Source organism: Anomaloglossus baeobatrachus, chromosome 5 (genome assembly GCF_048569485.1).
Source record: "Anomaloglossus baeobatrachus isolate aAnoBae1 chromosome 5, aAnoBae1.hap1, whole genome shotgun sequence".
Taxonomy (NCBI): Eukaryota; Metazoa; Chordata; class Amphibia; order Anura; family Aromobatidae; genus Anomaloglossus; species Anomaloglossus baeobatrachus.
The window spans coordinates 529,116,280-529,185,323 of record NC_134357.1 but is presented as its reverse complement, the minus strand read 5'-3'; the positions used below and the strand labels follow the sequence as shown (position 1 = coordinate 529,185,323).

Genomic DNA, 69,044 nt, shown 5'->3' with positions numbered 1-69,044 from the left:
AGGATTGGGACATTACAAGGATGGGTACAATACTATTGGATGGGGACACTACTATAGGATAGGGACAAGGATGGGCACATTACTATAGGATAGGGACTAGGATGGGCACATGACTATAGGATAGGGACTAGGATGGTCACAGTACTATAGGATGGGGACATTACTACAGGATGGGGACAAGGTGGGCACATTACTGTAGGATAGGGACATTACTACAAGGGGACAAGGATGGCAAACATTACTATAGAATAGGGATAATGCTGGGGACATTACTATAGGGTGGGGACAAGGTTGGCACATTACTAAAGGATGGGCACATTACTATAGGATGGGACAGTACTATAGGATGGGGACATTGCTACAAGGGGACAAGGATGGGGAACATTACTATAAGATGGGGACAAGGATGGACACATTACTATCGATTGGGGACATTACTATAGGATGGGGACAAGGATGAACACATTACTATAACATGGGGACAAGGATGAACACATTACTACAAAATTGGGACAAGGATGGGGAACATTACTTTAGGATGGGGACAAGGATCAGCACATTACTGTGGGATGGGGACTAGGATGGGGTACAATACTACAAGGGGACAAGGATGAGCACATTACTGTGGGATGGGGATTAGGATGGGGTACAATACTACAAGGGGACAAGGATGGGCACGTTACAACAATATGGGGAACATTACTAAAAGATGTTTGTCAAAATTTCTATATAGTACTAATTGTAAGACTATTAGTTACAAGAAAGGAATAAAATGTAAAAAAAAAAGTTTATATTTAAACAAAGAATGTGCACGTTTGCTATAATGAACAAGTGAAAATGTTCAAAATCAGTGATCCCAAGGTGTGTAAAAAAAAATAAAATATATATATTATATATGGTACCAATAAAAATGTCACTTTGTCCTGCAAATTATTTTTTTTCCTCTGTGCGGCCCATACACCCAGCCGAGTTTGAGACCCCTGCTCTAGGGCCTGGGTGTGAGTGCAACCCCTGCACCTGCGGGCCACACAGTCATAATCTGCCTCTATCAACCACCCACGACTGTTATTTATTAAATGTAGATGTCAACCTCTGATAGCGCCTTTAACAATGCACCGGCATGGGACAGCATCATTCTAAGTGCCTATCGCCCGCCCTGCGACGTGTTTTAAGGGTGCTTATGGGTTGCTATGGGAGCCAGGGGTCTAATGAAGACTTCTGTGCCAGCCACTCATTTAAACCCCTGTGGCTAGGCTTCAAATGAGACTGTGATTTTTACTATATACAACAATACTCTAGTGCTGTATATAGCACTACTCGATAAGACAATCACAGGTTCAATTCATCTAAAGATACAAAAATATAAAACAGGTTTTAAATAACATGACAAGTTTATTTTAATCTCCTCCCCCTTTTTGTCCATATAAAATAAAGATAGTAAATACACGTGGTATTGCCTCGTCCATTATAATCCAAACTGTAAAAATATAAAATTAATTAGCCTAATTGATACACATCGTAAACAGAAAACATGTAAAAACTGTCAAAATTGGGAGGGGGGATTAGTTTCCGTATAAAGCCGCAAAAAATGCAGTAAAAAGTGATCAAAGCGGCATATGTATCCCAAAATTGAATCAATAAAATGTCCTCTTGTCTTGCAAAAAATAAGCCCTCTCATAACCCCATTGACTGAAATAGGAAATGTTATGCATCTTGAAGAATAATCACACAAGAAATGTATTTTTATTTATTTATTTATACATGTGGATTTATTTTCCACCACTAAAATAAATATAAAAAAGTGACATATTTGGTATCCGTTACAGACAACGCTATCGATACACAGAGCGGTGACTGAACCGGCTTCGCCCACATCACTGACACCCGAATGCTGCCAGGAGGATTAAAGTTCATTTCCTCCCAGCAGCTGGGTTCAATGTGTAGGTTTAACATGCTATCAACCTACTGACTAACCCCATATCTGTAGGTTAATATAGTTTTTTTTCACGTGACAGATTCCCTTAGTCAGCAGGTTTTGGTCGGAGACACCAAGTTTTTTTTTTGTTAGGATACGAAGAACTGACACTGGACACACAGGGTAAAAACTACAGTAGGACGTTTATTATTTCTTGCACATATATTGATAATATTTAGATGGGTTTTAGATGAACCCTTCTACAAAACATGATTAACAAAGTCATTACTACAGGAATGTATGAGAAGAGGATTATGCTAAAAGAAATGCTAGAGCAAAAAATGAGAGAATCTGGGCTCCGGTGCTGGATACTTCGTGCCTCCTGTGTGTTGGTACGAGACGAGGTCCTTGCCCCTGGAGATTCTCTACTCGGTATAATGAGACACTCTGATCTTATTCATATAAAAAGCATTTGAGTAAAATAGAAACTGCCTAAATATGAGGACCTCGTCTGATCTATGTCATTGTATAAAGAACTATGGATATAGCGCTATTCTCCTGTATAATATAAGTAATGTTGCTGTAGCCCTAATATTTCTGTACATGAGGACTCTGTATAGATAATCTTACCCCAGCATATTGGGAGAAAAGATGTGGAAAATATTAGGTATTTTTTGTAATTTCTCTTTGTTAATCAGATATTATTTCAGATTTTATCAAAGAAAAAGGTTCTTGCCATCATTTTGCATATGCTCTCAATGAACACAATTTACATACCAAAAAAGTATTTCAATTTATACAAAATTTGTACAAGCACCTTTTGTGGATGGAGGGGTAAAGACTAGAGAAGAAGCTGAAGATGCGTTATCTCCAAAAGTCTACAAAACAGGGAGGATTGGCAAGTCTGAATTTCCTTGTATGTTTATGTCTATTTAATGGCTTCATAACTGGGAGCTTAGAAACTTATGAATCAGCAAGTTTGGATGAAATGGGTGACACATCAGGTTCCATGTTTTGGCACTTATATTGTGTTTCACATTTGTGAAACAGAAACACTTGGAATAAAACCTATTTGTGAAAACCCATCAGTGAAACTGATTAAAGACGTGCACACGCTGACTGATTTGGTGAGTTTTTTATATCAGTATTTGTAGCCAAAACCAGGAGTGGAACAATCAGAGGAAAAGTATAATAGAAACATGTCACCACTTCTGGATTTCTTACCTACTCCTGGTTTTGACTTACATATATGGATTTAAAATATTGACCAAATCCTTAATGTGTGAATGTGGCCTAACACTCTAATAAAGAGGTAAAAAGCACCAAAAACTGAACATGTGCACATGGCCTTATATGATTTGCTGGATTATGAAAAAAGCAGTGAGTAAAAGTAACATACTAGATTTCATCCCAACATGGAGGAACTGTAATTTTCAGAACAGATTTTTCTTGAGAGAATATGAATTTTGGATTGCAAAAGGTAAATCTAAAAGATCACAGTTCCTGGAGAATGGAAGGATGAGGACAATGGAAAAGTTGGAGATCATATTCAGCCTAAAGAAATACTAAATAATGGGAAATTGAGGGAATAGTAAATGGAAGAGATAGGCATCATAAATAAATAACACAAGGAATATTGCTCTTTATTAGTGATGGCCAAACAATACAATGCTCGGTACTCGTAATGATGAATGAAAACTAAGATGCTCAAGTGCTCTTTCCTTGAGTTAAAACAAGGTAAAGCCCTTTTCACACATCAGTTTTTTGCCGATAGTCACAATCCGTCGAATTTTGATAAAAATGGATCCGGCGACTGATGGCACTGGATCCGTTTTTTCTCATCGACTTGTATTAGCGATGGATTGCGACAAATGGCCTCACGTTTCATCCGTCGTTTGACGGATCCGTTGAGAAATGTTTGGCGAGAAGACGACCACAGTAGTGTTTTTTGTGTACATCGAAAAAACAGACGACGGATCCGTCGCCGTCCGTCGTTTGGTAGAATGGAAGCAGGATCCATCATAATTTGTCTAATGACAGAATCTGGCGACGGATTCCGTTTTTTTTTTTAACTGAGCATGCTCTAATTTATTATTTAGCCCCCAGCTAGTCAGATCTGTCGAAAAACGGATCTGTCGCATCAGTTTAGCCACAATCTGCGACGGATCTATCGATCCGTCGAGGAAACGGATTCTGACTGATGGCAAAAAACTGACGTGTGAAAGGGGCCTAAGCGCTCGAACAGCCTCAACTCGAGTAACGAGTATGATGGAGGTCAATGATTAAGCAGTTTGACTCTGCTAGCATAAAGCCAGCCATAAACAGAGCATTTCTGCAGAAGGGAGGGCAGGGTTTGTTGTTTTTCTTTGGACACAAAATATCCTAAAATATTGTTTTTACCCCCCACCTGTCACGCTCCCCGGGTCCCCTGTGCTGCCCTCCGGCTCACCTGTCACGCTCCCCGGGTCCCCCGTCTCGCTTCCCGGTTCCTTGGTCCGGTCACCGCCGCTCCCCGCTCTCCAGCACCCCTTGCCAGCGCGTCCCCAGCGTCCTGGTCCCCGCACCCGGCGTCCGTCGGCTTCACGGCCCCATCCTGGCCCTGCTGCTTCCTCCTCGCAGCTTCCTGCTCTGGCTTCTGGCACTCGGGCCACGCGCATGCGCATTAGGGCGCGCGCGCGGTCATTGACCCTTTCTTAAAGGGCCAGCGTCCATTAACAGGAAATGATGCAAAACAGGTACAGGGTATAAAGGGGGTTTATGTCCAAGGGGGCGGGGCCTGATCTTCGTGTTTCCTAAGCTAGGAGTCAGGTCTCCTGGTGTATATGTGTATATACTCACCTATCTCTCTTGTAGAGCCGTGCCTGCCTCGCCATCCGGTCCAGACCGAATCCCGAACCCCGAACGCAGTCCATCTGCCATCCTGACAGTCCGTACCATCTCGGATCCCTGCGGTGACCTGTCATCTCGCTCCAAAGGTTCCGGACCCCGCCTGACATCTTCTCGGCTTCCGAACCTGAGCTGCGTCACCCGGACTACCACCAGTGACTCCGTAGTCCCAGGGACTTCTCCGTTATACTCTTGTGCACGGACTGTTCTGCTGCCTATAGTGCTCCAGCTACCGGACCCCTTACCACCATCTAGGAGTTCGGCCCAGTGGATCCACCTCCTGGGTCTGCCCGTCCACCTGGCCCTGACAGTAAGATCAGGCCATGGATCCCGCTGCAGCACTAGCAGCCGTACAGGAGGAACTCCAACGCCAGCGTGAGACTCAGACCCGCATGCTGCAATTTATGTCTTCTGTGGACGCCCGCCTGAACACGCTACAAACGGCAGTCACGTCTTCAGCATCCCGGGCCTCCACTAGTCAAGCCACGGCTCCAGCTCCCGTGGCGACTTCTTCAGATACTTCCAGACTTCGTTTGGCCTCACCACCCCGGTACGCCGGAGACCCCAAGACCTGCAGGGGATTCTTAAACCAATGCTCCCTCCATTTCACGCAGCTGCCGCATTTGTTTGCCTCTGATCAAGCCAAGGTCGCCTTCATCATGTCCCATCTAGAGGGTGAGGCACTGGCGTGGATGAACCCCTTGTGGGAGAAGGGGGATCCTGTGACCACGAACATCCAGGACTTCCTGCAGGCATTCCGTGGCACCTTTGATGAGCCCGGACGCGCCTCCGCGTCTGCTTCGTCTCTTCTCCGGCTGCGTCAGGGGACTCTGACGGTGGGCCAATACGCAATCCGGTTTCGCACCTTGGCTTCGGAACTCGGGTGGAACAACGAGGCCCTAACCGCCGCCTTCTGGGAAGGACTCTCGGGGCGAATTAAAGATGAGCTGGCGGGTCGTGACGTACCGACCACCCTGGATGCCCTTATTACCCTAGCGACTCGAGTGGACATCCGCTTTCAGGAGCGATCCAAGGAAGTGTCCCGTGAGAGACGACCGGTACGGCATTCCTCTCCTCCGCAGAAGCCCGCCGTACTTCAGTCTTCGACAGCTGGGGACCCCGTCCACGAGCCCATGCAGATCGACAGAGTGCGGCAGTCTGAACAACGTAGAGCTGAGCGGCTCGCCAAGGGCCTCTGCTTTTACTGCGGAGAGGACACACACCTGCTACGCTCCTGTCCTGAGAGGCCGGGAAACTCCAAAGCCTAGGGTTGGTAGGAGAGGCCACCCTAGGTGCTGGGACTCTCTCAGACCCGGTTACATGGACTGTGCAAGTGACAACGGGAGAGACGCGGTTCACGGCTGAGGCATACCTCGATTCCGGGGCAGCAGGCAATTTCATCCAGCAGGCCACGGTGGACAAGTACCAGGTGCCTGTTACTCCACTTGACAAGCCCCTCGTGATTGCCTCTGTGGATGGGAGACCCCTCTCTGACACCATCTCCTGGATCACCAAGCCGGTGGAACTGCGTATCGGTGCCCTGCACACCGAGAACATCGCTCTCTACGTCCTCCCACACATGTCCCATCAAATCCTGCTGGGACTTCCCTGGTTGCGGACACACGAACCATCAGTCAGCTGGGGCACTGGCGAAATCACCCGATGGGGCTCTTCGTGCCATGAGAAGTGCCTGAAGACCATACAACCCATCCGACGACCTCCGGTTCCAGAGAACCTACCGGGGCTGCCCTCGGCCTATTGGTCCTTTGCAGACGTCTTTGATAAAAAGGAATCAGAGGTACTTCCGCCACATCGTCCCTACGATTGTGCCATCGACCTGCTTCCTGGAACTACACCACCTCGAGGACGGATATATCCATTGTCTCCAGCCGAAACAAGGGCCATGTCTACTTACATCACAGAGAGCCTGGCAAGGGGATTCATCCGGAGATCCTCCTCTCCTGCTGGAGCAGGTTTCTTCTTTGTCAAGAAGAAAGAGGGCGACTTACGCCCATGCATAGACTACCGGGGTTTGAATCAAATCACCGTAAAAAACAAGTACCCTCTGCCGCTCATCCCTGAATTGTTTGACCGGCTTAGAGGAGCTCGTGTGTTCACCAAGCTGGATCTTCGGGGTGCTTACAATCTGGTCCGCATCCGCTCTGGGGACGAATGGAAGACCGCGTTCAACACTCGCGATGGGCACTATGAATACTGCGTGATGCCCTTCGGCCTGTGTAACGCCCCAGCCGTCTTCCAAGAACTGGTGAACGACGTTTTCCGGGACCTTCTTTACCTCTGTGTGGTAGTATATCTGGATGACATCCTTGTCTTCTCTCCGGACCTCCAGACCCACAGAGAGAACGTGCAGCTGGTTCTACAAAGACTGAGAGAGAATCGTCTGTACGCGAAGTATGAGAAGTGTGTCTTTGAGCAGTCTTCTGTCCCCTTCCTGGGGTACATCATCTCTGATACCGGACTGCAGATGGATCCAAAGAAGGTCTCCTCCATTCTCAACTGGCCTCCTCCTTCTGGACTGAAGGCAATCCAACGCTTCCTGGGATTCGCCAACTACTACCGCCAGTTCATCCCTCACTTCTCGGCTCTGACTGCTCCTCTCTCCGCTTTGACCAAGAAGGAGGCTAATCCAAAGGACTGGTCACCTGCGGCCGACGCCGCGTTTGGCTCGCTGAAGCGGGCATTTGCCTCCTCTCCTGTACTTCACCGTCCGGAGTTAAACCGCCAGTTCACCTTGGAGGTGGATGCCTCCTCCTCAGGAGCCGGAGCAGTGCTCATGCAGAAATCCTCCTCCGGGAAGATGGTGACTTGCGGATTCTTCTCCAAGAGCTTCTCAGCGCCTGAACGCAACTACACCATCGGTGACCGAGAGCTCTTGGCAGTCAAACTGGCTCTGGAGGAATGGCGCTACCTTCTGGAAGGAGCAGTGTACCCCGTTATCATTTACACGGACCACAAGAACCTGGAATACCTGCGGTCTGCTCAGCGACTGAACCCACGGCAAGCCAGGTGGTCCTTATTCTTTGCCAGGTTTGATTTCCAGCTCCATTTCCGACCCGCGGACAAGAATGTACGCGCTGATGCCTTGTCCAGGTCTTTCATGCCCATGGAGCAGGAGGAGGAGACTACCCAACCCATCATTTGTCCTAGCAAAATCATTCCGGTGGCCCCTGTCACCCTGGCCCAGATACCGCCCGGGAAGACCTATGTCTCTGAGACAGACAGGCAAAAAGTGTTACACTGGGGTCATGCCTCGAAAACAGCCGGTCATGCTGGTCAGAAGAGAACATGGGGTGCGATTGTACGCCATTACTGGTGGCCATCCCTTCGCACGGACGTCGCTGCTTTTGTCTCTGCCTGCTCCTCTTGTGCCAGGAACAAGACGCCCAAACACCTGCCATATGGCCGTCTTCTGCCTCTGCCGATACCTTCAGTTCCGTGGCAACACATAGCGATGGACTTTATTACAGACTTGCCATTGTCCTCCGGACACACAGTCATATGGGTCGTGGTGGATCGATTCTCTAAAATGGCTCATTTCGTCCCTATGGCTGGATTGCCCTCTGCTCAGGAACTCGCGGACGCCTACATACATCACATCTTCCGCTTGCATGGCTTTCCATCTCACATCGTATCCGATAGAGGAACTCAGTTCACCTCCCGCTTCTGGAGGGCTCTCTGCAACCATCTGGGAGTGACTCTGGACTTTTCATCTGCATACCATCCTCAGTCTAATGGCCAAGTGGAGAGGGTCAATCAAATCTTGACCTCCTTCTTACGTCACTATGTCAACGCCCATCACGACGACTGGTCCACGCTTCTTCCTTGGGCTGAATTCTCCCATAACCACCACGTCAGTGAGTCCTCCTCCAGCTCTCCCTTCCATGTCGTTTACGGACTTCAGCCCTCCGTCCCATTGCCTGTATCCCTTTCCTCGGATGTCCCTGCTGCTGATACTGTAGCCCGTGACTTTGCAACCATTTGGGACTCTGTCAAGGCGTCCCTTGGGCGTGCTTCCCTGCGGATGAAAAGACACGCAGACAAGAGACGTCTGGATCCTCCGTGTTTCTCTCCTGGAGATCTAGTCTGGCTTGCATCCAAGTACGTCCGATTGAAGATACCATCCTACAAGCTGGGTCCTCGCTACATCGGGCCGTTTAAAGTCCTCAACAAGATCAATGAGGTCTCCTACAAGCTACAGCTCCCGGCCACGATGAGGATACCCAACTCATTCCACGTCTCCCTGCTCAAGCCGGTTGTCCTGGGTCCCTTCTCCGCTGCTGCCATTTCGGCTCCTCCTCCTATAGCCGATGACGACATCTATGCGGTAAGGGATATCGTGGCCATGAAGACCGTACGGGGTCGACAGTTCTTCCTGGTGGACTGGGCAGGGTATGGTCCTGAGGATAGGTCCTGGGAGCCCCGGGAGAATGTGGGTACTCCGCTGATCCGTGCCTTCCTGTCCCGGTTGCGGGGAGGGGGGCGTGGGGGGGGGTACTGTCACGCTCCCCGGGTCCCCTGTGCTGCTCTCCGGCTCACCTGTCACGCTCCCCGGGTCCCCCGTCTCGCTTCCCGGTTCCTTGGTCCGGTCACCGCCGCTCCCCGCTCTCCAGCACCCCTTGCCAGCGCGTCCCCAGCGTCCTGGTCCCCGCACCCGGCGTCCGTCGGCTTCACGGCCCCATCCTGGCCCTGCTGCTTCCTCCTCGCAGCTTCCTGCTCTGGCTTCTGGCACTCGGGCCACGCGCATGCGCATTAGGGCGCGCGCGCGGTCATTGACCCTTTCTTAAAGGGCCAGCGTCCATTAACAGGAAATGATGCAAAACAGGTACAGGGTATAAAGGGGGTTTATGTCCAAGGGGGCGGGGCCTGATCTTCGTGTTTCCTAAGCTAGGAGTCAGGTCTCCTGGTGTATATGTGTATATACTCACCTATCTCTCTTGTAGAACCGTGCCTGCCTCCCATCCGGTCCAGACCGAATCCCGAACCCCGAACGCAGTCCATCTGCCATCCTGACAGTCCGTACCATCTCGGATCCCTGCGGTGACCTGTCATCTCGCTCCAAAGGTTCCGGACCCCGCCTGACATCTTCTCGGCTTCCGAACCTGAGCTGCGTCACCCGGACTACCACCAGTGACTCCGTAGTCCCAGGGACTTCTCCGTTATACTCCTGTGCACGGACTGTTCTGCTGCCTATAGTGCTCCAGCTACCGGACCCCTTACCACCATCTAGGAGTTCGGCCCAGTGGATCCACCTCCTGGGTCTGCCCGTCCACCTGGCCCTGACACCACCCTGAGAGCCGTTCAGAGGTTGCAAGTGTCTCTCACTGGTGTGCTCTCAAACATCATTCACTAAAGTGAGCTTGCCGTTTGTGTTTGATGTTTCACGAATGACACATCTGAGCACCTGCAATACTTGGCCATATGCGCGATCAAGTAATGGTGAGCAAGCGCGCTCATCATTACTGTTTATTTGCTTTTTGGATGGAGGAATTATTATTAGTAACTGCATATATTTTTATCCTAAACTAACTTCCAAATTGCTTTCTTATTTATTTATATCTATACTTTGTTGGATATTACATGTTTTCTTGTACAATTTGTTAACAAAATATATGGTTTCTCCTTATGGTCAACAAAACAAGTAAAACATTTTTCACATTTTAGGGATGATATTGGCTTCTACACTGTGTCAGATTTTTGATGTTCAACAAGACGCCATTTGTGAGTAAAAGATTTCCTAAACTTTGGCCATGCATTTGACTTGTCCCCTGTGTAAGTTCTATGGTGTGAAACAAGATAATATTTATCTCCAATACTTGTCCCATGTTCTGAAGAGGAAAAAGGTTTCTCCCCTTTGTGAGTTTGATGATATGTCATTTCTTTGCAAAATAATTCTTACATTCTGAATAATAATATGGCTTCTTCCCTTTGTGAATTTTTTGGTGTTTAACAAGACGTGATTTATGTACAAAATATTTTCCACATTCTGCACACGAAAAAGGTTTCTTCCCTGTGTGATTTTTTTTTGGTGTTTAATGAGACTTGATTTATGTATGAAACCATTTCCACATTCTGCAAAAGAAAAAGGCTTCTCCCCTGTGTGAAACAAAATGTGATTTATCTTGAAAACATTTCCCACATTCTGAACATGAATATGGCACCTATTCTGTGTGAATTTTCTGGTGTCTACAAAGATTTGAAAACAATGTAAACCATTTCCCACATTCTGGACATGAATATGGCTTTACACCTGTATGAGTTCTCTGATGTGAAACAAGAAGATTTTTACTTCTAAAACATTTTCCACATTCTAAACAGGAAAAAGGCTTCTCCCCTGTATGAATGTTATGATGTGTAACAAGCTGTTGTTTCGTTGCAAAACATTTCTCACATTCGGAACAGGAATATGGCTTTTCCCCTGTGTGCATTTTCTGGTGTTTAGCAAGACTTGAACTCAATGCAAAACATTTCCCACATTCTGGACACGAATATGGCTTCTCACCTGTGTGGGTTCTCTGGTGTTGATTAAGACTTGATTTCTTAATAAAACATTTATCACACTCTGAACATGAAAATGGTTTCTCCCCTGTGTGAATTTTCTGATGTGTAGTAGCACTTGATTTAGTAACAAAATATTTATCACACTCTGAACATGAATATCGCTTCTCTCCCGTGTGAGTTATCTGATGTGAATCAAGAGTATATTTATTTGAAAACAATCTCCCACATTCTAAACAGGAAAAAGGCATCTCTCCTGTGTGAGTTCTTTGGTGAGTAACAAGATATGATATCTTTGTAAAACATTTTCCACATTCTGAACATGAAAAAGGCTTCTCCTTTGCGTGACTTCGCTGATGTTCTACAAGATATGATTTACGTACAAAACCTTTGTCACATTCTGAGCAAGAAAAAGGCCTTTCCCCTGTGTGTTTCCTCTGATGTTCAACAAGATGAAATTTAAATGCAAAACTTTTCTCACATTCTGAACAAGAAAATGGCTTCTCTCCTGTGTGTTGTCTCTGATGTGAAGCAAGATGCGTTTTATCTACAAAACATTTCCCACATTCTGAACATAAAAAAGGCTTCTTCCCTGTGTGAATTGTCTGGTGTTTAACCAGAGTTGATTTCTGTGCAAACCATTTTCCACATTCTGAACATGAAAATGGCTTCTCTCCTGTGTGAGTTCTCTGATGTTTAACTAGAGTTGCTTTAGTTACAAAACATTTCCCACATTCTGAACATGAAAATGGCTTTTCCCCTGTGTGAGCTCTCTGGTGAATTGTAACATGTGCTTTATCTCTAAAATATTTGCCACACTCTGAACATGAATATGGCTTATTTACTTTTTTAACTTTCCTTTTCTTTGGTTCATTTATTTTATCAGTCTGCGATGAATCGGGATCATATGATAGATCTTTGCTGTGAAGGGATGATGGTATATCTGGGATAGCGGCATTCACTTCATTTGTATCCTGTACGATATTAAGGTGATCAGATTTCAAAATTGCTGATGGCAGTTGTCCTTCTGATCTCCTGGCACAGTCATCTGCCAAGAATAAAAGCAATTATTTTTTTGCATTCCCCAAAAATATATTTTTACAACTCTTTTATATAAAATCTCCTTAAAATTTCCAAATTATGTAGAAAAATTAAAGTTATTCATTAAGAAAAAAAATAATTTCACAATCTAACATTAAACTGAACGGCATAACATTTGGCTTTCTGTTCATTCTGCTTTCCAAATATTGGAATAATAAGCTTCAAAAAATCTGATATAGCTCAAAATTATACCAATAAAAATCAAGTCAGCAAAAACACAAGACCCCTATCAGGTCAGGCATTGGTCAAAAAAAAAAAAAAAGCTCTTGAAAAGCAACATGGCTTCTATAAAACAATGCAGCAAAATCCGCACTCCCAAAGCCACATATCCATCCCCTTCTGTGCAGTGTGAACAATCACAGTACGCACCCACATACGTATTTGGCAATGTTGTAGTGGGAAGAACACAATTTGCAGAGTGCATATTTCCCGAAGCATAAGACTGGCACAATGTATTAGGCACTAAAATAGCATATTTGCAATTCTCACTCTGTAACACCCACTGTATAATAATTTTAGGGAGTCAAAATAGTCAATACACCTATATATTAATTCACTGAGGGGTATAAATGTTCAAAATAGGTAACTTTATGAGGTTTTCTGATGTTCTTTTTTTAACCAGAAGAAGCTTCAGGAAAAGTGCCTTTCGCCGCATCTTTTTGTCTTTTTTACATCTTTGGTCACCAACGTTTTTCTTTTTTTTTTTACTTGCAGTGTACAAGCTAGTGTGCAGCTGCTAAGCAGAAGGGGCATAAAGAATGGTCAGGTCACTTCTTGCCTGAAAAAAACGTTGTGTTGACATAACCTAAAAATGTTAACAAACATCCTGAATAGTTAGTATAAAATGTGCAATTTTTTAAAATTTAAAGTAGCCGTCAAACATTTCGACATCTGTTCATGCAAAGGTTTTCTTGTCCTTATTGGAATCTGAACAGAGTCAGACTGAAAGCAACATATCTAAAACAACCCAGAATATGTGTATAATGACAGATTCCTCAAGGTACTTGTCACGCCCTCGGCGGTGGGGTCGGCCCCCCTAGGCAGGGAGATCAACGTTCCTCCTGCACCTCCATTCCTGACTCTGGTTCAGCCTCTTTCGCTGGTTCCGTTGCTGTTGCGCAGCATGTCACTCACCCTGTCCACTGTGATAAGCGTTCCCCTCCCTCCTTCTCCTCTCAGAATCTGCGTTCTCTCTGCAGGTCCTCTGGGAGCGCGCTTAAGTGGCGCACACTGCACTCTGCTGTAATTTAAAGGAACAGTACACCTGTTCCTTGTTGTGCTGATTCTGATTGCAGGGTTGCTTCCTTCTTATCAGGCACTTGTACCCTATGAATGGTGCCTGGGCAATGTGCTCATTCCTATAGAACGTTGCTAGGGCTCAAGACCTTTATTGCTGTACTCTGCGCTCACTGAGTGTACTGCATTCTACTCTGCAAAGATACTTCTTTCTCGCCACAGAACCTCCAGCAGCCGGTCCTTTATACCTAGTATCACCTTATGCTCCGGATTCCTTAACAGCAGTCTAAACCTTAAAGGTCCTTTTGGAACACTCCTGATTCGTACAACGGCTGGATCCGCGCCGCCAGAAAAAGTTCAGAGCATTCCGGATTCCTTCAACTACAGGATCCGCTTTCCTTTGATGGTACAGAGCATGCTGGATTATATTCTTCTATTGAGCAGTCATTCCACTGCTTAAGCCGGAACTCCTACAGACTATCTAACCCTCCAGGGCTCTGACCACGATAATCCCTGTTTAGGGGATTCCTCGCCAGTAGTTCCTCCGGCGGTGCTCAGTGTGAGCTGTCCCTCTGCCGAGCGGCTGTCGGACCCTCCGGGGCTGTGCCATGATAATCCCTGAATAGGGGTTCCCTCGCTGGTTGCTCCTCCAGTGGTGCTCTGTGTCGTGACCGTTTGGGCCATCTTTTGTTTTCTTCCGGTGGTCCAACGAGTCCACGGTGCATCTCCATGGCTCAGCGGTTTGACAATACTCTTCCTCTCAGAACAGCAATATTCCCTCCGGTGCTACCAAGGATCTTCATCAGGAGGTCCTGTGGAATGGCTTTCAATAAACAGATATGCCTTTCACAAATTTATTTGTGGAGTCACTGGCTTTCAAAAAGTGTTTGGGACTATTAGGTATTTTCAGCAGAGGCTGTGTTGGTATACAATTCTATACAGTGTTGAACCCTAATCCACAACTGTTTTAAAGCGAACCTGTCAGGTGCAATATGCACCCAGAACCAAGAGCAGTTCTGGCAGGGCCGTATTTGCCACTAGGCACCCGTGCCTAGGGCGGCACGTTGCGGGGGGGGGCGGCACTTTCTGGCAGCAAAAAAATAAATAAAAAAAAAAATATATATAATATTTTTTTTTTTTTTACATCCCCGCCCCTCCCTCCATTGCACTTCGCTGTGTTCTCGGGGGGGGTGAGAGGGAGGAAAGGCGCACTTCTGTCTCTTTAAATACACGGAGGGCGCCAGGCATAGTGAGCTGATTGACCCCGGAAGTTCCAGCGCCTGCACTTCCGGGTCAGAGGCGCGCGGGCGCGCCAATCAGCTCACTGCCCCGTGCTGCAGCGTCAAATGCTGCAGACGACACACGCCGCGGAGGAGGACGCGACTGGAGCTGGAGCCAGCCAGAAGAGGATAATCAGCAGAGCAGGGCAGCAGGCACCGGAGCAGGTATGCGTAAGGCAGAGCCTAGAATGTATGGGCACCTTACAGGTTAGTTGATGATCGTTGCGATGCCTCTTTTTGGCTGGGGGGAGGCTGGGAAAAGAGAGAGGCTGGGGGGAGGCTGGGAAAAGAGAGAGGCTGGGGGGAGGCTGGGAAGAGAGAGAGGCTGAGGCTGGGGGGGAGGCTGGGAAGAGAGAGAGGCTGAGGCTGGGGGGAGAGAGAGGCTGAGGCTGGGGGGGGAGGCTGGGGGAAGAGAGAGGGGGAGGCTGGGAGGAGAGAGAGGCTGAGGCTGGGGGGAGAGAGAGGCTGAGGCTGGGGGGGAGGCTGGGGGGAGAGAGAGGCTGAGGCTGGGGGGGAGGCTGGGGGGAGAGAGAGGCTGGGGGGAGAGAGAGGCTGAGGCTTGGGGGGAGGCTGGGGGGAGAGAGAGGCTGAGGCTGGGGGGGAGGCTGGGGGGAGAGAGAGGCTGAGGCTGGGGGGGAGGCTGGGGGGAGAGAGAGGCTGAGGCTGGAGGGGAGGCTGGGGGGAGAGAGAGAGGCTGAGGCTGGGGGGGCTGGGGGGGAGAGAGAGGCTGAGGCTGGGGGGGAGGCTGGGGGGAGAGAGAGGCTGAGGCTGGGGGGGAGGCTGGGAAGAGAGAGAGGCTGAGGCTGGAGGGAGGCTGGGGGGGGAGAGAGGCTGATGCTGGGGGAGGCTGGGGGAGAGAGAGGCTGATGCTGGGGGAGGCTGGGGGAGAGAGAGGCTGATGCTGGGGGAGAGAGAGGCTGATGCTGGGGGAGGCTGGGGGAGAGAGAGGCTGATGCTGGGGGAGGCTGGGGGAGAGAGAGGCTGATGCTGGGGGAGGCTGGGGGAGAGAGAGGCTGATGCGGGGGAGGCTGGGGGAGAGAGGCTGATGCTGGAGGAGAAAGAGGCTGATGCTGGGGGAGAGAGAGGGGGAGGCTGGGGGAGGCTGGGGGAGAGAGAGGCTGATGCTGGGGGAGGCTGGGGGAGAGAGAGGCTGATGCTGGGGGAGGCTGGGGGAGAGAGGCTGATGCTGGGGGAGGCTGGGGGAGAGAGGCTGATGCTGGGGGAGGCTGGGGGAGAGAGAGGCTGATGCTGGGGGAGGCTGGGGGAGAGAGGTGCTGATGCTGGGGGAGGCTGGGGAGAGAGAGGCTGATGCTGGGGGAGGCTGGAGAGAGAGAGGCTGATGCTGGGGAGGCTGGGGGGAGAGAGGCTGAGGCTGGGGGAGGCTGGGGGGAAAGAGGCTGAGGCTGGGGGAGGCTGGGGGGAGAGAGGCTGAGGCTGGGGGGAGAGAGGCTTAGGCTGGGGGAGAGAGAGGCTGATGCTGGGGGAGAGAGAGGCTGATGCTGGGGGAGAGAGAGGCTGATGCTGGGGGAGGCTGGGGGAGAGAGAGGCTGATGCTGGGGGAGAGAGAGGCTGATGCTGGGGGGAGAGAGGCTCATGCTGGGGGAGGCTGGGGAAGAGAGGCTGATGCTGGGGGAGGCTGGGGGAGAGAGAGGCTGATGCTGGGGGAGAGAGAGGCTGATGCTGGGGGAGAGAGAGGCTGATGCTGGGGGAGGCTGGGGTGAGAGAGGCTGATGCTGGGGGAGAGGCTGCTGCTGAAGGCGGGGGAGAGAGGCTGCTGCTGGGGGAATGGGAGAGAGGGGCCAATGCTAGAGACAGAGGACAAGGGTTGAGGGATAGTGCAATGACAAAATCGATGGGGGGAGTGTAAGGACTCAGAATAAGAGGGGGGCAGCATTGGGAGCTCATTATGGAGAAGGGGCAGCATGTGTGGGCTCAGTATGGAGTGGAGCAATGTAGGGGAGTCAATATCAAGAGTGGGGTAGTGTGTGTGTGTGGGGGGGGGGTCTCAGCATAAGCGCTAGTGTGGTGGTCTTAGTATGATGAATGGGGCAGTATGGAGGTGTCATTATGGAAAAGAGTAAGGCAGCATTAGGAGCTCATGGAGAGGGGCAGCATGCATGGGACACTGTGAGGAGGGGGCAGCATGCATGGGACATTGTGAGGAGGGGGCAGCATGCATGGGACATTGTGAGGAGGGGCAGCATGCATGTGACACTGTGAGGAGGGGGCAGCATACATGGGACATTGTGAGGAGGGGGCAGCATGCATGGGACACTGTGAGGAGGGGCAGCATGCATGTGACACTGTGAGGAGGGGCAGCATGCATGGGACACTGTGAGGAGGGGCAGCATGCATGGGACACTGTGAGGAGGGGTAGCATGCATGGGACACTGTGAGGAGGGGCAGCATGCATGGGACACTGTGAGGAGGGGCAGCATGCATGGGACACTGTGAGGAGGGGGCAGCATGCATGGGACACTGTGAGGAGGGGGCAGCATGCATGGGACCCTGTGAGGAGGGGGCAGCATGAATGTGACCCTGTGAGGAGGGGGCAGCATGCATGTGACCCTGTGAGGAGGGGGGCAGCATGCATGGGACACTGTGAGGAGGGGGGCAGTATGCATGGGACCCTGTGAGGAGGGGGCAGTATGCATGAGACACTGTGAGGAGGGGGAGCATGCATGAGACACTGTGAGGAGGGGGCAGCATGCATGGGACACTGTGAGGAGGGGGCAGCATGCATGGGACCTTGTGAGGAGGGGGCAGCATGCATGGGACACTGTGAGGAGGGAACAGCATGCATGGGACACTGTGAGGAGGGGGCAGCATGCATGGGACATTGTGAGGAGGGAGCAGCATGCATGGGACACTGTGAGGATGGAGCAGCATGCATGGGACACTGTGAGGATGGAGCAGCATGCATGGGACACTGTGAGGATGGAGCAGCATGCATGGGACACTGTGAGGAGGGGGCAGCATGCATGGGACACTGAGGAGGGGGGCAGCATGCATGGGACACTGAGGAGGGGGGCAGCATGCATGGGACACTGTGAGGAGGGGCAGCATGCATGGGACACTGTGAGGAGGGGCAGCATGCATGGGACACCGTGAGGAGGGGGCAGCATGCATGGGACACTGTGAGGAGGGGGCAGCATGCATGGGACACTGTGAGGAGGGGGCAGCATGCATGGGACACTGTGAGGAGGGGGCAGCATGCATGGGACCCTGTGAGGAGGGGGCAGCATGCATGTGACCCTGTGAGGAGGGGGCAGCATGCATGGGACACTGTGAGGAGGGGGCAGTATGCATGGGACCCTGTGAGGAGGGGGCAGCATGCATGGGACCCTGTGAGGAGGGGGCAGTATGCATGGGACCCTGTGAGGAGGGGGCAGTATGCATGGGACCCTGTGAGGAGGGGGCAGCATGCATGGGACATTGTGAGGTGGGATCAGCATGAATGGGACACTGTGAGGATGGAGCAGCATGCATGGGACACTGTGAGGATGGAGCAGCATGCATGGGACATTGTGAGGAGGGGGCAGCATGCATGGGACCCTGTGAGGAGGGGGCAGCATGCATGGGACCCTGTGAGGAGGGGGCAGCATGCATGGGACACTGTGAGGAGGGGGCAGCATGCATGGGACATTGTGAGGAGGGATCAGCATGCATGGGACACTGTGAGGATGGAACAGCATGCATGGGACACTGTGAGGATGGGGCAGCATGCATGGGACACTGTGAGGAGGGGGCAGCATGCATGGGACATTGTGAGGAGGGGGCAGCATGCATGGGACACTGTGAGGAGGGGCAGCATGCATGTGACACTGTGAGGAGGGGCAGCATGCATGGGACACTGTGAGGATGGAGCAGCATGCATGGGACATTGTGAGGAGGGGGCAGCATGCATGGGACACTGTGAGGAGGAGCAGCATGCATGGGACACTGTGAGGATGGAGCAGCATGCATGGGACATTGTGAGGAGGGGGCAGCATGCATGGGACCCTGTGAGGAGGGGGCAGCATGCATGGGACCCTGTGAGGAGGGGGCAGCATGCATGGGACACTGTGAGGAGGGGGCAGCATGCATGGGACATTGTGAGGAGGGATCAGCATGCATGGGACACTGTGAGGATGGAACAGCATGCATGGGACACTGTGAGGATGGGGCAGCATGCATGGGACACTGTGAGGAGGGGGCAGCATGCATGGGACATTGTGAGGAGGGGGCAGCATGCATGGGACACTGTGAGGAGGGGCAGCATGCATGTGACACTGTGAGGAGAGGCAGCATGCATGGGACACTGTGAGGAGGGGCAGCATGCATGGGACACTGTGAGGAGGGGCAGCATGCATGGGACACTGTGAGGAGGGGGCAGCATGCATGGGACACTGTGAGGAGGGGCAGCATGCATGGGACACTGTGAGGAGGGGGCAGAATGCATGGGACACTGTGAGGAGGGGGCAGCATGCATGGGACCCTGTGAGGAGGGGGCAGCATGAATGTGACCCTGTGAGGAGGGGGCAGCATGCATGTGACCCTGTGAGGAGGGGGGCAGCATGCATGGGACACTGTGAGGAGGGGGCAGTATGCATGGGACCCTGTGAGGAGGGGGCAGTATGCATGGGACCCTGTGAGGAGGGGGCAGTATGCATGGGACATTGTGAGGAGGGATCAGCATGCATGGGATACTGTGAGGAGGGGGCAGCATGCATGAGACACTGTGAGGAGGGGGCAGCATGCATGAGACACTGTGAGGAGGGGGCAGCATGCATGGGACACTGTGAGGAGGGGGCAGCATGCATGGGACCTTGTGAGGAGGGGGCAGCATGCATGGGACACTGTGAGGAGGGAGCAGCATGCATGGGACACTGTGAGGAGGGGGCAGCATGCATGGGACATTGTGAGGAGGGAGCAGCATGCATGGGACACTGTGAGGATGGAGCAGCATGCATGGGACACTGTGAGGATGGAGCAGCATGTATGGGACACTGTGAGGATGGAGCAGCATGCATGGGACACTGTGAGGAGGGGGCAGCATGCATGGGACACTGAGGAGGGGGCAGCATGCATGGGACACTGAGGAGGGGGCAGCATGCATGGGACACTGTGAGGAGGGGCAGCATGCATGGGACACTGTGAGGAGGGGCAGCATGCATGGGACACTGTGAGGATGGAGCAGCATGCATGGGACATTGTGAGGAGGGGGCAGCATGCATGGGACACTGTGAGGAGGAGCAGCATGCATGGGACACTGTGAGGATGGAGCAGCATGCATGGGACATTGTGAGGAGGGGGCAGCATGCATGGGACCCTGTGAGGAGGGGGCAGCATGCATGGGACCCTGTGAGGAGGGGGCAGCATGCATGGGACACTGTGAGGAGGGGGCAGCATGCATGGGACATTGTGAGGAGGGATCAGCATGCATGGGACACTGTGAGGATGGAACAGCATGCATGGGACACTGTGAGGATGGGGCAGCATGCATGGGACACTGTGAGGAGGGGGCAGCATGCATGGGACATTGTGAGGAGGGGGCAGCATGCATGGGACACTGTGAGGAGGGGCAGCATGCATGTGACACTGTGAGGAGGGGCAGCATGCATGGGACACTGTGAGGAGGGGCAGCATGCATGGGACACTGTGAGGAGGGGCAGCATGCATGGGACACTGTGAGGAGGGGCAGCATGCATGGGACACTGTGAGGAGGGGGCAGCATGCATGGGACACTGTGAGGAGGGGCAGCATGCATGGGACACTGTGAGGAGGGGGCAGAATGCATGGGACACTGTGAGGAGGGGGCAGCATGCATGGGACCCTGTGAGGAGGGGGCAGCATGAATGTGACCCTGTGAGGAGGGGGCAGCATGCATGTGACCCTGTGAGGAGGGGGCAGCATGCATGGGACACTGTGAGGAGGGGGCAGTATGCATGGGACCCTGTGAGGAGGGGGCAGTATGCATGGGACCCTGTGAGGAGGGGGCAGTATGCATGGGACATTGTGAGGAGGGATCAGCATGCATGGGATACTGTGAGGAAAGGGCAGCATGCATGAGACACTGTGAGGAGGGGGCAGCATGCATGAGACACTGTGAGGAGGGGGCAGCATGCATGGGACACTGTGAGGAGGGGGCAGCATGCATGGGACCTTGTGAGGAGGGGGCAGCATGCATGGGACACTGTGAGGAGGGAGCAGCATGCATGGGACACTGTGAGGAGGGGGCAGCATGCATGGGACATTGTGAGGAGGGAGCAGCATGCATGGGACACTGTGAGGATGGAGCAGCATGCATGGGACACTGTGAGGATGGAGCAGCATGTATGGGACACTGTGAGGATGGAGCAGCATGCATGGGACACTGTGAGGAGGGGGCAGCATGCATGGGACACTGAGGAGGGGGCAGCATGCATGGGACACTGAGGAGGGGGCAGCATGCATGGGACACTGTGAGGAGGGGCAGCATGCATGGGACACTGTGAGGAGGGGCAGCATGCATGGGACACCGTGAGGAGGGGGCAGCATGCATGGGACACTGTGAGGAGGGGGCAGCATGCATGGGACACTGTGAGGAGGGGGCAGCATGCATGGGACACTGTGAGGAGGGGGCAGCATGCATGGGACCCTGTGAGGAGGGGGCAGCATGCATGTGACCCTGTGAGGAGGGGGCAGCATGCATGGGACACTGTGAGGAGAGGGCAGTATGCATGGGACCCTGTGAGGAGGGGGCAGCATGCATGGGACCCTGTGAGGAGGGGGCAGTATGCATGGGACCCTGTGAGGAGGGGGCAGTATGCATGGGACCCTGTGAGGAGTGGGCAGCATGCATGGGACATTGTGAGGAGGGATCAGCATGCATGGGACACTGTGAGGAGGGGGCAGCATGCATGAGACACTGTGAGGAGGGGGCAGCATGCATGAGACACTGTGAGGAGGGGGCAGCATGCATGGGACACTGTGAGGAGGGAGCAGCATGCATGGGACACTGTGAGGAGGGAGCAGCATGCATGGGACCCTGTGAGGAGGGAGCAGCATGCATGGGATACTGTGAGGAGGGGGCAGCATGCATGGGACACTGTAAGGAGGGGGCAGCATGCATGGGACCCTGTGAGGAGGGGGCAGCATGCATGGGACCCTGTGAGGAGGGGGCAGCATGCATGGGACCCTGTGAGGAGGGAGCAACATGCATGGGACCCTGTGAGGAGGGAGCAGCATGCATGGGACCCTGTGAGGAGGGAGCAGCATGCATGGGACCCTGTGAGGAGGGAGCAGCATGCATGGGACATTGTGAGGATGGAGCAGCATGCATGGGACACTGTGAGGATGGAGCAGCATGCATGGGACACTGTGAGGATGGAGCAGCATGCATGGGACATTGTGAGGAGGGGGCAGCATGCATGGGACCCTGTGAGGAGGGGGCAGCATGCATGGGACCCTGTGAGGAGGGGGCAGCATGCATGGGACACTGTGAGGAGGGGGCAGCATGCATGGGACATTGTGAGGAGGGATCAGCATGCATGGGACACTGTGAGGATGGAACAGCATGCATGGGACACTGTGAGGATGGGGCAGCATGCATGGGACACTGTGAGGAGGGGGCAGCATGCATGGGACATTGTGAGGAGGGATCAGCATGCATGGGACACTGTGAGGATGGGGCAGCATGATGTGAGGACAGTACAGATCATATTTCATAATTGAGGAAGGTGTGGTGGGTATAATTTATAAGGGAGGGCAGTGCGACAGTCACAGTATATAAGTGGGGACGGTGTGGTGGGAATATTTTATACTTATGCTATGTTTTGCTGTGCCTGTGGTGATCCCCATTGGGGGGGGGGTTAGTGCCCTTCATTTCTCATTTATACTTTTTAAAGTGTTTTACAGAGTAGATCTGCCTTAAACAGATGTCGAGTGCGAAAACTCAGTTTTACGTTGTCACTAAGGGGCGTGACCACTTAAAGTGCCTAGGGCAGCACGAAGGCAAAATACAGCCCTGAGTTCTGGGTGCATATTGCTAATTCCTGCCTAAGTCTCTGTATCTAGTTGCATACATAAAGAGATCTTTAGAAAAGTATTTCTAAAGATCTTTAATGATATGCTAATGAGCGCAGGAACTGGTCGGAAGGGCGTTAGTTCCAGCGCTCAATGCCCTTGCAACTAGTCACAGGTGATTGACTTTTTAGACTTAGAACACTGACAAGGGAATGGAGGGGTTGTTGTCTGATAGTGCTAGGTACATGGGATACGGTTGTGGTATCCATTGTCTGGAGGAGCATAGATTATGACTGCAGATGATGATGGTAGGATATCACCACAGGGGGTCTCACATGCGGTTGCAGGTGGAGGACTCGACCTCATGAAAATACCTCCACCAATGCACATTTAGCATTGTGGGAAGGCAGTTTACCAAAAGGCTGGGCTAGAACCCAGGGGGCGGCTTGGGGTAGTTATGACACTGATGAGAGGTTGTTGCAGGCTGAAATTGCATACACATGCTATGATTGTGGTATCCGTCGTCTGGAGGAGTATAGGCTGTGACTGGCAGGAGATACAAAAGTTGTGGGCCAACCAAAAGTTGAGAGGCAGTGGATATCGCTGGTACGGGAGCAGAGGAACTACCAGTCCAGGTTTGGGATCTTGTGGACTGGGAGTATCTCGTTTTGATCATCTACCCAGAGTTGCTGCAAGACCATGAATGAAAGAGTAAAAATAATTGCATGGTTAACCTGCCTAGGTGATTAATACAACCCACAACCTCAGATCTTCACAAGTGGTGGCAGCGGTGGGATCATCTATCTCTGGACAGCTTACTGGGAAAAGTTACAAAAACGGTCACTTGGCAGAAGAGATGGTAGACTCCATCTACATCAGACTGAAGGAGGAGCTTAGATGCCTTTGCTCTGGAAGAGAGCTGGAGTCGTTGCTGGAGAACAACCGGACGACCCCAATACAATGCTTAGCTCAGTGGGACCGAAAACAGGACAGGGTCAGTTCAGACATGGAGGAGGGGAGCTCCGTGCAGGGACCACATCTCAGAGTTGTCATGCAGATGAAGGAGGATTGACTGCTTTCTGTGCTAGGAGAGCATGTTACGGAGATAGAGCAGGCGGCAATGCTACGTAAATATTTGTAGCAGTACCCCCACCTGCCCCAGTGCAGCTGACAATGGGTAACATGAGAGAGGGGGCTGAACCTTTAACCCCTTAATGACCACTTATACGCCTTTTAATGGTGGTTGTTGACGGGCCTTATTCCTCAGCTCCGCTTTTTAACGACACTGAGGAATAAGTATATATACGGCCCTGCAAGTGGAAATTCCGCAGGTGTCAGCTGTACATGACTGTTGACACCCACAGACATCATCCCTGACCGATTTTGGAACCAATTAACCCCTTAAATACCGCTATTAATTGCGCCATTGGTATCTAAACGGGTTAAAAGCCCCCCTAAGGCAGAATCGCTCACCTTGGACGATAATCACGGGTGCCACTATTGCCATGGTAGATGATCCCATGGTAAGATGGCCTGTAAGATCCAGCTATAAGCTGGGTTTACAGGCTATGTCTGAGTCACTGACATGAGTACCACAGCACATGAAATCAGTGATCAAAGTGGGGAAAAAAAAAAAAAATCATATCCAACTAATCTTGTTGGGACTAAGCAAAAAAAGATAAAAAAACAAACAAAAAAAAAAAAACCTAAAAAAAAGGTAAATAAATTGTGTAAGGTTCTTAAAGAAATATTAGACATATAGAGAGAAGTAATTGTGGTAAAAGACATAGGTAAAAAACCCCTAAAAACGTTATATCCCTAAAAAGAACATGTGTTAAGGTAAAAATCTAACAATAAATCAGTGTACTGCCCAAAGTAATGAGGACATTTTTAATACAGTGGCCAAACTGCAGAATAAATCACTATGATATGAATGGACTACCGATAAAGAATAAGGACTACACCTAAAAAATAACTTTTAATATATATGCGGATAAAAGTGAGCTAGGCTCACAGGTTAGAAACAAAGGTGGCACAAATCCACCCAAACTAAAATTGGGCTATATATGGAAGGCCCAAAACTACTGTGTCTCAGAATGGTACCACGGTAGAGGATTCCAAAATTGTAGTTACTGGTCACCACCTGAGGCATAGACACACCAAGAACCAACAGTCAGAACCCCAACCAAGGGAAAATGTATGTCTGTGTGTATTTAGAAAAACAAAGGAAAACCTCCTAGACCATTATGAGCCGTATATTTCATAAATCCCACTCCAGGTGGGAACGGTCTTACCAGGTCCGGAGATTCCACGGGCATACAACATAGGTTAGAGGTTCAGGCAGGGGGCTGTTTCAACAGCGTATCTAGATCCCTCTGAGGCCTCAACCAAGACAGGCATATAGTCACCGTGCCCACTCCCAACGTTTCAAAAGCAGATCATCAGGGGAGTTCCAGTGGGGAAGTGCAGTCAAACGGTATCTCCACCGGATGACTATCAAAAGATGCCCAGGTCACTGTGAAAACAAATTATATATAGGATAAGCCCTAGGGCCATCAGTCAGGCCATATGTGTCTAGCCCATAGGTTCCCAACACTCACCGCATCGTGGCGTATAGATCAGACCCAAAGTTCATAAATGCCGCGCTTGGCGTCCACAGGACGCTCCATAAATAGCACGGCGCATGCGCGAATGGGTAACGTCATCGGTGACGTTCACTCCCAGAATGCTTCCGGGCCGGAAGTGACGCGGCACCGATCACCATCGATGACGTTCACTCCCAGCATGCATTCAAACCGGAAGTGACTCATCATCAATCGCCGCGTCGCTACCGAAGCGTCACGGCTAATACCCGATGTGGCGACATCCGGGTATATGGAACGCAAGCTATATACTGTATTCAAAATGAAACAGGATGCGCCCATAATGATATGAGCGTCCTGTAAACTAGCCGCGGACCAATCAAACAATATTGGGCACGTAGGTTCAAGTCCATGGGCGTGCCGGTATACAAACGTAGTGGCAATGGTCAGACTCCACACAGCAAATAATTAAAAACAAGGGATTTGGCCAAATATAGCCATGGAAGGTGTCCAAATCTAATAAGAGGAGTAAGAAAGGGGGGGGGGGGTTACATCAATGGGGTGGGACTCACTACAATATAAGAGGGGGGGGGGGGGGGAAAACACCGTATCCAAGGAAGGGGAGACAGACCCAATCCATCCTCCAGGAATCAATAATATACCACGTCAAAGGAAGGTAGTTAGGCTGGGAGGGGGGGGGGAAGAAAGTGGGACATATAGTCATAGACCCCATACCGAACGGGCTAAAATCATAGGGGGACAGACATAGTCAGGGTGGAAGGCAGAGAAATCTAGAGTGCACACTCGCCTCTCACCCTAACTAAAAAGGCCCTACCTATCATGTGGGGGTCGGCACCCTAATACTCCCCCGCCTGTGGTGCCCCCACTCGGGGCGTCGGCTATCCCTCCTTTAGACCACCCTACTGCTAGGGTGCTCCTACAAAAGGTATGAAAGACTGGGATTCATTCAGTCCTCCTGGTGTCATTGTGTCCAAACTGTAAATCCAGAAACACTCTTTCTGAAGGATGGTCCTGTCCCAGTTGCCACCCCTGCGGGGGGGGGGGGGGGGGAATGAGGTCAATGCCCATTACTCTAAAATTTCCCAAGTCACCATTTTGACAGATATTAAAGTGTCTCGCCACAGGTGTGTCGTTCTTCTTAAGGATGTCTCCCTTATGCTCCCCCACTCTGCGTCTCAGTTCCCTGATCGTCTTACCCACATACATTTTGCCACATCCACAGGTCACCTTATACACTACCCCTTTCGATTTGCATGTTATTAACGACCGAAGGGAGTATACCCTGGTGCCACTAGAGTTCTTAAAGTCCTTCCCTTCCTCAATAAACTTGCAATTTATGCAGTCATGGCATTTGAAACAGCCTTTTGTTCAAGTCGCTGTCCTCACCGGTCTCTTTTCCTCAAAGTGACTGTGCACCAGTCTATCACCTAGGGATTTTGATTTTCTAAAGGTGATTGACGGGTAGTTGAGGAGAAGTTTATTGATTGTGGGATCCATGTGCAATATAGACCAATGTTTGCTTAGTGTCTGTCTCAGGTCAGTTGCACCGTTGTTAAACGTTGTAATGAATCTCAGGACATCGGAGTTATCATTATTCCTATGATTGGAGTTTAGTAGGCTACTGCGATCGAGCTCACATGTGGACTTGTATGCCCTTGCAATCACCCGCTCTGGGTAACCCCTCTCTCTCAAACGTCCCATCAGGTCAGAAGATTGTGAGCGAAAGGACATATCATCGGAGCAGTTCCTCCGCATCCTGATAAACTGTCCCTTAGGGATTCCTTTTTTTAGGGAAACAGGGTGGGCACTATCCCACTTCAAGAGTGAGTTTGAAGAGGTGGCTTTCCTATAGGTTGTTGTCTTTAGGCGACCCTCCGGACCCTTCTCGACCAACACATCCAAAAATGCCAGACTGTCCCCGCCTACTTCACAGGTAAAGTGCAAACCAATGTTGTTATTATTGAGGACAGCCATGAAGGAATGGAAGTCCACCTCCGATCCCTTCCAGATAACGAAGACGTCGTCTATGTATCTAAGCCACAAGACGACGTCTTCGGTATCCACATTGCCACCAAAAACAACCTTCTCCTCCCACCAGCCCAAGAGGAGATTTGCATACAATGGGGCACAGCACGTCCCCATCGCAGTCCCCTTGAGCTGATGGAAGAACCTCCCATCGAAGGTGAAAACGTTCTTGGTTAGGCAGAAGGTGAGTGCCTCTATGACAAATTTATTATGTTGAATGAACTGATTACCTCTGGTACCAAGGAAAAATTGTACAGCCTCGACCCCAGCCGTATGGGGGATGGAGGAATATAGAGCCTCGACGTCGATGCTGCACAGTATCATACCCTCCTCTAAGAAAATATCGTCGATTCTCCGAAGAAAATCCGTAGTATCTCTTAGATAGGAGTTGAGTGAAAGAACGAATGGTCTTAGGATTCTGTCTACATAAATGCTCAATTTTTCCGTTAGACTACCTATCCCAGACACAATTGGGCGACCCTTTAAAGGGCTGCAGCCCTTATGTATTTTAGGTAGAATATAAAAGGTCGCCATGACTGGGAAGGTCGGTAGTAGGTATTCAAACTCATTTCTGTCTATAATGTTCCTATTCAGAGCTGTTTCTAACATATTCCTTAATTCGTTTTTAAAACCCAGCATTGGGCTTGAATCAAGTTTTGCATAAGATGACTTATCCTTCAGGATATCTAGACAGATGTTTTTATAGTCCTTGGAATCCAGTATCACCACGTTGCCCCCTTTGTCAGAGGGTTTTATGGTGATACTGGAGTCCCTTTCTAAACATTGTAGACTGAGCATTTCGGACTTTGACAAATTAAACTGACCCTTACGTCTGCCCACGTTCCTTCTTAGGTCCCTGGTTACCATGTTCACAAAGATGTCTATAGCATCAACCTCTGCCGCTGTAGGGGGCATTCTTGCACTCTTATTTTTTAAATTCGTGAAAGGTCCTTCCCCTAGGTCATTGGGGTTCATGTCGCTCAAGTGAAAAAGTAACCTAACATCTTCTAGAAGATCTTCTGAGATCCCTAGTTCACCTGAGGTTTTCTCATTTTGTCTGCCAAAATACTTCTTCCACTTAAGACGTCTAGCGAAAAGATTTAAGTCTTTAATCGCTGTGAATTCATCGAAATCCGAAGTGGGGACAAAGGACAAACCTCTATCCAGAACTCGTTGTTCAGTATCGCTGAGGGGTCTAGAGGACAAATTCATCACCTGAGGTGCCACACACATTATTGCGGATTTATTTGGCCCTTGCTTCTCAGGTGGTATTGATTGTCCAAAAAAACGCCCCGGCCAAAGTTGTGGTTGGCTCCCCTATAGCTCGATCGGCCTCTCCCTCTCTGCTTTTTAAATTGTTGTGGTCTGAACTGGTTGTTCCTAGTATCAGTGTCCGATACTTCTGCATCCGTTGAGGAAAAATCTGTCTCACTCTGTCTAGTCGTTCGATTGCCCGATGGGATATAAACTCTATTATCTTCAAGGACTTCAAGGATAATAGAGTTTATATCCCATCGGGCAATCGAACGACTAGACAGAGTGAGACAGATTTTTCCTCAACGGATGCAGAAGTATCGGACACTGATACTAGGAACAACCAGTTCAGACCACAACAATTTAAAAAGCAGAGAGGGAGAGGCCGATCGAGCTATAGGGGAGCCAACCACAACTTTGGCCGGGGCGGTTTTTTGGACAATCAATACCACCTGAGAAGCAAGGGCCAAATAAATCCGCAATAATGTGTGTGGCACCTCAGGTGATGAATTTGTCCTCTAGACCCCTCAGCGATACTGAACAACGAGTTCTGGATAGAGGTTTGTCCTTTGTCCCCACTTCGGATTTCGATGAATTCACAGCGATTAAAGACTTAAATCTTTTCGCTAGACGTCTTAAGTGGAAGAAGTATTTTGGCAGACAAAATGAGAAAACCTCAGGTGAACTAGGGATCTCAGAAGATCTTCTAGAAGATGTTAGGTTACTTTTTCACTTGAGCGACATGAACCCCAATGACCTAGGGGAAGGACCTTTCACGAATTTAAAAAATAAGAGTGCAAGAATGCCCCCTACAGCGGCAGAGGTTGATGCTATAGACATCTTTGTGAACATGGTAACCAGGGACCTAAGAAGGAACGTGGGCAGACGTAAGGGTCAGATTAATTTGTCAAAGTCCGAAATGCTCAGTCTACAATGTTTAGAAAGGGACTCCAGTATCACCATAAAACCCTCTGACAAAGGGGGCAACGTGGTGATACTGGATTCCAAGGACTATAAAAACATCTGTCTAGATATCCTGAAGGATAAGTCATCTTATGCAAAACTTGATTCAAGCCCAATGCTGGGTTTTAAAAACGAATTAAGGAATATGTTAGAAACAGCTCTGAATAGGAACATTATAGACAGAAATGAGTTTGAATACCTACTACCGACCTTCCCAGTCATGGCGACCTTTTATATTCTACCTAAAATACATAAGGGCTGCAGCCCTTTAAAGGGTCGCCCAATTGTGTCTGGGATAGGTAGTCTAACGGAAAAATTGAGCATTTATGTAGACAGAATCCTAAGACCATTCGTTCTTTCACTCAACTCCTATCTAAGAGATACTACGGATTTTCTTCGGAGAATCGACGATATTTTCTTAGAGGAGGGTATGATACTGTGCAGCATCGACGTCGAGGCTCTATATTCCTCCATCCCCCATACGGCTGGGGTCGAGGCTGTACAATTTTTCCTTGGTACCAGAGGTAATCAGTTCATTCAACATAATAAATTTGTCATAGAGGCACTCACCTTCTGCCTAACCAAGAACGTTTTCACCTTCGATGGGAGGTTCTTCCATCAGCTCAAGGGGACTGCGATGGGGACGTGCTGTGCCCCATCGTATGCAAATCTCCTCTTGGGCTGGTGGGAGGAGAAGGTTGTTTTTGGTGGCAATGTGGATACCGAAGACGTCGTCTTGTGGCTTAGATACATAGACGACGTCTTCGTTATCTGGAAGGGATCGGAGGTGGACTTCCATTCCTTCATGGCTGTCCTCAATAATAACAACATTGGTTTGCACTTTACCTGTGAAGTAGGCGGGGACAGTCTGGCATTTTTGGATGTGTTGGTCGAGAAGGGTCCGGAGGGTCGCCTAAAGACAACAACCTATAGGAAAGCCACCTCTTCAAACTCACTCTTGAAGTGGGATAGTGCCCACCCTGTTTCCCTAAAAAAAGGAATCCCTAAGGGACAGTTTATCAGGATGCGGAGGAACTGCTCCGATGATATGTCCTTTCGCTCACAATCTTCTGACCTGATGGGACGTTTGAGAGAGAGGGGTTACCCAGAGCGGGTGATTGCAAGGGCATACAAGTCCACATGTGAGCTCGATCGCAGTAGCCTACTAAACTCCAATCATAGGAATAATGATAACTCCGATGTCCTGAGATTCATTACAACGTTTAACAACGGTGCAACTGACCTGAGACAGACACTAAGCAAACATTGGTCTATATTGCACATGGATCCCACAATCAATAAACTTCTCCTCAACCACCCGTCAATCACCTTTAGAAAATCAAAATCCCTAGGTGATAGACTGGTGCACAGTCACTTTGAGGAAAAGAGACCGGTGAGGACAGCGACTGGAACAAAAGGCTGTTTCAAATGCCATGACTGCATAAATTGCAAGTTTATTGAGGAAGGGAAGGACTTTAAGAACTCTAGTGGCACCAGGGTATACTCCCTTCGGTCGTTAATAACATGCAAATCGAAAGGGGTAGTGTATAAGGTGACCTGTGGATGTGGCAAAATGTATGTGGGTAAGACGATCAGGGAACTGAGACGCAGAGTGGGGGAGCATAAGGGAGACATCCTTAAGAAGAACGACACACCTGTGGCGAGACACTTTAATATCTGTCAAAATGGTGACTTGGGAAGTTTTAGAGTAATGGGCATTGACCTCATTCCCCCCCCCCCCGCAGGGGTGGCAACTGGGACAGGACCATCCTTCAGAAAGAGTGTTTCTGGATTTACAGTTTGGACACAATGACACCAGGAGGACTGAATGAATCCCTGTCTTTCATACCTTTTGTAGGAGCACCCTAGCAGTAGGGTGGTCTAAAGGAGGGATAGCCGACGCCCGAGTGGGGGCACCACAGGCGGGGGAGTATTAGGGTGCCGACCCCCACATGATAGGTAGGGCCTTTTTAGTTAGGGTGAGAGGCGAGTGTGCACTCTAGATTTCTCTGCCTTCCACCCTGACTATGTCTGTCCCCCTATGATTTTAGCCCGTTCGGTATGGGGTCTATGACTATATGTCCCACTTTCTTTCCCCCCCCTCTCCCAGCCTAACTACCTTCCTTTGACGTGGTATATTATTGATTCCTGGAGGATGGATTGGGTCTGTCTCCCCTTCCTTGGATACGGTGTTTTTTGCCCCCCCCCCCCTCTTATATTGTAGTGAGTCCCACCCCATTGATGTAACACCCCCCCCCCTTTCTTACTCCTCTTATTAGATTTGGACACCTTCCATGGCTATATTTGGCCAAACCCCTTGTTTTTAATTATTTGCTGTGTGGAGTCTGACCATTGCCACTACGTTTGTATACCGGCACGCCCATGGACTTGAACCTACGTGCCCACTATTGTTTGATTGGTCCGCGGCTAGTTTACAGGACGCTCATATCATCATGGGCGCATCCTGTTTCATTTTGAATACAGTATATAGCTTGCGTTCCATATACCCGGATGTCGCCACATCGGGTATTAGCCGTGACGCTTCGGTAGCGACGCGGCGATTGATGATGAGTCACTTCCGGTTTGAATGCATGCTGGGAGTGAACGTCATCGATGGTGATCGGTGCCGCGTCACTTCCGGCCCGGAAGCATTCTGGGAGTGAACGTCACCGATGACGTACCCATTCGCGCATGCGCCGTGCTATTTATGGAGCGTCCTGTGGACGCCAAGCGCGGCATTTCTGAACTTTGGGTCTGATCTATACGCCACGATGCGGTGAGTGTTGGGAACCTATGGGCTAGACACATATGGCCTGACTGATGGCCCTAGGGCTTATCCTATATATAATTTGTTTTCACAGTGACCTGGGCATCTTTTGATAGTCATCCGGTGGAGATACCGTTTGACTGCACTTCCCCACTGGAACTCCCCTGATGATCTGCTTTTGAAACGTTGGGAGTGGGCACGGTGACTATATGCCTGTCTTGGTTGAGGCCTCAGAGGGATCTAGATACGCTGTTGAAACAGCCCCCTGCCTGAACCTCTAACCTATGTTGTATGCCCGTGGAATCTCCGGACCTGGTAAGACCGTTCCCACCTGGAGTGGGATTTATGAAATATACGGCTCATAATGGTCTAGGAGGTTTTCCTTTGTTTTTCTAAATACACACAGACATACATTTTCCCTTGGTTGGGGTTCTGACTGTTGGTTCTTGGTGTGTCTATGCCTCAGGTGGTGACCAGTAACTACAATTTTGGAATCCTCTACCGTGGTACCATTCTGAGACACAGTAGTTTTGGGCCTTCCATATATAGCCCAATTTTAGTTTGGGTGGATTTGTGCCACCTTTGTTTCTAACCTGTGAGCCTAGCTCACTTTTATCCGCATATATATTAAAAGTTATTTTTTAGGTGTAGTCCTTATTCTATAATTTCTGATCCAGCTAATTTGGTCAATTACTGTGGATCCATTGTTGGTATACTGCTATTTACCCCGACTACCGATAAAGCAATCATAGCCTGTGACGGAGATGAATCTTTGATGTTTCTGCATTTAGTGGCCACTACTCACCTGGGTGGTTATCTGTAGGAATCTCTCCTTTATACCTCTCATCACCCCTCACATAGGTCTCTCTAGTATTAATATGGGTCAGATCTTTACCCTGAAATAAATATTGTAAAAAGTCAGACAGATAGAGAAGTCACATCTATGATCAGCTCTAATCCTGCCATCTCCACCGTTCTCATTACACAAGTATAAAACTGGTGGGTAAAACAAGACTGAACACAAGTCCTTCACAGCCGTCTACACATCATAGGGAGATTTCATTACACATTCTCCATCTACCTGATTGATCTTGAGGAACAGCAAGATTTCCTTGTTTACACACCTGTGAAAGAGGACGGGGACATCTCTCTGGTGGTGTCCTCTTACTTGGAACCTCCATCATGATGTCCTTGTACAGATCTTTGTGTCCTTCTAAATACTCCCACTCCTCCATGGAGAAATAGATGGCGACATCCTGACACCTTATAGGAACCTGACACATACAATAACACCGTCATCTCTCTGGTCCCTTCATAGTGTTACTGCATAATGTCCCAGCATTCCCAGCAGAGTCACCTCTCCAGTCAGCAGCTCAATCATCTTGTAGGTGAGTTCCAGGATCTTCTGGTCATTGATGTCCTCATGTATCAGGGGGTGAGGTGGAGGCCCTGTGATTGGGCTCAGGGGTCTTCCCCATCCCTCAGACACAGGGTCCTGACAGCGCTCACTAGAGGTCTTCTTCACTACTGTGTAATCCTGGTTATGGAGAGACACATTAATAAATCTCACTACAGACATTTCCAGAGTCCTCACCTCTCCAGTTCTGTCCATCTGTTATTCCCATAGATAAGAATGATGTAATGTGACGTCATCAGAAGCTCTCACCTCTCCAGTAAGCCGGAAGAGGATCTCTAGGGTGAGGTGTAAAATCCTCTCCGCCATCTTGTCCTTGTCTTTATACATCCTTGATGGGTCAATCAGGAGAATTCTCTTATCTAGAAGATCTCCACTGAGAGGATCCGATATTGTAGGGACCTGAATGGGAATAATATGAGCTGATGTAAATCAATACTCTAGCATTTTGCACATTTTGGGCACCAATAGTAAGTGTTCAAATGCTGGATTAACTCCTTATAAGCTGGGATCAATAGCAAATAATGGTAACAAAATACAACTCCTCCTGTCTCCTGTCAGGGCCAGAACAAGGTGTTGCAATGTCCTGGGTGCTCTCTTCCACCTACGACAACCAACTGTAAAGTGGTTTCACACTATGATTATATGTGAATACAAATGTGGTATTAGCTCACCAGACTTGCTGCAGTTCCATAGTAGTAGATTCAGCGCATGGATGGTTGAAGTCTCCGGGTAGATATAAATTACAAATCCAGCGCAATCTCATGAAATAGTAAAAATATATATTTTCTTCTTTATTCATAAATTTCCATAAAATCCAAGGGGTACATGCAGCATAAAATTATTAGATGCCTAGGTCAGAGCGACGCGTTTCAACAAACTGTCTTAGGGTATGTGCGCACGTTGCTTTTTATCTGCTTTTTACCTGCTTTTTTGCTGCTTTTTCTTCTGCGCTGTTTAATGCCAAAATGGATGTGTTCTTCTATTCAAGCAAAGTCTATGGGAATTTGGGTTTCTTGTTCACACTATGTTGTTCAAAATGCTGCCTTTTTGTGGCAGAACTTTGGTCAAAAACTCAGCTTTGCAGTGCAAAACCCAAATGGCAAAAACAATTGACATGTTGCTTCTTTGAAAAGCTGAGTTTTTGACCAAAGTTCTGCCTCAAAAAGGCAGCATTTTGAACAACATAGTGTGAACAAGAAACCCAAATTCCCATAGACTTTGCTTGAATAGAAGAACACATCCATTTTGGCATTAAACAGCGCAGAAGAAAAAGCAGCAAAAAAGCAGGTAAAAAGCAGGTAAAAAGCAACGTGCGCACATACCCTTAGGTTGTCCACCCCAGAGTAATTGCTCACCTGTGAGGTAGGCTTACTAGGGGTTAACATACAAGAAAAACAGACACATTATAAAAACACATGCAAGCATATAGATACCATATCTATTAGTGAAAGAGTGTAAAAATATATCAGGAATTATGGTAATATTCAAGGGGAAAAAAATAGTCAAATTATTACAATAATTTTAATCTAATTATTCATTATTTATATTTTCTTATTTTTTTATTTTTGACTATTTTCTCACTTGAAACTATTCACATTATGGACATATTGACCGTATTATAACCGAATATAGAGAAAGAGAGAAGAGTACAGCAATGCAAAAAAGAAAAAGAAGAGAAAAAAAATATTCAATAATGTAGAATTAAATCCTGTCTGCTATTGATCCATGGGGGTATCTACTTTCCAGGGTGAAGATCCAGAAGGTCTCTCGGTTGAGACGTTTCCTCCTGTGATCTCCACCCCGTAATGGTTTGATGACTTTTTCAATCCCCATAACTTCCATGCTATTTAAACTACCACCATGGGCATCGCTGAAATGTTTTGAAACCGCAGATGCGGCTAATGCTCTAGAGTTCCCAGCATCTAAAATATGCCTCCTAATCCTCACTTTAAGTGGCCCATTAGTACAACCTATATATTGAATGTCGCATAATGTGCAGACTATTGAATATACCACATATTCGGTTACAATTGATGTAATTTTTGATCAAAAATTCTTTTTTGTTGTAACTAGAGAAAAAACTTTTATTACTTTTGACATATCTACAAGTTTTGCATCGGTTCGCACCACACCTATAGAAGCCATCAGCATTCAACCATGTCTTCTTATTAGTACCTTCTCCTATATAGAGACTTGGTGAGAGCAGGTTGGCTAGAGTAGGCGCTCTTTTTGCAATGCAATGTGCACCGTTACTTAAGATTCCTTTTAGTTTTTGATCCTCATTCAAAAGTGGTAGATATTTATTTATTATTTCAACGATCTTTTTATATTGCAGACTATAATTTGTTGTAAAAACTACACTCCCATTATTGATATTTTTAATTCTACATTGAATTTTTTTTTACTCTTCTTTTTCTTTTTTGCATTGCTGTACTCTTCTCTCTTTCTCTATATTCGGTTATAATACGGTCAATATGTCCATAATGTGAATAGTTTCAAGTGAGAAAATAGTCAAAAATAGAAAATAAAAATAAGAAAATATAAATAATGAATAATTAGATTAAAATTATTGTAATAATTTGACTATTTTTTCCCCTTGAATATTACCATGATTCCTGATATATTTTTACACTCTTTCACTAATAGATATGGTATCTATATGCTTGCATGTGTTTTTATAATGTGTCTGTTTTTCTTGTATGTTAACCCCTAGTAAGCCTACCTCACAGGTGAGCAATTAATCTGGGGTGGACAACCTTCTTAAAGAAGGATTTGGTCAGTCTTGGTTCAGACCATGACTAAGGCTCCTTTCACATTGCGTTTTACCTTCCGCTCACAGGTCCCGTCGGGGCATCCGTCCGAACCGCCCCTCCTCCACTCTGTAAAGCGTGTTCCGGACGCATGCGCCCGACAGGGTCATTCACTGCTATGGAGTGCACTGCGTTAGCGTGTACTCTGTTTTGTGCCATTTTTTGCACATATACGTTTCTGAAGACGGACACCCGAACGTAGGTGGACTACGTTCGGGTGTCCGTCTGCAGATTCTATATGTGCAAAAAATGGCACAAAACAGAGCACACGCTAACGCAGTGCGCTCCATAGCAGTGAATGGCCCTATCGGGCGCATGCGTCCGGAACACGCTTTGCAGAGTGGAGGAGGGGCGGTTCGGACGGATGCTCCGACGGGACCTGTGAGCGGAAGGTAAAACGCAATGTGAAAGGGGCCTAAGACAGTTTGTTGAAACGCGTCGCTCTGACCTGGGCATCTAATAATTTTATGCTGCATGTACCCCTTGGATTTTATGGAAATTTATGAATAAAGAAGAAAATATATATTTTTACTATGTCATGAGATTGCGCTGGATTTGTACTTTATATGATTATATGTCATTTCCTTATTTGTATAACTAAATTGATTATTTTAAATAGTAAATTATATAATCACCGCACACTTCCCCCAGGTTGCACCCCTCTCCATAAAGTACAGGTGCCTCCACTGATTTACCGTGCCAATGACACACGCTTGCCTTAACCCTCCATCACGTCGCTTCCTCTGGTAAAAATTACAGTTCAGCAATAGAAATTTTAGGCCCCCAATTGGGGAGAATTTGCTCAATTTTGAGGCTTGCACAATATGTGGTTGATACATAAAATTACTAGGGATGAGCGAATATCCTAATATTCGCTTCACCGAATATCCGGCAAATACGTCACCGCTATTCGACTATTCGCAAATATTCGACGCCCAATATAAAAGTGTATGGGAAACCAGACTAATTTCACGTTGGACCTAATGGCGAGCTGTGGTGACTGAGGAAAAGGCAGAAACAGTATGGGCACAGTCTCTCTTTCTCTCATTACGCCGGACCTGCAGGCTGGAAAACAAGCGCCAGGAAGTCAAAAATGAAACTGAAAGTATCGAAGCGGATGTAGTTTTACTCGTCGGATACCGAAAGGTGCGAATAGCCCGTTATCCGTCGGATACCGAATAGTGGCAAATACATTCGCTCATCCCTAGAAATTACAAATATAGTTGAAGACCTTTAAGTATTTAATTTTTTACCAATTTGTATTATTCTTTAGTGATTTTTTTTTTTTGCTTAGCTAATGGAAAGCAAGATTAGAGGTTTCCTTCAGTGCACCATCTGCCATATGTATGTACAACTGGAGCAAGGTTAGAGGGTGAATATTTCTGTGGCAGATGTGCCCATGTTGGCCATATGAAAGCTTTCATCAGAGATCTGAAGGAGCTATATACAACACTGAGGGTGATTTCTTGCTGAATGAGCAGCATGTTCCTGTCAAGACTGTCAATTAGTGAGGAGGACTAGAGTATGATAATGCTCACTCATCACTAGTTACATTACCAAGCACTCGAGCATGGTAGTGCTCACTCATCACTAGTGATTAGACAAGCAGGTCAATTTCAGAAATGGCAACACTAGTGCATACGGCTCTCTCTAACAGCTGGGAAATTAACCCAGCTAGTAGTGAGGGGAAAAGTAATATAGGTAGGATTAGACAGTTGGTGTTTATAGATGATTCTACAAATAGGAAGAAAGATAGAAATTTGTCACCAAGATTGCCTAAGCCGATTGGTTTGCTGTCTCCCTGGAGCCGAGGTTAGGCATGTGGTCGTATGGTGATGATCCAGCTTTTGTGGTCCACATGGGAACCAATGGCAGTGGTGGGTGGTGGATCCTTACGTAAGAATTATTTTAAAAAATTAGGCTGCCACCTGAAGGGAAGAACCTCCAAAAGTACAAAGTAGTATTCTCTGGCATATTGCCTGTTCCATCCCAGGAAAAACAGCGGGAACATAGGGAGATACAGTAAATACATGACTTAAGTATTGGAGTTAGGTAGGTTCCAGAAATAGCATTTCTGAAATTAGATGTGGGAAAATAAAAGGGACCTAAAATGTTGCTGAAGGAACACATTGATGTAGTTGGTCTTGATAGGAAATGGTTGGACTCTTAACATGATCAGGCTGTAAATTTTCAGAAGTTTACGTTCTTTCAGAAAGACCGGTCAAATAGGAAAAAAGGTGAAGGAGTATGTCTGTATGTTAGCAGTGATATGAAAGAGTGTGACAGATGAAATAGTGGGTGGAATTACATAGTGAATTAAATGGTGAAAAGGTAATTTCCGGTGTAATTTATAGGGTCCCCAAACATCAATGAGCAGTTAGAAGGTCAGGTATATAATTAGGACTGCCATTGTAATTGTGAAGCTATTTTATTCAATGATTTCCTTAAAGGTTCACCGATACCATCCATTTTGCCCCTTCCCTATATCACCCTCTTATATACCGTATATAATATATATTATATATATTTATTGTATCACCGGGAAATCTAAACCTCTCCTCTGCGTTTGACACAGTCAACCACTCCCTCCTACTACAGGTCCATTCTTCCCTTGGTATCACAGACCATCCCCTCTCATGGATCTCCTCATACCTTTCCAAACTTTCCAACTACACATTTAGTGTCTCTCACTCCCACACTACCTCCTCATCCCCCCCTCTCTCTGTTGGTATCCGTAAGGCTCTGTCCTGGGACCCCTACTATTCTCAATTTATCTCTTTTCCCTGGGACTTCCAGTACCATCTATACACTGATAACACTCAGATCTACTTCTCTAGGCTAGATCTCACCTCTTTGTTGTCCAGAACGTTGGAGTGTCTATCAGCCATGTCCTCCTTCATCTCTCGCTTCCTAAAGCTCAACATAGACAACTCTGAACCCATCATCTTTCCTCCATCTCGCCTAACTTCCCAACCTGATCCATCTATCACAATAAATAACATCACTCTCTCCTCCTGAAATCGACTGCCTCAGAGTAACCATTGACTCTGTCTTGTCTTTCAAACCACACATCCAAGCTCTCGCCACCTCCTGATGTCTCCAAACTCAAAAATGTTTCAAGAATTTGCTGTTTCCTCAACCCTCAATCTCCTAAAATGCTGATGCCTGCCCTCCTCATCACCCGCCTTGACTACTGCAACATCCTTCTCTGTGGCCTTCCTGCTAACACTCAGGCACCTCGCCAGTCCATTCTTTGCTTTGCTGCCCATCTAATCCACCTCTCTTTTTGCTACTCCTTCGCTTCTCCGTTCTGAATAGCCCTTCATTGACTCCCAATTTTAAAAAAGCATCCAATTCAAGCTACTAACATTGACCTACAAAGCTGTCTATAATCTGTCTTCCTTGTATATCTCTGAACTAATCTTCCGATATCTTCCAAAACGTAGTCTCCAGCCCTTCCAAGATCTCCTTTTCTCCTCTACACTGGAATATTCCTCTCCCAATTGCCTGCAAAACTCATCATGAGTTCACTCCAGCCTCTGGAATCCTGTGCCCCAACATGTCCGATTATCCACCACATTCAAAACTTTCAGATGGAACTTGAAAAACCATTTCTTAGAAAAACTTACAGCCTGCAATGACCCCGCTGCAGCCTTACCACCACCAGGGCTGCTGCAAACCCCCTAACCTACTGTCTCCTTCCCCATTACCGTGTAGAATGTAAGCTCGCAAGGGCAGGACCCTCTCCCATCTGTCACTATCAGTTTGTTCATTTAAATTTATATTTTGTTTAGTATTAACCCCTTATATACAAGCACCATGGAATTAATGGTGCTCTAAAGATAAATAATAATATAACATACACGTCCATCTTCAACTGTCCTCATACCTCTCCTCCTGCTCCCTCTTTGACCATCTACAATCTGGCTTCAAACCACATCACTCTACTGAAACTGCCCTAACCAAAGTCACCAATGATCTACTAACCGCCAAAGCCAAGCGACACTACTCCATCCTCCTCCTCCTGGACCTGTCCTCTGCCTCCGAAACCGTAGATCATTCCCTCCTACTACAGATTCTCTCATCTCTGGGCATCACAGACTTAGCCCTATCTTAGATCTCCTCATACCTAACCGACCGAACTTTCAGCGTCTCCCATTCTCACACCACTTCCTCATCTCGCCCCCTATCTGTCGGTGTCCCCCATGGCTCAGTTCTTGGACCCCTGCTGTTCTCCATTTACACCTTCGGCCTGGGACAGCTCATAGAGTCCCACGGCTTTCAGTATCATCTCTATGCCGATGACACACAGATCTACCTCTCTCGACCTGACATTACCTCTCTACTAATCAAAATTCCATAATGTCTGTCTGCTATTTCATCCTTCTTCTCTGCACGATTCCTAAAAACTTAACATGGACAAAACAAAGTTCATTGTCTTTCCTCCTCCTCACTCATCTCCTCCAAAAAGCCTTTCCATCAAACTTGATGGTTGCTCACTCTCCCCAGTCTCACAAGCTCGTTGCCTTGGAGTAACCCTTGACTCTGCTCTATCCTTCAAGCCACACATCCAAGCCCTCTTCACCTCATGTAGACTACAACTCAAAAATATCTTCCGGATCCGTGCTTTCCTTAACGAAGAATCAGCAAAAACATTAGTGCATGCCCTCATCATCTCCCGCCTCGACTACTGCAACCTCCTGCTCTCTGGCCTCCCTTCCAACACTCTTGCACCCATCCAATCTATCCTAAACTCTGCAGCCCGCTTAATCCACCTCCCCCCTCGCTATTTCCCAGCCTCGCCACTCTGCCAATCCCTTCACTGGCTTCCCATTGCCCGACGACTTCAGTTCAAAATAATAACCATGACATACAAAGCCATCCACAACCTGTCTCCTCCCTATATCTGTGACCTAGTCTCCCAGTACCTACCTGCACGCAACTTCAGATCCTCACAAGATCTCCTCTTCCCACAATCGCGTACAAGATTTTTCGCGTGCCTCCCCCATACTCTGGAACGCTCTACCTCAGCATACCAGACTCTCCCCTACAGTGGAAAGCTTCAAGAGGAACCTCAAGACCCATCTCTTCCAACAAGCCTACAACCTACAAATAGCCCTCAGTCCAGTACACCACTGTGCAACCAGCTCTGTCCTCACCTCTTGTACCATCACCCATTTCCTATAGACTGTGAGCCCTCGCGGGCAGGGTCCTCTCTCCTCCTATACCAGCCTGTTTTGCACTGGTAATGATTGATGTACATATACCCTCTTTCACTTGTAAAGCGCCATGGAATAAATGGCGCTATAATAATAAATAATAATAATACAACTACCCTCTTTTTTAGATCTGCCACACCACATGCCAGGTCCAGTGCTATGGAGGGGTCAGATATAATGATGAGAAAAGAGACACATCAGAGACAGGATTGCAGGCTGCTTCCTTTCCTGTATGCACACTGCTGTAATCCAGGTCTTTCACTCCATCTCAACTGCTGGCCAGACACTAGCAAAAACAGAAGCAGCAGGACTATGGAGGATGTACGGCATTATACACTCTCTGTAAGTAATGCTGTACATCCTCTGTCCACTTCATTCATGGGCTGTAGAAGCATGGGGCCTCCTTTGTGGATGGGGGCCTTAGGCAATACCTCTGTCCCTTCACCAAACTACAGTATGTAATGTGATGAGGTCTATGGGGGAAGTTCATAAGTTATACGCTGACTTGTACAAACGGAGTGTGTGAGCATCCTCTTGGCAGATGAAGTTCAATGTAAAGTTATGAACATGGGCATTAATAATATGTAGTCATCATACGTTATAGGTGGAGAAAAACTAGGAGAGTCACTTATAAAGAAGTATCTGCATGTGCTTGTAGATGAACAACAAAATAACAGCATGCAATGGCAATCAGTGACTTTCAAAAAGCCAGCAAGATATTGTCCTATATTAAAAGGGGTATAGACTCACAGGACTCATCTGGAATATATAGCTCAGTTCTGGACACCAGTTTCTAGAAAGGATGCAATGGAGCTAGAAAAGGTACAATGAAGAGCCACAAGTGTGATAAGATACATGGAGGATCTTAGTTATAAGTAAATACTTTAGCCATGATAAGAGACATCTATAGCTGGGTTTACACACTGCAACATCGCAAACGACATCGCTGTAACATCACCGGTTTTGTGACGTTACAGCGACCTCCCCAGCGACATTGCAGTGTGTGAAACCTATCAGCGACCTGGCCCCTGCTGTGAAGTTGTGATCGCTACAAATCGTTCAGGACCATTCCTAGGTCCTTTGTCTTCCGCTGTGCAGCATGCATCGCTAGCAAGTTTCAGTGTGTAAATGGGACTTTACAGCGACTCCGCGGATCTGTCTATGTAGCGTCCTGATTAGCGGTCACCGGTGAAGGATTCACCGGTGACCGCTAATCCCCCGAGTGACTGAAGTGTCCCCCCCTCTCTCATACTCACTGTTCCCCGATCCCCGGCGCTGCACGGCGTTCACTCTGCTCCAGCGGCTTTTCCTTTTTTAAAAAGCCGGCCGCTCATTAAACAATCTCGTATTCCCTGCTTTTCCCCGCCCACCGGCAAATATGATTGGTTGCAGTGAGACACGCCCACACGCTGAGTGACAGCTGTGTCACTGCACCCAATCACAGCAGCCGGTGGGCGTGTCTATACTGTGCAGTAAAATAAATAAATAATTAAAAAATCCGGCGTGAGGTCCCCCCAATTTTAATACCAGCCAGATAAAGCCATACGGCTGAAGGCTGGTATTCTCAGGATGGGGAGCTCCACGTTATGGGGAGCCCCCCAGCCTAACAATATCAGCCAGCAGCCGCCCAGAATTGCCGCATACATTAGATGCGACAGTTTTGGGACTGTACCCGGCTCTTCCCGATTTGCCCTGGTGCGTTGGCAAATCGGGGTAATAAGGAGTTATTGGCAGCCCATAGCTGCCAATAAGTCCTAGATTAATCATGTCAGGCGTCTATGAGACACCCTCCATGATTAATCTGTAAATTACAGTTAAAAAACACACACACCCGAAAAATCCTTTATTAGAAGTAAAAAACACTAACAAATTCCCTCATTACCAATTTATTACCCACAACAAAGCCCTCCTTGTCCGGCGTAATCCACGGTCCTCCAGCGTCGCGTCCAGCTCTGCTGCATGCAGGTGACAGGAGCAGCAGAAGACACCGCCGCTCCGGTCACCTCCACGCAGCTAATGAAGAGAGCCGTGTGATCGGCTGAGCTGTCACTGAGGTTACCTGGATCCAGCGGTGGATGCAGCGGTGGCCGCGGGTAACCTCAGTGACAGCTCAGCTGATCGCGCTACTCACCGCCGCTCCGGTCAGCTCCACGCAGCAAATGAGGTGAGTAGCGCGATCAGCTTAGCAGTCACTGAGGTTACCCGCGGCCACCGCTGGATCCACCGCTGGATCCAGGTAACCTCAGTGACAGCTCAGCCGATCACACGGCTGTCTCCATTAGCTGCGTGGAGGTGACCGGAGCGGCTGTGTCTTCTGCTGCTCCTGTCACCTGCATGCAGCAGAGCTGGATGCGACGCTGGAGGACCGTGGATTACGCCGGACAAGGAGGGCTTTGTTGTGGGTAATAAATTGGTAATGAGGGAATGTGTTTGTGTTTTTAATTTCTAATAAAGGATTTTTCGGGTGTGTGTGTGTTTATTTACTGTCACTTACAGATTAATCATGGAAGGAATCTCGGGGAGACGCCTGACATGATTAATCTAGGACTTATTGGCAGCTATTGGCTGCCAATAACTCCTTATTACCCCGATTTGCCAACGCACCAGGGCAAATCGGGAAGAGCCGGGTACAGTCCCAGAACTGTCGCATCTAATGTATGCGGCAATTCTGGGCGGCTGCTGACTGATATTGTTAGGCTGGGGGGCTCCCCATAACGTGGAGCTCCCCATCCTGAGAATACCAGCCTGCAGCCCTATGGCTTTATCTGGCTGGTATTAAAATAGGGGAACCGCACGCCGGATTTCTTAATTATTTATTTATTTATTTTACTGCACAGTATAGACACGCCCACCGGCTGCTGTGATTGGGTGCAGTGACACAGCTGTCACTCAGCGTGTGGGCGTGTCTCACTGCAACCAATCACATTTGCCGGTGGGCGGGGAAAGCAGGGAATACGAGATTGTTTAATGAGCGGCCGGCTTTTTCAAAAAAGGAAAAGCCGCCGGAGCAGTGTGAACGCCGTGCAGCGCCGGGGATCAGGGATCGGTGAGTATGAGAGAGGGGGGGAAATCACCAGCAAATGAGGTGAGTAACGCGATCAGCTGAACTGTCACTGAGGTTACCCGCGGCCACCACTGGATCCACCGCTGGATCCAGGTAACCTCAGTGACAGCTCAGCCGATCACACGGCTCTCTTCATTAGCTGCGTGGAAGTGACCGGAGCGGCGGTGTCTTCTGCATGCAGCAGAGCTGGATGCGACGCTGGAGGACCGTGGATTACGCCGGACAAGGAGGGCTCTGTTGTGGGTAATAAATTGGTAATGAGGGAATTTGTTAGTGTTTTTTATTTCTAATAAAGGATTTTTCGTGTGTGTGTGTTTTTTAACTGTAATTTACAGATTAATCATGGAAGGTATCTCAGGGAGACGCCTGACATGATTAATCTTGGACTTATTGGCAGCTATGGGCCCAGATCTGTCGCATCTAATGTATGCGGCAATTCTGGCCGTCTGCTGGATGATATTGTTAGGCTGGGGGGCTCCCCATAACGTGGGGCTCCCCATCCTGAGAATACCAGCCTGCAGCCGTATGGCTTTAACTGGCTGGTATTAAAATAGGGGGGGACCGCACGCCGGATTTTTTAATTATTTATTTATTTACATGGCACACAGAGCCGCGCGGCATTAAATGAAGTCGGGTGAAGTTCACCTGCTTTTTTGACACGTCCCCAACGACCAGCTAGTCGCTCTGCAGGTCCGGATCGCTGTTAGGTCGTTGGCCAGGTCTGCCTGTTTGACAGCTCACCAGAGACTTTGTAGCGATCCCGGCTAGGTTGAGATCGCAGGTTGGATCGCTAGAAAGTCTCAGTGTGTAAACCCAGCTTATGAAGGAACATGATTATCTTTTACAGTTTCAATCTCCAGAGAAGACAAGGCTTCTTTACCATGAGTCTACCTTAAGAGGTGGCCGCATCGCAAATTGTTGAGGGTTTTAAAAAAACAAAAAAAAACAACCAAACAGTGCTTACATGTTTTTTTAGAAAAATATAATAATTATACACCTATGTAAAGTTCTTTTCTGAATGTTTAGTGGAGTACAACAGCTATATACCACTCAGCAGGACCGCAGTGATTATAAATTGATCATCTATTTTAGAATTAGTTGATAAATGTTGTGTACGAGACAACCTATATTATTACTTCTTCATTTCAAGAACTTAAAGGGAGTCTGTCAATGTAAAGTGACTGTTCAAACCAAGCACAACACCTTATAGATGACACAGCCCTGATAAAAATTTTACTTCTTAGGCTATGTGTCCACGGTAGAATGTTGCTGCGGATTTTTCTGCATGAAAATCCGCGACTTTCACGGCAAATCCGCACCTTTTTTTTGCCGCGGATTTGCCACGGATTTATCGCGGATTTTGATGCGGATTTTTTTTTTTTCCCAATTCTATAGCCAAAATCCGGATCAAAATCCGCAAGAATAATTGACATGTTGCAGATTTTTTCGGATCAAAATCCGCGGCAAATCCGCCGTGGAAAAATCCATAGAAATGGCTGGGAAGTGCCGCTGCTGCAGATTTTCGGAAAATCCGCGGCTTTTCCGCGAGAAATCCGCGGCAAAATCCGCGCATTTTCCGCAGCGTGGACACATAGCCTAACAACCAATACACATTAGACTAATGTTGACTGAACTCTTCGAAATCAGCTATCTTTCTAGTAAGTATGGAGGCCTCTCAAATCTCCCCCAAAAGATGATGGCAGGTATAAGAATTTGGCATGTCCAATTTCAGACTGCTAATGATTTTGTTCCCTGACAGATAAGCCACTGCCAAAGAAATCTGGCATCGCCTCTCTTACAAAGAGCATTGGAGCGCTCGGCTGAGTCAAATGTTGCTATGTATGGTGAAGTCAAGTAAAATAGCTGTCAGGCGAGGCAAAGTCATTTCCCATATACATTCAGGAGTATACATATAGGTGTACACAATTACAGGCATATGGAGAAGTCTCATTCATGATCAGCTCTAATCCTGCCATCTCCATCGCTCTCATTACACAAGTATAAAACATATAATACTGGAGGATAAAACAAGACTGAGCACAAGACCTTCACAGCCGTCTACACATCATAGGGGAGATTTCATGGCACCTTTTCTCCATCTACCTGATGATCCTGAGGAACATTGGGATTTTCTTGTTTACAGTCCTGTGGAAGAAGAGGTTGGGAACATCTCTCTGGTGTTTTCCTCTTACTGGATAGAACTAGAGGAAACACATACAGGGACTGAATTCATTCTTTACATACAGATAATTATGTGTATTTAGCCCTGTCTATTACCTGGTGATGTGAGGGGCTGGGGAACCTCCATCATGACGTCCTTGTACAGATCTCTGTGTCCTTCTAAATACTCCCACTCCTCCATGGAGAAATAGACGGTGACATCCTGACACCTTATAGAAACCTGACACATACAATGATACCGTCATCCCCCGATCCCTTCATAGCGTTACAGTATAATGTCCCAGCATTCCCAGCAGTGTCACCTCTCCAGTCAGCAGCTCAATCATCTTGTAGGTAAGTTCTAGGATCTTCTGGTCATTGATGTCCTCATGTATCGGGGGGTGAGGTGGAGACTCTGTGATTGAGCTCAGGGGTCTTCTCCATCCCTCAGACACAGGGTCCTGACAGCGCTCACTAGAGGTCTTCTTCACTACTGTGTAATCCTGGATATGGAGAGACACATTAATAAATCTCACTACAGACATTTCCAGAGTCCTCACCTCTCCAGTTCTGTCCATCTGTTATTCCCATAGATAAGAATGATGTAATGTGACGTCATCAGAAGCTCTCACCTCTCCAGTAAGCCGGAAGAGGATCTCTAGGGTGAGGTGTATTATCCTCTCCGCCATCTTGTCCCCGTCCCTATCCATCCTGGATGGGTGAAACAGGAATATTCTCTTATATAGAAGATCTCCACTGAGAGGATCTGATATTATAGGGACCTCAATGGGGAGAAAATGAGACAATGTAACATCATAAAAGGTTCCATGTAATAATACAGTTCAGCATATAATATGTGGAAGATATAAGGAGATATAATGTGTAGATGTATGTACCATGTACACTAGAATATAATTTGAATTGCTCAAGTCTCATTCCGACATCCATAGAAAATCAGTCTGAGATTGGAGCACTATACACAGACTGGCCTCGGGTCTCCTATATGAAAGATTCCCGGGCTGTAATCTTCTATCACATTAGCAGTGGCGTACCGTCAATAGAGGCAGGCCATGCCACTGCTATGGGGCCCATGAGCTGGGGGGCAAAGCCCGACGGAGGCTGCCGCAGTGTGTGCACTTTTACTTTCATCATTCCCAGCACCACGCCCCCTGGGGCGTCACAAGTAGCTGATTAAGGCTGCTACGGGCCAGCACTGTTTGTATAGCTGCAGGCTGGACAGCGGCCGCAACACAAAGATGCAGACTCGCCCACACTGGACACTGTGCATGGCCTCTGCTGAAGAGGAGAGAGTGGCCAGGCAGCATCTTCTTCCAGTCAGAGAGCTGTGAGAGATGACAGAAAGAGAACAGCCAATCAGAAGAGGGGCGGAGCTTGTTCAGTACAGCATAGTTGAAAGAAAAACATTTAAAGGAAAACACAGTACTGGAGAAGGAGTAGAGCAAAGAGGGAGAAGGAGCATAGAGCAGAATGAGCAAGAACAAAGAGAGAGCAAAGAAAAGAGGATAGACGCGGAGAACAGAACAAACTGAAAGGAAAAAAAGGATAGGATATGAATACAGCCAGGAGGACCCACAGGAAGTGCAGTAGGGAGGCCAGAGCCACTAACATCATCTCTCAAATCACAGGAGCAGGTGAGCAGGGCTGTGGAGTCGGAGTCATTGACTCGGTATAAAATGAACCGACTTTGACTCCTAAAATATATAATAAAATTGGGTACAGTAGTTCAATGCAGAATGTGCTGAGTATATTTTTTTATAAAAAAATTCTCAGAAAAAAATATACTCTAGCGGGTACCAAACTCACTTATTCTATCAGAATTAACCTGCTTTTCAATTTGTACTAAAATATATCATTTTATTTATACATCTTTAAAATTCTTCAAACAAGGACAAACAAAATTTACACACAGTGAAACGTTAAAAAGGTAGTCTGAATCACTCTACTATAGACTCTTGAGGGATGGATAGGTCTAGGAAATAAATACACTTCCTTTTGAAATATCTATCAAGGCTTGAGGGGAATCAATCACTTATAGATGTCCTTATTAATACCCTCACAAGGCCTGTCCCTACCTGTCAATGGAGTACATCCTTATTTACACGATGCCCCCATTCCTCGGCGGCTAGCCCTTGTATGTCCCTTCTCTCTCCCTCTCAGTTATAGCAAAGAATAATAAATCTCTATAGCGATACAGACCACCTAAGTCTCTGACACCTCAATACATCCGGTACATGTGCAATCACTTTAGTACCTGATATGGACTATCCCTCCATCTCATTCCTGCCTGGCCAATGGAGCACACCCTAATTTTTCGAGTGCCCCCACTCCTCGGCGGCTCACCCTAGATTTTGCCCTTCCTGTCCTAATTATGGAAATAGTATATAGTCATGGAAAGACTCAAAGGGACTCATTAACTTATACTCATGTTCTTTCAAGGATCCTACGGGTGCCTAGTAATTGTTCAATGTCCCATATCATTTTTAGAGGTCTGGTCTCTACAAATGAAAAAAGACCACCTCAACTATCTGGCACCCAAAAACACCAAAGTACATACAATTAGTACCCAATCTGAGCTTTCCCTCCGTCTTTCTCCTTCCTGGCCAATGGAGTACACCCTTAATTTTTCGGTGCCCCCACTCCTCGGCGGCTTGCCCTGATTATGGCCCTAATGTAAAATGAAGAATTTTAAAGATGTATAAATAAAATGATATATTTTAGTACAAATTGAAAAGCAGGTTAATTCTGATAGAATATATTTTTTTATAGCAATTTGGGAAAGTTATGAAATGTCCTATAAATGGCTGCTCTATTCCTGATCTAAGGGCGGCTTTGCACACTACGACATCGCAGGTGCGATGTCGGTGGGGTCAAATCGAAAGTGATGCACATCCGGCGTCACTTGCGATGTCGTAGTGTGTAAATCCTAGATGATACGATGAACGAGCGCAAAAGCGTCGTTATCGTATCATCGTTGCAGGCTCCGACATTTCCATAATGCCGGTGCCGCGACAGGTACGATGTTGTTCCTCGTTCCTGCGGCAGCACACATCGCTGTGTGTAAAGCCGCAGGAGCGAGGAAAATCACCTTACCTGCCGCCAGCGGCTATGGAAGGAAGGAGGTGGGTGGGATGTTTACATCCTGCTCATCTCCGCCCCTCCGCCACTATTGGCCGCCTGCCGTGTGACGTCGCTATGACGCCACACGACCCGCCCCCTTAGGAAGGAGGCGGGTCGCCGGCCAGAGCGACGGTCGCAGGGCAGGTGAGTGCATGTGAAGCTGGCATAGCGATAATTTTCGCTACGCCAGCTATCACAAGATATTGTACCTGTGACGGGGGCGGGGACTGTCACGTGCGACATCGCAGCATCGGCTTGCAATGACGCAACGTGCTAAGCCCGCCTTAGGCTACATTCACACAGTGTTTTTACTGCATTTTTTGAGGATACGTTTTTCAGCTGCAAAAGCAGATCAGCTTTTTAAAAACCTGCATCACCTGAAAGGGTTTTGAGCTCATAGATCATGTTTTCAATAGCTAAAGCAGATTAAAAAAACGCCACACAAACTGACCTGCTCATTCCTTGTGAGGATCCGTTTTTGAACCCAAAAACGGATCCTCACAAAACAATGCTTCAAACATGATAAGTACAATTAAACTGATGAATGAGAGTAATGAACAACAACTAGAAGAAAATCTAGGATTCAGTATGTTTGAGATGGAAGGCCACAGTGTTGTTCATGTAACTGAGGAAGAAACAGATATTACAACAGAAGAACAGAAAAATGATACTTTAGAATTAGATCTTGTTGAAGTTGCTTCAAAACACTTTCATATTCATCACATGCGCTGTGTTGTGCGCATGCTGCAGCTGGCAATAAGAGATGCAAGAGGGACATGCTGGAAATCTGATTGGAAAAGTGAGGAAATTATATATATTGCCACCAGAACCCCTAAAGTTGATTCCATCTTGAAGAGACGTGCTGGGAAAGGAGCAATTGTTGATCAAGCCACTCAGTGAGGCAGCACTTATGTAATGATTGGGTGATTGCTTGAACTAAAATCGTTTCTTATAGATATGGCGAACCCTCAGGTAACCCTAAATGAAGGTCAATGGACACAGGTGGCTGAATTGAAGGTATTGCTTAATGACCCATTTACTGTGACTAAAAAAATTACAAGCTGAGGATTTAACTCCTGGCATTTTCACAAGGGAGTGGAAGAACTTGCTATTTTGCCTGTCCTAAAGAAGAGGTTTAATCGCAGATGGCATTTCTGCTTCAATGAAACGGAGAGAGACACAGCTATTGGAAAATAAAATTCTTCTGGCAGCTGTTTATGTGTACCCAAGTCATCGTATACTGCTTGATGATCAACAGCTTACTAAAGGAAAAGAAGCTCTGACTGAGGTAGCAGTTAGGATGAGTGGCCCACAGGACTGCAAGGCGCAAGAGGATTTGGATCCTGACAGTGCTACTGCTGCCATATCTTCATCCTCATCAGATGAGGAGTTTAACTTTGACAAATATTTGAATGACATGGAGCAGGCAAAGCGTTGCCGCAAGAAAAAAGATTTCACTCTGTCTCATATAGCAGCATATTGACCATATTTCAGCAACATTTTTCACTTGCTCTCAAATAGAAAAATTCAACCGTTCATCAAAACTGACTGTGCATCAGGCAATTCCTTTAAACCCGGAAATTGTTAGAGATGTTGCCCATGTGGTTACGGCTTTGCCTCCAACCCAAGTTAGTGTAGAGAGGTTGTTCTCTAGTCTTAAAATGATTATGTCAGATTTCAGGTCATCTATGAAGGAGTATCTGATGGAGGAAATTTCTTACAACAAATTTATAGACTGCACAAATGTTATTTATTATGTTTTTGTTGAAAACTGCTTTGCCACTTACATAGTTTATTATGTAAGTGTGTTGATTATATATATATATATTATATATTGTGAGGTAGCAGCGTTGCTTGGGCAAAAACGTGAGGCTACTGAGGCAGGAGCGTGTTCACACCAACAGTCTATTTATTGTTGCAGCATAAATAGATCCAATTTCCCACAGTCAAATAAAGTCTCTTCCGGATCACAGCCAGTGCATATAGGCAAATCCTTTGTATCAAAAGTCTTGTTACCTTAGGACCCCGTTAACCACAGGGATCTGTTTAGGTTCTCCTAGGCTCACACTCCTGGCCTGTGTTCACTCCACACAGAGCTAGCTCAGCTCACACAGCATGTGTTTGCTTCAACAAGCCTGGCTCTCAACAGAGACACACCCCAACATGCTCTGCAAGATTTAAACTAAAATGCTGGACATGAGGATTCCTACAAAACCTGGACTGAGAGGAAGGATCTGTCTCCCTGCTACCCTATGTGCTATACTCCTCGTAATAGCTATAGCAAACTCAGAGGGTTTCCAGACACATTCTGGGGGACACATAGCGGTCTTCAAATATTACCCCTGTCACTGCCTCACAATATGTATATATATGTGTGTTTATAATATATATATATATATATATATATATATATATATTGTGACGACATGGGCCTCGAGCGTGTGGGGAACCATGCGTCAGGTGGCGGGATTGAGGCACACAGGAACACTTTGTAACTTAAACAATGTATGTAATTTATTCAGATCCTCATAAACCACGCCGTATAGCGGGCCACAGCCACTCTCCCCGCAGGACAACAATGTCTCACTGTCGGTTTCAACCGCCGAGTGTCCATACAGTTCATTCTCTGGTATCAGTCAGTCCACATCCCCTTTTCTCAGAGTTACCTGTCAGTCCCTTTGTAGGTTTCTATGTAGGCTTAACCTCCAGGGAGACTCTCTCACTGGGCTCACTAACCCGGTCCTCGGACCAGCTCCGTTCGACGGCACCTGCTGTCAGGCCAGAGCCCCAGTAGACTCTGCAGCTCCATGGACTCTCACAGCCCTTTGTTGTCTCAGCATTGCACATGATCTCCTGGCCATGTGCTTTCAGCAAGCTGGCTCCCACCTACTCACAGCCTGATTAAAACCCATTAGACACACCCATGTATGGGAGGTATGTGGATGGTCATCCCCACCCATCACCTCTGACCATCTCATGAACCCAGCCCTTAATACATACTGCAATCTTCATGGAACTACAAGTCCCAGAGAAACATTCCTGGTTCAGATCGCAGAAGCCCTCCGCGGCACATACCGGCCATTCACACCATTGCCGGTTGCTACATCACAATATTATATATATACTAGAAGGTGGCCCGATTCCACGCATCGGGTATTCTAAAATTTACGTATTGTGTAGTTCATGTATGATTTTTGTTATATATATATATAGATGTTGTTGTGTGTAGTTACCAAGTGTTTGTGTAGGGCGCTGTACATGTTCTGGGTGTTGTCTGGGTGTGGCGGGGGGTGAGAGCGGTGTTGTATGTGTGTTGCGTGTGTTGCGCTGTTTGTGGAGCGTTGTGTGTGTGTTGCATGGTTTGTGTGTGTGTGGTGTGTTTTGGGGGGAGGAATGTTTTGTGCAATGTGTGTGTTGTGCGGTATGTGCGTATATTTATGTATGCCACGGTGTTTGTGTGTTGGGTGTTGTGTGTGTGCGGCGTTGTCTGTGTGTGTGGGTGTCTGTGTAGGGCGGTGTTTGTGGTTCCCAGTGTGTGTGTGTGGTGTGTTGTGCAGTGCGCGCGTGTGTGTGTGTGTGTGTTGGGGGGAGGTGTGCACCTCCCATCGTGCTCCATCCCCCATGCTGCGCACCCCCCATCGTGCTCCATCCCCCATGCTGCGCACTCCCCATCGTGCTCCATCCCCTATGCTGCACATTCCCCATCGTGCTCCATCTCCCATGCTGCGCACTCCCAAACGTGCTCCATCCGCCATGCTGCGCACCCCCATCGTGCTCCATCCGCCTTGCTGCGCACTCCCAAACGTGCTCCATCCGCCATACTGCGCACTCCCCATCGTGCTGCATCCCCCATGCTGCGCACTGCCAAACGTGCTCCATCCGCCATGCTGCGCACTCCCAAACGTGCTCCGTCCGCCATGCTGCGCACTCCCAAACGTGCTCCATCCGCCATGCTGCGCACTCCCAAACATGGTCCATCCGCCATGCTGCGCACTCCCAAACGTGCTCCATCCGCCATGCTGCGCACTCCCAAACGTGCTCCATCCGCCATGCTGCGCACTCCCAAACGTGCTCCATCCGCCATGCTGCGCACTCCCAAACGTGCTCCATCCGCCATGCTGCGCACTCCCAAACGTGGTCCATCCGCTATGCTGCGCACTCCCAAACATGCTCCATCCGCCATGCTGCGCACTCCCAAACGTGGTCCATCCGCCATGCTGCGCACTCCCAAACGTGCTCCATCCGCTATGCTGCGCACTCCCAAACGTGCTCCATCCGCCATGCTGCGCACTCCCAAATGTGCTCCATCCGCCATGCTGCGCACTCCCAAACGTGGTCCATCCACCATGCTGCGCACTCCCAAACGTGCTCCATCCGCCATGCTGCGCACTCCCAAATGTGCTCCATCCCCCATGCTGCTCACTCCCAAACGTGGTCCATCCGCCATGCTGCGCACTCCCAAATATGCTCCATGCCCCATGCTGCGCACTCCCAAACGTGGTCCATCCCCCATGCTGCGCACTCCCCATCGTGCTCCATCCCCCATGCTGCGCACCCCCCATCGTGCTCCATCCCCCATCGTGCTCCATCCCCCATGCTGCACCAGCATCAGCCTCTCTGCCCGCAGCATCAGCCTCTCTGCCCGCAGCATCAGCCTCTCTCCTCCCAGCATCAGCCTCTCTCCTCCCAGCATCAGCCTCTCTCCTCCCAGCATCAGCCTCTTTCCTCCCAGCATCAGCCTTTTTTGTCCCCAGCATCAGCCTCTCTCCTTCCAGCCTCCCCCAGCCTCTCTTCTCTCAGCCTCCCCCCTCCCAGCCTCCCCCTCCCAGCCTTCCCCAGGATCAGCCTAGCCTACCCCAGCTTCAGCCTCCCCCAGCATCAGCCTCTCTTCTCTCAGCCTCCCCCCTCCCAGCCTTCCCCAGGATCAGCCTCTCTCCTCCCAGCCTCCTCCAGCACGCCGTGCTCCTCTGCCGACACTCACAGATCCGATCACATACACTCACACACACCCGATCGTATACACACACACACACACACCCGATCGCATACACACACACACACCCGATCGCATACACACACACACACCCGATCGCATACACTCACACACACCCGATCGCATACACTCACACACACCCGATCGCATACACTCACACACACCCGATCGCATACACTCACACACACCCGATCGCATACACTCACACACACCCGATCGCATACACTCACACACACCCGATCGCATACACTCACACACACTCGATCGCATACACTCACACACACACTGACGATATTACACATACGCGCTCACACTCACAACATCCGGAGATACCACATGCTTCTGGCCATGTGATCCTCCGGCAGGTCCTGGAAGCTCACAGCACAGTATCGCCGCCGAGAAGCAAGCGATATCCCAGGATGTTGTGAGTGTGTGGATGCGATGTGATGTGTGTGTGAGGTGTGTGTGAGAGTGAGTGTGATCTGATGTGTGTGTGTGTTGTTATGTGTGTGCGTGTGTGTATGTTCCGCCGCTGCAGGACCTTGATGCGCTGGTAACTATGCTACCATGGTTACCAGAGTATCCCGTCCCCCGCTCGCACGGGAGCCCACACCAGCATACGCCGGCCAGCCCCAGCAATGCGAGGGTATGTGTCTGCTGGGTTTGCGGCGTACGCTGATGTGGGCTCCCGGGGGTACAGTACTCACCTGGGAGTCGTGTCTCCGTGTCGGTTCGGGGAATGCGTGCGGGGCCAGAGCGAGCGTGCATTGCATGAGGGGGGCGGGGCGTGGCCGAGTTGCCAATGCCTGCAGGGTGCCGGGGCGAGAGGCCAATCCGTGTGGGGGGCGGAGCCTGGGCGAGCGGCCGGCCAATCCGTGTGGGGGCGGAGCGTGGGCGAGCGGCCAATCCGTGCGGGAGGCGGGGCCATTGCGAGCCCAGCGGCCAATCAGCTTTGTGTCACCGTAAGGACACAATTTTGGAGCAAGACAGACAGACAGACAGACAGACAGACAGAATAAGGCAATTATATATATAGATATATATATATATATATATATATATATATATATATACACACACACACACACATACATACATACACACACACACACACACACACATACGCATACAGTACAGACCAAAACTTTCGATACACCTTCTCAGTCAAAGTTTTCATGACTCTAAAAATTGTAGATTCACATTGAAGGCATCAAAACTATGAATTAACACATGTGGAATGAAATACTTAAAAAAGTGTGAAACAACTGAAAATGTCTTCTATTCTAGGTTCTTCAAAGTAGCCACCTTTTGCTTTCATTACTACTTTGCACACTCTTGGCATTCTCTTGATGAGCTTCAAGAGGTAGTCGCTGGAAATGGTTTTCCAACAATCTCGAAGGAGTTGCCAGAGATGCTTAGCACTTGTTGGCCCTTTTGCCTTCACTCTGCAGTCCAGCTCACCCCAATCAATCTCAATTGGGTTCAGGTCTGGTGACTGTGGAGACCAGGTCATCTGGCGTAGCACCCCATCACTCTCCTTCTTAGTCAAATAGCCCTTACACACCCTGGAGGTGTGTTTGGGGTCATTGTCCTGTTCAAAAATAAATGATGGTCCAACTAAACGCAAACCGGATGGAATAGCATGCCGCTGCAGGATGCTGTGGTAGGCATGCTGGTTCTGTATGCCTTCAAGTTTGAATAAATCCCCAACAGTGTCACTAGCAAAGCACCCCCACACCATCACACCTCCTCCTCCATGCTTCATGGTGGGAACCAGGCATGTAGAGTCCATCTGTTCACCTTTTCTACAAAGACACGGTGGTTGGATCCAAAGATCTCAAATTTGGACTCATCAGACCAAAGCACAGATTTCCACTGGTCTAATGTCCATTCCTTATGTTCTTTAGCCCAAACAAGTCTCTTCTGCTTGTTGCCGGTCCTTAGCAGTGGTTTCCTAGCAGCTATTTTACCATGAAGGCCTGCTGCACAAAGTCTCCTCTTAATAGTTGCTCTAGAGATGAGAAGGTGTCCAAACTTTTGGTCGGTACTGATATATATACATATGCATACATACACATACACACATATACACAGTGTATATATAAAATCTATATTACATAGTGTATTACATATTTACAATTTATTAGTTTTTTGTGTTCTAAAGTTGTATTCCAATAAATATATTTTATGTTCTATCTAAATATCTTGATTATTGTATCATAAAAATGATTAAATGTCTGATGTTCACATTGCACTACAATACATTTTTCACTTAAATCTAAGCAATATACATTATGTAGGAGTCGGAGTCAGAGTCGGTGCAAGGGAAATTGAGGAGTCGGAGTCGCAGGTTTGGCTTACCGACTCCACAGCCCTGCAGGTGAGTATTATAATGTTAAAATGTCGGCCTGTAACACTACAGAAAGAAACTGCCCTGTGCTGTGACATCACCGTGTGTATCACCCCAGTGCTGTGACATCACCATGTGCATTACCCCTGTGCTGTGACATCACTGTGTGTATCATTCCTGTACTGTGACATCATTGTGGTTGCTATCTCTGTACTGTGACATCGCTGTGCGTATTATCCCTGTACTGTGACATCACTGTGTGTATAATCCCTGAACTGTGACATCATTGTGGTTGCTATCCCTGTACTGTGACATCGCTGTGCGTATTATCCCTGTACTGTGACATCACTGTGTATTACCCCTGTACTGTGCAGAGTTTTACTATAGTTACTAAGGCTATAAAGGGGGTCATAATCGTTACCATTATATAGCGGAGACAGATGTGAAATTTATATTGTGTGCGGTGAGGGATACAGAGAAGGACAACCGCTACTTTTGGCCAAATATACACATTGCATATTTATGGGGGATTTGCGGTGTGAACCCACTGGTCTTTGTGCAGTGGACTTTGCTCAGTAGCAGGATGGTGGTTATATTTAGACTTAATGTGGTGATAATATTTGGTCACTGTGTGGCAGCATTAATTTACAAGGTATAGTAGTAATATTGGTCTTGGTATGGTGGCTGTTGTTCAGTAACACTATATAATATGTGTTATTTGGTAATTGTATGGCTATTTTGTTGCAGAAATGTAGATATTTATAGATTTGTATTATTTAATCATTTTTATGGTGGCAGTAAAGCGGGCTTTACACGCTGTGACATCGCGAGCGATAGCACGCGCCCACGTCGGTGGCGCGTCACCGGGTGATCGCTGCCGTAGCGAACAATATCGCTACGGCAGCGTTACACGCAATTACAGTCATATCAAAAAGTTTGGGCACCCCTATTATTGTTAACTTTTTTTCTTTATAACAATTTGGGTTTTTGCAACAGCGATTTCTGTTTCATATATCTAATAACTGATGGACTGAAATGAGGTTTATTGTACTAACAGAAAATATGCAATCCGCATTTAAACAAAATTTGACCGGTGCAAAAGTATGGACACCCTTATCAATTTCTTGATTTGAACACTCCTAACTACTTTTTACTGACTTACTAAAGCACTAAATTGGTTTTGTAACCTCATTGAGCTTTGAACTTCATAGGCAGGTGTATCCAATCATGAGAAAAGGTATTTAAGGTGGCCACTTGCAAGTTGTTCTCCTATTTGATCTCCTATGAAGAGTGGCATCATGGGCTCCTCAAAACAACTCTCAAATGATCTGAAAACAAAGATTATTCAACATAGTTGTTCAGGGAAAGGATACAAAAAATTGTCTCAGAGATTTAAACTTTCAGTTTCCACTGTGAGGAACATAGTAAGGAAATGGAAGAACACAGGTACAGTTCTTGTTAAGCCCAGAAGTGGCAGACCAAGTAAAATATCAGAAAGGCAGAGAAGAAGAATGGTGAGAACAGTCAAGAACAATCCACAGACCACCTCCAAAGACCTGCAGCATCATCTTGCTGCAGATGGTGTCAATGTGCATCGGTCAACAATACAGTGCACTTTGCACAAGGAGAAGCTGTATGGGAGAGTGATGCGAAAGAAGCCGTTTCTGCAAGCACGCCACAAACAGAGTCACCTGAGGTATGCAAAAGCACATTTGGACAAGCCAGTTACATTTTGGAAGAAGGTCCTGTGGACTGATGAAACAAAGATTGAGTTGTTTGGTCATACAAAAAGGCGTTATGCATGGAGGTAAAAAAAACCAAAACACGGCATTCCAAGAAATCACTTGCTACCCAGAGTAAATTTGGTGGAGGTTCCATCATGCTTTGGGGCTGTGTGGTGAATGCCGGCACCGAGAATCTTGTTAAAGTTGAGGGTCGCATGGATTCAACTCAGTATCAGCAGATTCTTGACAATAATGTGCAAGAATCAGTGACGAAGTTGAAGTTACGCAGGGGATGGATATTTCAGCAAGACAATGATCCAAAACACTGCTCCAAATCTACTCAGGCATTCATGCAGAGGAACAATTACAATGTTCTGGAATAGCCATCGAAGTCCCCAGACCTGAATATCATTGAACATCTGTGGGATGATTTGAAGCGTGCTGTCCATGCTCGGCAACCATCAAACTTAACTGAACTGAAATTATTTTGCAAACAGGAATGGTCAAATATACCTTCATCCAGGATCCAGGAACTCATTAAAAGCTACAGGAAGCGACTAGAGGCTGTTATTTTTGCAAAAAAAGGATCTACAAAATATTAATGTCACTTTTATGTTGAGGTGCCCATACTTTTGCATCGGTCAAATTTTGTTTAAATTCGATTGCACATTTTCTGTTAGTACAATAAACCTCATTTCAATCCAGAAATATTGCTCAGTCCATCAGTTATTAGATATATGAAACTGAAATAGCTGTTGCAAAAACCCAAATTGTTATAAAGAAAAAAGTTTAACATTAATAGGGATGCCCAAACTTTTTCATATGACTGTACCTGTTCACCGACGTCGCTGTGGCTGCCGAACAATCTCTCCTTTAAGGGGGAGGTTTGTTTGGCGTCACAGCGGTGTCAATAAGCGGCTGCCCAATAGAAGCAGAGGGGCAGAGATGAGCGGCCGGATCATCCCGCCCACCTGCTTCCTTCCTCATTGCCGGCAGCCACAGGTACGATGTTGTTCCTCGTTCCTGTGGTGTCACGCATAGCGATGTGTGCTGCCGCAGGAATGACAAACAATCTGTACCAAACGAGGAATGATTTTTAAAAATGAACGACATATACACGACAAACGATTTGACACCTTTTTGCGATCGTTACTGATTGCAAAAAGGTGTCACACACAATAGCATCGCTAACGAGGCCGGATGTGCGTCACCAACACCGTAACCCCGACGATATCTCGTTCGCGATATCGTTGTGTGTAAATGGGCCTTAAATGTATCAGTAATTACTGGGAGGCGCTTTGGTAGAACTATTTTTTAGTACTATTTACACTGGCATTCTTTGGTTTGTTGTCTGCGACTGATTCCACTGTTTGCGGGCACAGCGATGCGTCAGGCCCCGCGGTGCTCAGCGAGCGTCAGGCCCCGCGGTGCTCAGCTAGTGTCAGGCCCCGCGGTGCTCAGCTAGCGTCAGGCCCCGCGGTGCTCAGCTAGCGTCAGGCCCCGCGGTGCTCAGCTAGCGTCAGGCCCCGCGGTGCTCAGCTAGCGTAAGGCTCCGCGGTGCTCAGCGAGCGTCAGGCCCCGCGGTGCTCAGCGAGCGTCAGGCCCCGCGGTGCTCAGCGAGCGTCAGGCCCCGCGGTGCTCAGCGAGCGTCAGGCCCCGCGGTGCTCAGCTAGCGTAAGGCTCCGCGGTGCTCAGCGAGCGTCAGGCCCCGCGGTGCTCAGCGAGCGTCAGGCCCCGCGGTGCTCAGCGAGCGTCAGGCCCCGCGGTGCTCAGCGAGCGTCAGGCCCCGCGGTGCGCAGCGAGCGTCAGGCCCCGCGGTGCGCAGCGAGCGTCAGGCCCCGCGGTGCTCAGCGAGCGTCAGGCCCCGCGGTGCTCAGCGAGCGTCGGGTACTGCTACTTTGGCTGCCTCTAGTTTGTACTTTTCTAAGAGGTTTTTGAAGGTATTCCAGATGTTGTTCTATTCACATCAATGTACAAAGCTGTAATACTGCTATATAGTCGGCCAACAGATGGATCCCCAGAATATACTCTAATTAAAAATTCCCTATCGCTCCTTCACTTCTATAAATGCTTTATTTTTTATATTTTCTCTTTGTTGTCGCTTCGTTTGAAAATCCGAGTGCATGCTAAGAGGTTCAAACATGACATCCTCAGGGGGCAGCAGCTGTGGTCACTATGGTAGCCTCTGCCCCCTCCCTGAAATGAATTGTCCTCAGTGACATCCATTTCAGGGGCTGGACTCATCTCTGCTCTATTGAGTATACGCCGGCTGTCAATTACAACAGATGCTCAGTAGAATCTTGTAACTGTGCAGAATTCTTGTCAGTGCACAATGGCAGTGCACTCACTTGCCGGCTCTGATTAGCAGTGACAACCTGGCAACAGACCGCACGGACCGTGCACATGGTAAGTAAAGAACAAGCAAGCAGAGACCAGCGCCGCCCCCGCATTTAACGTTACTTCTGACCAGAGCCAGTGAGGGAGTGCACTTTCATTGTGTATTGAGAATAATAGTGCACAGTGACAAGATTCTACAGAGAATCTGTTGGAATTGACAGCTGGTGCATAGTAAGTAGAACAGGGATTAGCCTGGTCAAAGAAATGAAGGTCACTTATCAAGCTTTGTATCAAAGGCTCAAATGGCCTTTGTATCAGATGGCAAAGGCTGCAGATTGGCCGCAATCTGTCTCTTAACCCCTTAACCCCCAGCCACTAAAACACCCTTCTGATCGGACCATTTTTTACGATTCAGACCAGTGTCACTTTGACATGTTATAACTCTGGAACACTTCAACGGATCCCAGTGATTCTGAGACTGAGATTGTTTTTTCGTGACATATTGTTCTTCATGATAGTTGTAAATTTAGGCCAATTTTTTTTGTGTTTATGAAAATTTTGGAAATTTGGCAAAAAATTTTAAATTTCACAATTTTCAAACTTTTAATTTTTATGACCATAAATCCAAGAGTTATATCACACAAAATAGTTACTAAATAACATTTCCCACTTGTCTACTTTACACCAGCGCAATTTTTTAAACAAAATTTCTTTTTGCTAGGAATTTAGAAGGGTTCAACGTTCATCAGCAATTTCTCATTTTTCCAACAAAATTTACAAAACCATTTTTTTAGGGACCACATCACATTTGAAATGACTTTGAGAAGCCTAGGTGACAGAAAATACCCAAAAGTTACAACATTCTAAAAACTGCACCCCTCACACTGCTGAAAACCACATCCAAAAAGTTTATTAACCCCTTAGGGTCTTCACAGGAGCCAAAGCAATGTGGAAGGAAAACATTAAAATTTTACCTTTTTTTTTTACATAAAAATGTTACTTTACCATAAAATTCTACATTTTCACAAGGATATCAGGAAAAAATGCACCATAAAATTATTGTGCTATTTGTCTCGAGTACGTCGATACCTTATATGTGGTGGGAATCAATTGTTTGGGCACACGGCAGAGCTCGGAAGGAAAGGAGCGCCATTCGAATTTTTGAATGCAAAATTAGCTGGAATCATTAGCTGACGCCATTTAGCATTTTGAGACCCCCTGAGCTAAGCTCCCCCACAAGTGACCCCATTTTGGAAAGTAGACCCCTCAAGGAGTTTATGTAAATGTTTGGTGAGCCATTTGAACCCCCGGGGGCTTCACAGAACTTTATAACGTTGAGCCGTGAAAATATATACCGTATTTTTTGGACTATAAGACACACCGGACTATAAGACGCACCCTTGTTTTAGAGGAGGAAAAAATAGAAAAAAAAATAAAATTAAAGTAAAAGAATGTGGTCATGACACACTGTTATTTTACTGCTGACAGTGTTACTGAGGTAATAATATCCCCAAATTCTGTCCTCATATCCTCCATTCTGGGTACCTTCCAGGTATATATAGCCCCCATCATGGAATATGTTCCCCATCATTATATGTGTGATCCTCCAATCTGGTGTGTGTTTGTGTATACAGTTATATTGTGTGTGTGTGTATATAGTGTGTGTGTATATAGTTATATAGTGTGTGTGTGTGTGTGTGTATAGTTACATAGTGTGTGTGTGTGTGTATATATAGTTATATAGTGTGTGTGTGTGTGTATATAGTGTGTGTGTGTATATATAGTGTGTGTATATAGTTATATAGTGTGTGTGTGTGTGTGTGTATAGTTATATAGTGTGTGTGTGTGTGTATATATAGTTATATAGTGTGTGTGTGTGTAAATATATATATATGATCCAACCCCATCGAGGTGTACACTCCAGTAATGCCTTTATATACTATATTATTTATTGCCTTACTTGCACTGATGTGCTGCTCACCATGCTTCAGTTTGGTCCTGGCATTACAAACAAAGTCTCCCGTATCTCAAGGACCTGCAGTGATGTAATGAAGAGGCGGGGTGCTGTGCTGTTCTGTGCTGTTCTGGCCCACCCCTCTGCATTACATCACTGTAGGTCCTTGTCAGCTACGGGAGACTGTTTCTAGTGTAAAGGCAGGAGCAAAGTGAAAGTAATTTGAGCCCTCAGCACAGAGACTGCGGCTGTGCTGTGAAGGTATGCCGTGCTCTGGGCCGGACACTGCAGTGATCTGCACTTCCCCCCCCCCGGGCCAGACATGACAGCAGCGGCCCCCTGCTCCTGCCTCCTTCACAGCAGACACACAGTCTCCCCAGCCGCTGCAGGAAGCCGGCAGCTGGAGCACTCATGTGTGTCAGCTGTTTACATTAAACAAGTATTCATTAGCTGCTCCTCACACCCGCTGACTGCAGAGAGAGGTGGGCGGGGAGCAGCTAATGAATATTTGTTTACTTTAAGCAGCGGGCACACGTGGTTTCTCCAGCAGGCTTCCTGCAGCAGCGACCCTCCCTGCCTCCTGTGATCCCACTGCATAGCGCTGACTTCCCACAGCTCCCTACCCCGCAGCTTCAGACCATAAGACGCACCCCACACTTTCCTCCCAAATTTGGAGGAAAAAAAGTGCGTCTTATGGTCCGCAAAATACGGTATATTTTTTCTACCACAAAATTGTTGCTTCAACCAGGTAGCTTTTTTTCACAAGCATATCAGGAAAAAAAATGCACCATAAAATTTATACTGCAATTTGTTCTGAGTATGTCGATACCTCATATGTGTTGGAAATGAATGGTTTGGGTGCATGGCAGGGCTCGGAAGGAAAGGAGCACCATTTGAGAGCAAAATTATGTACCTAAACAATGAAGCTCCCCACAAGTGACCCCATTTTGCATTTTATAATGTTGAGCCGTGAAAATAAAAAAAAAATTACCACAAAATTCTTGCTTCTACCAGGTAGCTTTATTCACCAGGGCAATTTCTCCTGAGTATGCCAATACCCCATATGTGGTAGAAAACTACTTTTCAGGCACAGTACAAAATGAAGAAGTGAAGGAGCGCTATATTGGAATGCATATTTAGTTGGAATGGTTTGCGGTTGCCATGTCACATTGGCAGAGCCCCTGAGGTGCCAGAACAGCACAAATCCCCCACAAGTGACCCCATTTTACAAACTGAACTCCTCAATGAAGTCATCTAGGGGTGCCGTGAGCATATTGACACTACAGGTGTGTCACAAAATTTTATATTATTATGGGTGGTGATCAAAAAATAAATTTTTACTACTAAAATGTTGTTTTAACCCCAGATTTCCAGGCCACATAAATTGCTACACAATTTTTCCTGAACATGGCAATACCCCACGTGACCATACAGTACTGTTTGGCCGCACCACAGGGCTCAGAAAGGAAGGAGCACTATTTGATATTTGGAGCACAGATTTTCATAGAATAGTTTGCGGACTTCATTTGCAGAGCCCCTAAGTGTCAGAACAGAAGATATTGCCCTCAAGTGACCAAATTTTGGAAATTACACTCCTCTGGGAATTCATCTACAGGTGTAGTGATTAAGTCTCTGGAAAACATCCATTGTGTCAAACGCAGTGAATGCTGCAGAATTAAAAATTACAAATAAGCCCTTGTTGTGCCCAGTACATTGTACATTGTGCCCAGCTCGTGGTTCTATAAACCTGCACTCCGTACATTTTAGTGGGTCTCCTCACAACAATCGCAAACATATGGACGACAGCTGTTGTTTAGGCACATTGTGAGGCTCAATAGGGAGGGAACATTTGGATTGGGAGCGCAGATTTTACTGATTTTCTCTTTTTGAGGGGGAGAGCCATAGTGTTTTTCGAGAGCTTTTGTGCTACCAATAACGTGGAAGCCCCCTATATTTCCGTTGGTCGATAACGGACCTGAATGGGGACTTGTTCTTTGTGGGTTGAGTTGAATGCTATTTGGTGACAAAACATTTTAGATCACTTCACATTTATCTTGTGCTCTATGCTATGCACTTACATCGGGGTTTCCATCTATATCTCTAGAATACATGATTCAGGTGAAACCCGCTACGAATTCATTCACTAATGAGGCAGCAGACTCTATCTTCACAGTTGAGGACACTTGTGTTTCCGCAGCATAAATTAACATACTGCATCTAGAGAACCCATGCTGCATGTCAGTTTACGCTGCGGAGAATGGACACACAGTGGCCAGGAGATTTCTATCAATCCATCCACTGTGCTTGTACCATACAATGCAGCTGTTTGGATGCAGTGAAAGAAGGGAATTTTGTTTACTTACCGTAAATTCCTTTTCTTCTAGCTCTAATTGGGAGACCCAGACAATTGACAATTGGGTGTATAGGCTATGCCTCCGGAGGCCGCACAAAGTATTACACTCAAAAGTGTTAAGCCCCTCCTCTTCTGCCTATACACTCCCCGTGCTCCCACGGGCTCCTCAGTTTTGGTGCAAAAGCAAGAAGGAGGAAAAAGAATTATAAACTGGTTTAAAGTAACTTCAATCCGAAGGAATATCGGAGAACTGAAACCATTCAACATGAACAACATGTGTACACAAAAAAACAGGGGCGGGTGCTGGGTCTCCCAATTAGAGCTAGAAGAAAAGGAATTTACGGTAAGTAAACAAAATTCCCTTCTTCTTTGTCGCTCTATTGGGAGACCCAGATAATTGGGACGTCCAAAAGCAGTCCCTGGGTGGGTAAAATAATACCTCGTAAGAGAGCCGTAAAACGGCCTCTTCCTACAGGTGGGCAACCGCCGCCTGAAGGACTTGTCTACCTAGGCTGGCATCCGCCGAAGCATAGGTATGCACCTGATAGTGCTTCGTGAAAGTGTGCAGGCTCGACCAGGAAGCCGCCTGACACACCTGCTGAGCCGTAGCCTGGTGCCTCAAAGCCCAGGACGCGCCCACGGCTCTGGTAGAATGGGCCTTCAGCCCTGAGGGAACCGGAAGCCCAGCCGAACGGTAAGCTTCGAAAATTGGCTCCTTGATCCACCGAGCCAGGGTTGATTTGGAAGCCTGTGACCCTTTACGCTGGCCAGCGACAAGGACAAAGAGTGCATCCGAGCGGCGCAGGGGCGCCGTACGAGAAATGTAGAGTCTAAGTGCTCTCACCAGATCTAACAAGTGCAAATCCTTTTCACATTGGTGAACTGGATGAGGACAAAAAGAAGGTAAGGAGATATCCTGATTGAGATGAAAGGGGGATACCACCTTAGGGAGAAATTCCGGAACCGGACGCAGAACCACCTTGTCCTGGTGAAACACCAGGAAAGGGGCTTTGCATGACAGCGCTGCTAGGTCAGACACTCTCCTAAGTGAAGTGACTGCAACTAGGAAAACCACTTTCTGCGAAAGGCGTGAGAGAGAAATATCCCTCATTGGCTCGAATGGTGGTTTCTGAAGAACCGTCAGCACCCTGTTCAGATCCCAGGGTTCTAACGGCCGCTTGTATGGAGGGACGATGTGACAAACCCCCTGCAGGAACGTGCGTACCTGTGGAAGTCTGGCTAGGCGCTTCTGGAAAAACACAGAGAGCGCCGAGACTTGTCCCTTAAGGGAGCCGAGCGACAAACCCTTTTCCAGTCCAGATTGAAGGAAGGACAGAAAAGTGGGCAAGGCAAAAGGCCAGGGAGAAATACCCTGAGCAGAGCACCACGACAGGAAAATTTTCCACGTCCTGTGGTAGATCTTGGCGGACGTTGGTTTCCTAGCTTGTCTCATAGTGGCAATGACGTCTTGAGATAACCCTGAAGCCGCTAGGATCCAGGACTCAATGGCCACACAGTCAGGTTGAGGGCCGCAGAATTCAGATGGAAAAAACGGCCCTTGAGATAGCAAGTCTGGTCGGTCTGGTAGTGCCCACGGTTGGCCGACCGTGAGATGCCACAGATCCGGGTACCACTACCCGCCTCGGCCAGTCTGGAGCGACGAGGATGACGCGGCGGCAGTCGGCCCTGATCTTGCGTAACACTCTGGGCAACAGTGCCAGCGGAGGAAACACATAAGGGAGCTGAAACTGCGACCAATCCTGAACTAAGGCGTCTGCCGCCAGAGCTCTGGGATCTTGAGACCGTGCCATGAACGCTGGTACCTTGTTGTTGTGCCGGGACGCCATGAGATCGACGTCCGGCACCCCCCAGCGGCAACAGATCTCCTGAAACACGTCCGGGTGAAGGGACCATTCCCCTGCGTCCATGCCCTGGCGACTGAGATAATCTGCTTCCCAGTTTTCCACGCCTGGAATGTGAACTGCGGAGGTGGTGGAGGCCGTGGCTTCCACCCACAGTAGAATCCGCCGGACTTCCTGGAAGGCTTGCCGACTGCGTGTGCCGCCTTGGTGGTTGATGTATGCCACCGCTGTGGAATTGTCTGACTGAATTCTGATCTGCTTGCCTTCCAGCCACTGCTGAAACGCTTTCAGGGCAAGATACACTGCCCGTATTTCCAGAACATTGATCTGAAGTGAGGACTCTTGCTGGGTCCACGTACCCTGAGCCCTGTGGTGGAGAAAAACCGCTCCCCACCCTGACAGACTCGCGTCCGTCGTGACCACCTCCCAGAATGGGGGTAGGAAGGATTTCCCTTTCGATAATGAAGTGGGAAGAAGCCACCACCGAAGGGAAGCTTTGGTCGCTTGCGAGAGGGAGACGTTCCTGTCGAGGGACGTCGGCTTCCTGTCCCATTTGCGAAGGATGTCCCATTGAAGAGGACGCAGGTGAAACTGCGCGAAAGGAACTGCCTCCATTGCTGCCACCATCTTCCCCAGGAAGTGCATGAGGAGTCTCAAGGTGTGTGACCGACCTTGAAGGAGAGATTGTACCCCTGTCTGTAGTGACCGCTGCTTGATCAGCGGAAGCTTCACTATCGCTGAGAGGGTATGAAACTCCATGCCAAGGTATGTCAGCGATTGGGCCGGTGTCAGATTTGACTTTGGAAAATTGATGATCCACCCGAAACTCTGGAGAGTCTCCAGGGTAGCGTCGAGGCTGTGTTGGCATGCCTCTAGAGAGGGTGCCTTGATCAACAGATCGTCCAAGTACGGGATCACCGAGTGACCCTGAGAGTGGAGGACCACTACTACAGTAGCCATAACCTTGGTGAAAACCCGTGGGGCTTTTGCCAGGCCGAACGGCAGTGCCACGAACTGCAGGTGTTCGTTCCCTATGGCGAAGCGCAAGAAGCGCTGGTGCTCTGGAGCAATCGGTACGTGGAGATAAGCATCCTTGATATCGATCGATGCAAGGAAATCTCCCTGGGACAT

General features: G+C 47.9%; 2 protein-coding genes across 2 annotated transcripts; both read right to left on the bottom strand.

Moving 5' to 3' along the window:
* Window positions 1-9,048: 9,048 nt before the first annotated feature.
* On the bottom strand, window positions 9,049-34,046 carry LOC142312131 (uncharacterized). Its single transcript, XM_075351022.1, has 4 exons — window positions 33,890-34,046; window positions 33,657-33,806; window positions 33,338-33,428; window positions 9,049-12,365 (listed from the first exon to the last, which is right to left on the bottom strand). Exons 1-4 carry the CDS (start codon window positions 33,911-33,913, stop codon window positions 10,981-10,983), a joined length of 1,650 nt encoding a protein of 549 aa, XP_075207137.1. The 5' UTR covers window positions 33,914-34,046; the 3' UTR covers window positions 9,049-10,980.
* Window positions 34,047-34,147: 101 nt separating this feature from the next.
* On the bottom strand, window positions 34,148-48,351 carry LOC142312909 (uncharacterized). Its single transcript, XM_075351896.1, has 5 exons — window positions 48,346-48,351; window positions 47,526-47,705; window positions 47,320-47,443; window positions 47,146-47,243; window positions 34,148-34,348 (listed from the first exon to the last, which is right to left on the bottom strand). The coding sequence occupies exons 1-5, from the start codon at window positions 48,349-48,351 to the stop codon at window positions 34,148-34,150; spliced, it is 609 nt and encodes a 202-aa protein (XP_075208011.1).
* Window positions 48,352-69,044: the final 20,693 nt, after the last annotated feature.

Bases quoted from the DNA above. Each gene is read 5' to 3' on its own strand.
- LOC142312131 (XM_075351022.1), bottom strand. From the start codon at position 33,913: ATGATTGAGCTGCTGACTGGAGAG. The intron at 33,807-33,889 runs GTGACTCTGCTG...TGTATGTGTCAG, and splicing joins TTGAGCTGCTGACTGGAGAG to GTTCCTATAAGGTGTCAGGA. The intron at 33,429-33,656 runs GTGTGTAAACAA...TATTTATTTCAG, and splicing joins GTCCCCGTCCTCTTTCACAG to GGTAAAGATCTGACCCATAT.
- LOC142312909 (XM_075351896.1), bottom strand. The intron at 47,244-47,319 runs GTAATAGACAGG...TGTTTCCTCTAG, and splicing joins CCAGCCCCTCACATCACCAG to TTCTATCCAGTAAGAGGAAA. The intron at 34,349-47,145 runs GTAGATGGAGAA...ATTCCCATTCAG, and splicing joins ATGTTCCTCAGGATCATCAG to GTCCCTACAATATCGGATCC.